Source organism: Beta vulgaris, chromosome 1 (assembly GCF_026745355.1).
Source record: "Beta vulgaris subsp. vulgaris cultivar EL10 chromosome 1, EL10.2, whole genome shotgun sequence".
Lineage (NCBI taxonomy): Eukaryota > Viridiplantae > Streptophyta > Magnoliopsida > Caryophyllales > Amaranthaceae > Beta > Beta vulgaris.
This window is the reverse complement of record NC_079202.1, coordinates 44,581,460-44,653,548: the sequence shown is the minus strand read 5'-3', so window position 1 is coordinate 44,653,548 and position 72,089 is coordinate 44,581,460. Positions and strand designations below refer to the sequence as shown.

Below are 72,089 nucleotides of genomic sequence, written 5' to 3'. Positions count from 1 at the left end.
GGTCTATAATAACTCTAACTCTAACATACCCTAGTACTGTGTATTTGACTTTTTATAGTGGTTGTGTACCCGACTTTGTCATCTTTTCAATTTAAGCTCCTTTCTACAAAAAAGATAAATGATATAAACCAAACATTAAACCGCCGGGTCTGAAACTAGAACGTCCCTAAATGATTTTTCTATTCGAAACTCGTCTCAAATCCTTTGAGATGGAGAGGGTGAAGAATAAATTGCAGTTTGAAGGTCTTATTGTTGTGAGTTGTGAAGGTGAAGGAAGGTGTATGATAGGGGGTGTAGCGTTGTGTGCCGATTCACTCTAAATGTTACAGTGCGTAGCTACTCGCTCAACCATATTGATGAGTTAGTTGGTAACTTCATTCCAAGGCGATGGAGGTTTTCTGGTATTTATGTGCACCCTACAGATGAAAATAAGTACAAAACGGTAGCGTTGCTGGAAAGTTTATGTGATGATTATGACTTCCCTTGGGTGTGTGTGGAGGGGGTTTAGATTTGATGCTGATGTCAAATGAAAAACAAGGAGGAAGAGATTTCAAGATTAATGAGGCTGAAATTTTTCGAGAAGTCGTGAACAACTGCAACTTCATTGATCTAGGATACATAGGGTACGAGTTCACTTGGAATAATAATAGAGGCCGGAGGTGAGGTTAATCTGTAAGAAATTGAAGGTTTGACCGTTTCTTAGCAAATCAGAACTGGAAATATATTTTCCAGTGACCTTTTGTGTCACACCTACCCAAAAGGCGCTTGGATCATCTTCCAATTTTGTTGTGTATGAAGGACAAGGTGACAGAAAGCACAAAGAAGAAGAGAAGAAAGTTGTATCGTTTTGAAGAAATGTGGCTAGGAGATGAATAATGTAAGAGTAATATGGAGAAGCTTATGGGGGAGGAGCAGTCAGATGAAGTTTTAGCCCAGATGAGAGTCATCAATGTAAAATGGATGAGCTAGAGCAACGTGAAGAGCTATACTGGAAGCAAAGAAGCCATTAAGATTGGTTGAATATATAGCGGAGATAAAAATATATCTTTCTTTCACACAAAAGCCAGTCAAAGAAAGAAGAGGGATAATATTATGAGCATTAAAGATGACGTTGGGAATATATATGACAATTGACAATGAAGATTAAATTTCAGAGGTTATTGTCTATTATTTTTGAGAACTTGTCAAAGTTGGGGTTATATTGAGCCAGATTCGGTTCTTGACAAAGTTGAAAAGATGATGTCGGATGATATGGTGAATATGTTAGTAGCACCCTATTGTGGAGAAGAAGTTAAAGAAGCTTTTGCCCAAATGCATCCGACTAAGGCTTCGGAACCTGACGGAATGTATGTCCTTTTCCACCGAAAAATTTGGAGTATGGTGGGAAAGGACGTGATTGATAAAGTGCTCGAGGTTCTCGATAAGGTGGGGAGGTTGATATTTTAATCAGACTCATCTGATGCTCATTTCGAAGAAGAAAAATTGTGAATCTCCGGTGGACTTAGACCTATAAGTTTATTCAATGTTTTGTACAAGCTTATTTCAAAAGTGGTGGCAAATAGACTTAAAAAAGTCCTCCCTGTTATAATACATAAGTCTCATAGCAATTTCGTGTCTGGCAGATTAATAACTGACAACTATCTAGTGGCTTATGAGTGTTTTCATTACCTATTACGAAAAAGAAGAGGGGTAAGCAGGGGTATTTGAGACTCAAGCTAGACATGAGTAATGCCTACGATAGAGTGGAATGGGCTTTCTGTAAGAATAGTGACTTGAATGGTGCCTTGAAGGTGTTTGGTAGAATGCGTGAAGAAGGAATGACATAAGGAACTTTGAATGGACATATCTCTCAATCTATAAATGATTTTGAGGTGATTCAAATTGGAGGTGATAGCTTATTCCGAGAGCTTTCCAATGATAGGTCATATATGCCCAATTCCGCTGAGAAACGAGAAAGTTATGATAGTTTTACGAAGTCGCGCAATGACATTGGGCGAGGTCGCCCGATCGGGTGAAGTACCGAACAACGACTGGGCGAGTCTCGCCCGATCGGGCGCGCAACAAAACTGGGCAAAGGGAAATTATCGCTCGATCGGGCGGATTCGCCTGATCGGGCGGCTGACCGGGTAACGCGGAAACGCGTTTTCTGAATGGGGGTATAAATATGTATTTATATCTTAGGGTTTTAGACTACGAAAATCACTCTATTCTCTCTGTAATCTGGTTTTCCTCATATAATAAAATATTCTCCCTCTATCTGCCGTGGATGTAGCCAAATTGGTGAACCACGTAAATCTGTTGTCTGTTTTTATTGTTTTTGCATTCATAATTTGTTTCTCTCTCACGTCCGTTATAACAAATTGGTATCAAGAGCTTTGGTGATCGATCTGTGTGAGAAAGATGTCTGGGATGAATGTCAAAATTGATAAATTTACTGGGAGGAATTGTAATATCCCAAAATTTTAAACATGTTTAATTAAATAATTAAGAAAGTTAAATCGTTCACTTAATAATTGTTTTAGTTAAGTAAGTCTAAGTAAGAACTATTTTATTTTTGAGCTTTTAAACAAACTAACTAATTCTATAAAATATTGTAATTGAAGAGTAAGATTACTAATAACACCTAAGTTAGTCACTTTTATTACAACAAAGGAAACCAACCAAGTTTAAGCAAATTAATAAATAAAAAAAAAAAAAAAAAAAGAAGAAAAGAAACCCCCCAAACCCACGGTCAACACCCACCTCTTTCCCCCTACACTAATCTCCCTTAATTGAACCACCATTAATCACCTACCATCTCCCCCTATCTCCTACTTGTCCCCTCTCCTAGCTTCCTATCAACAAAACCACCAATCACCATCCTTCCACCTTCAACCTTGGTCTCCAAAAATCTGTCCATAAATACACAGAAGAAATGAGTTTCAATTACAAACTTCAAGCCACAAATAAATCACAAAGAATTTCTTCTCCTCTCCTTCCTCCTCTTCTCACGGCACCACCACACCACCGCCACTGTGCGAACTACCTTCGGCGCACCACCGCCTTCTGACCGGCGAAATCACAACCGTCCCTCACCGGCGACCCACGTCACAACCCGTCGCTGCCTCCTCTCTCTCTCACTCTCGCTCGCACGCTCCTCTGTTTCGCGTGCTGTTGCTGCTGCTGTCGTTCCGCCGCCGCCGGAGCTCCGGAGATCTACGGCCGTCGCTGGTCTGTTCCCACCGCCGGCATCCCGCGCCGTCATCTGCGCCGCTCGCCGGAGTTCGCCCAGCCCGTGTTTTTCGTCCCTGCTCAAGAGAGCAGAGGTATACCACCTCTTTTATTTTCATCTTTCCTCTTAAAACTGATTTTTCAAGTACTTTAATGATAGTTCACTTGTACCCTTTGCTAGTTAGTGTAATTGGGCCTAAAAACTGATTTGCCTTAGTAAACCAACTCAATGCATGTGTTGCATGTTCTTTAGTTGGGCTTAAATCTGACTTTTTATTGTTTTAGCTAAGCTACTTATATTAGATGGGCCAAATGGAGTTAAACTAAAACTGATTTAGTATTTCATTAAGTTATGTTAGTCTAATTAATCAAGTTAAATATAATGTTGGGCTTATAATCTGAATTTACTTAGTTAAATCATTTAAGTTAATCTTGTTGCTTTAATATATTGAGCTTTAGTGGACTGATTTAGTTAGTTTTACTAAACCACCTAACTTATTTACTAAAATCTATTATTGGGTTATAATTTATGATTTCTAAGCTAGTTGAGTTGTTTAAAACTAATTAAAAATAATTCATTAAGCTCATTGTTTATAATGTGAGTTTAAGTAGGAATACTTCAATAATCCTTAAGTTCACTTATAATAATTAGTTACTTGACTTGTTAGTTTTAATTGACTAAATAATATTAAAATAATATTATGGGATCTATTATAACTTTAAACTTAACTAATTATTGGACGACTAATTAATTATTAACTGTGAACTAGAATAATGTTATGTTTTCGAAAGGTTTTATAATATGTAATAGTATAACTTTTAATGTTTCGATAATTTCTAAAAATATAGCTAAATGAGTCATTTCATTAATTAGTTGAAAAGTCGCCTTAATTAAAAAGTTATTAACAATTAAGAAATAATGACCTTTAAGGAGACCCTTACAACGTTATAATAACCGTTATGACCTTAATAAGCGCTAACTAATATTTAGGCTTAAAAGCTAAATAACGAAACGTTCATTAATAAAATTATTCTTGAATAGATTAAGGAAGATAAAGGATATTACAAGCCTCCCCCGGCTAACAAGGTTATTGAGCAGGAATCCAGGTAACGTCTACTACTAACACCCGCATTCCCCTTCAAAGTATGTTTTATGATCATGATTAATATTATGTTTTATATATGGATTGCGGGATTGAAATGAAATGTTTTATGATGGTTATGATGATATGATGCTATGAAATGATGATGATGATGTTATGATGAAATGAATGAACATAATTATTCACGATGATGATGATATGCTTAAAACCAATGAAACATGATAAATTCAATTGAAAGACGGTTCTTGGCAAGTATTCTGTTATCCCGGGTCGTGCACGTACCTTCCGGCCGGTTAACCACCTTCCGTTTAGTGAGGGCTATTGTCCTCGGGTGGCACCGCGCAAATCTGGGCAATTAACGCCACCTTCTGTTTAGTGAGGGCTTTTGTCCTCGGGTGGCTGCCTTCCGTATATGATGTTACTATGTTCTGGGGAGACGTCCCTTCCGTTGTACTAGCCAAGTTACCAAAGTAAAATATATATGATGATGAACATGATAAAGAAGATAATGTAACCTGATATGATATGTTTGTGAAATGTTTTACTTATTCTATTCTCCCTGTTTTTAACTAAAATGATGTGAAATGAATTTACGATGTTAGAGTAGTATGTTACTGAGCCTCGGCTCACGACGTTTTGTTTTATGTTTTAGGTACCGATGGCGATAACGGGATGGCGTAGCAGTGAGGATTTAATTAATATCTAGATTATCTAGACTCTCATGGTTTTAATTTAAGTTTATGTCAAAACTCTGATTAGTAACTAAGATTCTGTTAATCAAGACTAATGTTGGATCTATATTATGCTTCATGTTATAAAATGTTTAAGTTATGATTTTATGTTGCCTTGTATTTTCCTTATGGAAAGTACGGCGGTAACGCGCCGACTATCTAGGTTCCGCTGCTAATAATCGATTAATTAACATAACCACGATGATTAGAGGTCGGGGCGTTACAGGTTGGTATCAGAGCAACGGTTCTCGATGCCTCAAGTAAAATCTTAAAGGTTTTACTTAAATTAGTAAATAAATGGTAAAGTAATCTAGTAAAACGAGAGTCATCACCATAAGTATAGGGTTTATATAATATAATAATATGAAAACTAAATGGTGTAGTTATTAATAAGTGTTTAAAAATGAAAATGAGTGTGAGTGTTAGGATCGGGGAAGGGAATATTTTTATATTATTTTTACGATGATAGTCATGCCTCGCTTAACATGTTATGCACATGGAATATGTGATGTTTTAGAACATGGCAACAAGTGGAAGTGGACCTACTAATAGGAGGAAGTGGAACCCATGGGCCTGAAGTCACACTTGAAGAAATGAGGCAAAGGCTAGATACCTTGCGAAGTGACCCTGTTTTCGAAGAAACGACTGAAAATGCTAACGGAAATCAGGTGGATATAATGAAGCTGATGATGGAATTCTTGCAAGGAAACCGACCAAGGGCCAAGACGGAGCAGGAAGAATGCTCCAATATGTTCAAAAGGTTTTCTGCTCACAAGCCGCCTACTTATGATGGAAAACCTGACCCCACCGAGTTCGAGGAATGGTTGAATGGCATGGAGAAACTCTTTGATGCCACCCAGTGTCCGACAAGTGGAAAGTTAACTTTGCTGTATTCTACTTAAAAGGGCAAGCTGATTGTGGTGGAAGACTGCTAGAGAGATGCAGAATCAACCTGGATTTGGATGGGAAGGTTTAAAGGAGGCTATGAGAAACCAGTTTTACCCTCAGTCTCTGCAACTCCAGATGGAATCTGAGTTTATCCATCTGAGGCAAAGGGGTATGTCAGTTCTGGAATATGCTGTGAAATTCAATGAGTTAGCTCGATTTGCTCCTGATCTGGTGTCTACGGATCGTCAAAGGATGAATCGATTTGAAGGAGGTTTGAATCTGGACTTCAAGAAAGGCTTGCTGCAAACATGAGTAAGTCTATCAAGAGCTATATGACCGAGCTATCAATGTTGAAAGGAAAATGAAGCTGCGAAAGGAAGTGTATGAGGGTGGAAAAAGAAAGGCTAAATCTCATGAAAGCCACTCCAACAACAACTTCAACAAAAAGCCGAACACGGGATATTCGGGAAATGATCAGAAGCAAATTCCTCGATGCAACAAATGCGGAAGACAAGGCCACATGACGAATGAATGTCGTAGGGGAAGTGATCAGTGTTATCGATGTGGTAAACCAGGTCATATGATTAAAAATTGTCCAATTCCAGATTGGCGAAGTGGAAATGTTGTGAATCGTGGTCAAAGAAACGGCCAGATGTCTGGTTATGGTGGAAATGCAGGCAACGCAAATAAGAACCCTCCACGTGGACCCCCGCAGGCTGGAAGAGTCTTTATGATGCAGCGTGATACTGTCATTACTGGTACTTTTCCTGTCAACTCTGTACCTGCTTATGTCCTTTTCGATTCTGGAGCTTCCCATTCGTTTATATCTGTTGCATTTTCTAGAAGCTTGAATGCAAAACCATGCTCTGAATTCTCTGCCATGTCTGTCACCATCCCTAATGGTGAATCCATCTTATGTGATGTCATGTATAGAAATTGTCCTATTCTTATAGGAGGATGTGAATTTCAAGTAGACCTCATTCAATTTGAATTAACCGACTTTGATGTGATATTGGGAATGAATTGGTTTCGAAGTACAAAGCAGACATAAATTGCCTTAACCATGAAATAACCCTTAGGAAGCCAGATGGGTGTAAGGTTTCTTATCGAAGAAGAAAAGTCCAACCAAACCTGAAATCATCTCATCCTTGAAAGCCTTCAAGTTACTTTCAAAGGTCATTATGGATACCTATGTAGTGTGGTAGACCTAACCAAACCGAACCCTCTTATCCGATATTCCATAGTTTGTGAGTACCCTGATGTATTTCCGGAAGAGATACCTGGCATGCCACCAGAAAGAGAAATAGATTTCAGCATTGACCTCGTTCCTGGATCTGCTCCTATCTCCAAGGCACCTTATCGAATGGCACCTGCTGAGTTACAAGAACTGAAAAAGCAACTAGATGAATTACTCGAGAAGGGGTATATTCGACCTAGTGTGTCGCCATGGGGTGCACCAGTTCTATTTGTCAAGAAGAAAGATGGAAGCATGAGGTTATGCATTGATTATCGAGAGTTGAACAAGATCACCATCAAGAATAAATATCCATTGCCCCGTATTGATGATCTTTTGACCAACTTCGAGGTGCAACTATCTTCTCCAAGATTGATTTAAGATCCGGATATCATCAACTCCGCATAAAGCCAGAAGATATTTCAAAAACGCTTTCAGGACCCGATATGGTCATTATGAATTCACAGTAATGCCATTTGGGTTAACCAATGCCCCTGCTGTCTTCATGGATCTGATGAACCGAGTATTTAAATCATACCTCGATAAGTTTGTGGTTGTATTCATCGATGAATCTTGGTGTTTTCAAGAAACGTTTATCGAGCATGAAGAACATTTGAGGAAGGTGTTAGAAGTGTTGAGAGAAAGGAAGTTGTATGCGAAGTTGAAGAAATGTGAGTTTGGTTGAAAGAAGTTGCCTTTCTAGGGCACATCATTTCAGATACTGGAGTCTCGGTTGATCCACAAAAGATAAGAGCTATCATGGAATGGCCTAGACCCACTAATGTTCCTGAAGTTCGGAGTTTTATGGGTTTAGCTGGATATTATAGAAGATTTGTCCAAGATTTCTCCAAGATAGCCATGCCTATAACCCGATTGGTGAAGAAGACGGTTAAGTTTGTATGGAGTGATGAATGTGAAGCGCTTTTCAAGAGTTGAAGAAGCGTCTCACTACTGCTCCTGTTCTTACTCTCCCTTCTGGAACTGATGGATTTGTTGTGTATAGCGATGCCTCTAAGCATGGATTAGGTGTGTGTTGATGCAGAATGATAAAGTTATAGCATATGCTTCCCGTCAACTCAAGCCTCATGAACAAAACTACCCAACTCATGACCTTGAACTAGCCGCAGTTGTGTTTGCTCTCAAAATATGGAGACACTATCTCTATGGTGTTCCGTGTAAGATCTTCACCGACCACAAAAGCCTTAAATACATTTTACCCAAAAGGAATTGAACTTGAGGCAACGTAGATGGCTTGAACTCCTAAAGGATTATGATGTCGAGATCCTATATCACCCAGGCAAAGCTAATGTTGTAGCTGATGCTCTAAGCCGCAAATCCTACCTAAACACAACCTTAACCTTGCCGAAAGAAATCAATGATGATTTGATGAAGATGAAAGTGGAGATCATGCAACCAAAAATAGAAGCACAGTTGTACGCATTGGAGTTGAGGCCGACTTTGTTGGAAGAAATAAAAGAGGCGCAAGATGGAGACTTGGAGTTGCAAAAGATAAAGAGTGATGTGAAGAAAGGAAAATCACCGGGATTTGTGATCCAAGATGATGGCACGTTGAGATTTCAGGGTAGAACATGTGTTCCAGATAAGGAGGCATTGAAAAAGAGAATTCTGGAAGAAGCTCAAACAGTCCTTTTTCTGTTCACCCTGGAGGAAACAAGTTGTACAAGGATTTAAAGCAGACCTTCTGGTGGAGCAATATGAAGCAAGAAGTTGCAGAATTTGTGTCAAGATGTCTGACTTGTCAAAGGATAAAGATCGAACATCAGAGACCTGCAGGATTGTTGCAACCATTAGATGTTCCTGCATGGAAATGGGATTCAATTTCTATGGATTTTATCATGGGGTTGCCACCATCATTTCGAGGAATGAACTCTATATGGGTCATTGTGGATAGACTGACAAAATCCGCACATTTCTTAGCCATTAGAAATAATTGGAGTTTGGATAAGCTAGCTGAGTTATATATGAGCACAATTGTCAGATTGCATGGAGTACCAAGTTCTATTGTGTCAGATCGTGATTCGAGATTCCAAGCAAGTTTTGGAAGGAATTACAAAAGGCACTTGGTACGAGACTGGATTTTAGTACCGCTTTTCATCCAGCAACAGATGGTCAAACAGAAAGGACCATTCAGACTCTTGAAGATATGCTGAGAGCATGTATTCTGGATTTTCAAGGAAGTTGGGAGAAATACTTGCCATTGGTTGAGTTTTCTTACAACAACAGCTATCAAGCTAGCATCCAAATGGCACCATATGAAGCACTGTATGGAAGAAGATGTAGAACACCCCTGTGTTGGAGTGACATCGATGAAACTCGAATGATTGGACCTGACTTGATACAAGAAACAACGGAAAAAGTACGATTAATTCAAGCCAGGATGAAAACTGCACAGAACAGACAAAAGAGTTATGCGGACCGTCGAAGGAGACCATTGGAGTTCGAAGTAGGTGATCATGTCTTCTTGAAAATTTCGCCTACCAAGGGTATTATGAGATTTGGTCAAACTGGTAAGCTAAGTCCGAGGTACATTGGTCCATATGAGATTTTGGATCGAGTCAACGAAGTAGCCTATCGTTTGGCATTGCCGACAGACTTGGATAAAGTTCATAATGTTTTCCACGTGTCGATGTTGCGAAAGTATATACCAGACCCTAGCCATGTGATCAGACACGAGCCTTTGCAGTTAAGGAACGATTTGACTTATGAAGAGAAACCGATTGAAATTCTTGATCGTAGAGAAAAGCGACTTAGAAGCAAAGTAATTCCTATGGTTAAGATTTTATGGGCTAATCACACGTCATCCGAAGCCACTTGGGAAGTAGAGGATCAGATGAGAACAAAATACCCTCACTTGTTTGAATAGATAACTTTGATGTGTTTAATTATGTGCCTCTGAAATCTTATGTATGAATGTTCAAGTTTATGAATGCATGATTTTATCCTTTTGATAATGCTATGTAAGTTTCGAGGACGAAACTTTTTCTAAGGGGGTAAGGATGTAATATCCCAAAATTTTAAACATGTTTAATTAAATAATTAAGAAAGTTAAATCGTTCACTTAATAATTGTTTTAGTTAAGTAAGTCTAAGTAAGAACTATTTTATTTTTGAGCTTTTAAACAAACTAACTAATTCTATAAAATATTGTAATTGAAGAGTAAGATTACTAATAACACCTAAGTTAGTCACTTTTATTACAACAAAGGAAACCAACCAAGTTTAAGCAAATTAATAAAAAAAAAAAAAAAAAAAAGAAGAAGAAAAGAAACCCCCCAAACCCACGGTCAACACCCACCTCTTTCCCCCTACACTAATCTCCCTTAATTGAACCACCATTAATCACCTACCATCTCCCCCTATCTCCTACTTGTCCCCTCTCCTAGCTTCCTATCAACAAAACCACCAATCACCATCCTTCCACCTTCAACCTTGGTCTCCAAAAATCTGTCCATAAATACACAGAAGAAATGAGTTTCAATTACAAACTTCAAGCCAAACAAATAATCACAAAGAATTTCTTCTCCTCTCCTTCCTCCTCTTCTCACGGCACACCACACCACCGCCACTGTGCGAACTACCTTCGGCGCACCACCGCCTTCTGACCGGCGAAATCACAACCGTCCCTCACCGGCGACCCACGTCACAACCCGTCGCTGCCTCCTTCTCTCTCACTCTCGCTCGCACGCTCCTCTGTTTCGCGTGCTGTTGCTGCTGCTGTCGTTCCGCCGCCGCCGGAGCTCCGGAGATCTACGGCCGTCGCTGGTCTGTTCCCACCGCCGGCATCCCGCGCCGTCATCTGCGCCGCTCGCCGGAGTTCGCCCAGCCCGTGTTTTTGTCCCTGCTCAAGAGAGCAGAGGTATACCACCTCTTTTATTTTCATCTTTCCTCTTAAAACTGATTTTTCAAGTACTTTAATGATAGTTCACTTGTACCCTTTGCTAGTTAGTGTAATTGGGCCTAAAAATGATTTGCCTTAGTAAACCAACTCAATGCATGTGTTGCATGTTCTTTAGTTGGGCTTAAATCTGACTTTTTATTGTTTTAGCTAAGCTACTTATATTAGATGGGCCAAATGGAGTTAAACTAAAACTGATTTAGTATTTCATTAAGTTATGTTAGTCTAATTAATCAAGTTAAATATAATGTTGGGCTTATAATCTGAATTTACTTAGTTAAATCATTTAAGTTAATCTTGTTGCTTTAATATATTGAGCTTTAGTGGACTGATTTAGTTAGTTTTACTAAACCACCTAACTTATTTACTAAAATTATTATTGGGTTATAATTTATGATTTCTAAGTAGTTGAGTTGTTTAAAACTAATTAAAAATAATTCATTAAGCTTATTGTTTATAATGTGAGTTTAAGTAGAGTACTTCATAATCCTTAAGTTCACTTATAATAATTAGTTACTTGACTTGTTAGTTTTAATTGACTAAATAATATTAAAATAATATTATGGGATCTATTATAACTTTAAACTTAACTAATTATTGGACGACTAATTAATTATTAACTGTGAACTAGAATAATGTTATGTTTTCGAAAGGTTTTATAATATGTAATAGTATAACTTTAATGTTTCGATAATTCCAAAAATATAGCTAAATGAGTCATTTATTAATTAGTTGAAAAGTCACCTTAATTAAAAAGTTATTAACAATTAAGAAATAATGACCTTTAAGGAGACCTTACGACGTTATAATAACCGTTATGACCTTAATAAGCGCTAACTAATATTTAGGCTTAAAAGCTAAATAACGAAACGTTCATTAATAAAATTATTCTTGAATAGATTAAGGAAGATAAAGGATATTACAAGCCTCCCCCGGCTAACAAGGTTATTAAGTAGGAATCTCAGGTAACGTCTACTGCTAACACCCGCATTCCCCTTCAAAGTATGTTTTTGATCATGATTAATATTATGTTTTATATATGGATTGCGGGATGAAATGAAATGTTTTATGATGGTTATGATGATATGATGCTATGAAATGATGATGATGATGTTATGATGAAATGAATGAAATAATTATTCACGATGATGATGATATGCTTAAAACAATGAAACATGATAAATTCAATGAAAGACGGTTCTTGGCAAGTATTCTGTTATCCCGGGTCGTGCACGTACCTTCCGGCCGGTTAACCACCTTCCGTTTAGTGAGGGCTATTGTCCTCGGGTGGCACCGCGCAAATCTGGGCAATTAACGCCACCTTCTGTTTAGTGAGGGCTTTTGTCCTCGGGTGGCTGCCTTCCGTTATGATGTTACTATGTTTGGGGAGACGTCCCTTCCGTTGTACTAGCCAAGTTACCAAAGTAAAATATATATGATGATGAACATGATAAAGAAGATAATGTAACTGATATGATATGTTTGTGAAATGTTTTACTTATTCTATTCTCCCTGTTTTTAACTAAAATGATGTGAAATGAATTTACGATGTTAGAGTAGTACGTTACTGAGCCTCGGCTCACGACGTTTTGTTTTATGTTTTAGGTACCGATGGCGATAACGGGATGGCGTAGCAGTGAGGATTTAATTAATATCTAGATTATCTAGACTCTCTTGGTTTTAATTTAAGTTTATGTCAAAACTCTGATTAGTAACTAAGATTCTGTTAATCAAGACTAATGTTGGATCTATATTATGCTTCATGTTATAAAATGTTTAAGGTTATGATTTTATGTTGCCTTGTATTTTCCTTATGGAAAGTACGGCGGTAACGCGCCGACTATCTAGGTTCCGCTGCTAATAATCGATTAATTAACATAACCACGATGATTAGAGGTCGGGGCGTTACAGGAATAGTTTTAGTCTGTGGCAAATCAAGATGCGGGCTTTACTGAAGCAACAGGGGTTGTGGGCACCGTTGGCCAAGAAGGCAACGGATTCAGTTACCGCTGAGATGGAAATTCTGGAGGAAAAAGCGCATTCAATAATTATGTTGTGTCTGTCTGACGACATAATTAATGAAGTTGCAGAGGAGGAAACTGCTGCTGGTCTTTGGTTGAAATTAGAGAGTTTGTACATGACAAAATCTCTAACCAACAAGTTGATGATGAAACAACGTCTGTTCATCCTGCGTATGCAGGAAGGTACGTCTCTAAGGGATCATCTAGATAATTCATGAATACTATCTTGCTAGATCTGAGAAATATTGATGTTAAAGTAGATGATGAGGATGCTGTTTAATATTGTTGGTATCTTTGCCTCTATCATATGAGAATTTTGTGGATTCTTTTATTGTTGGGAAAGATAGACTGTCGTTAGAAGAAGTAAGATCTGCTCTTTATACTAGAGAGATTCGTCATAAGGCGTCTGGTACAGGTACAGTCGATCAGGCTGCTGGATTAGTAGTCAGTAGTAATGGACAGGAGAATTTGGGGAAAAGTCCAGGAAATCGTTTTTTAGAGGTCCTAAATCTAGTGATATCTGTAATTACTGTAAGGAAACGGGGCATTGGAAAAGGGAGTGTCCTAAGAAAAAGAAGCAGGAGGACAAGAATGAAGGTTCTGCTGCTCTGGCAGAAACTGGAGGTGATTCTGAGGAAGATTTGGCCCTAGTAGCTAATAGCCAGTCACATTGTAGGGATGTGTGGGTTTTAGATTTTGGAGCGTCTTGTCATATGTGTTCGCGCAGGGAGTGGTTTATGAACTATAAACAGGTTGATGGAAGTGTTACTATGGCCAACAGTGAGGTCTTAAGACAGTTGGTATAGGTCCATCAGAATTAGGACATGTGATGGCAAAGTTTGTACTTTGAATGATGTTAGGCATGTTCCACAGTCACAAAGAATCTGATTTCACTTAGTCTGTTAGACAAGAAAGGGTTCAATTTCAAAGGTGAGGGTGAAGGGTTGTATGTCTACAGGGGTTCGAAGATGATCTTGAAAGGAGTTAAACGGGAGACATTGTATGTGTTGCAAGGGTCTACGTTAGTCTGGGTTGCTACATTGGATGTTTGTGATAGTGTTGAGAAACAGGTGGAGCACAGAGGCACTCTAGGTTGGAGTGGTGGTTCACGTCAGGGGAAATCTGTCAACACTCACAATCTAATCTGAAATTCTGTTCTTCGTCATCAAAGTTGGGTCAGTCAAACTTGGCTCTTGGTCAGTATGAAGTCTTTGGGGACTCTACGCAAAGGAACGGTTGTGAAGATATGGTGGGTTTTGCACTGTATGTCGGAGAGGTGAATATTTTTGGGCTGTCCAAGGAAGGTATTACTTGTGCTAGGAAAGAGTATAAGGAACACATCTGTTCGAATCTGATTCCACAGGGTAAGTTCCAATGTTGTTTGGACTTACAAGCTGTTCGTGATTGTTAGTTGCCTCTTGGGGCAATTCTGGGGTCCTTAGGGACTAATCTGGTCTGGTTGTCTGTTGGGACAAATCTGGTGTAGGGAGATTCTGGCGTTGTGATCAATGCATCTTCTTTCTGGCTTATTGTGAGAGAATTCAAGTCAAGGTGGAGATTTGTAAGAATAGTGGCTTGAATGGTGCCTTGAAGGTGTTTGGTAGAATGCGTGAAGAGGAATGACATAAGGAACTTTGAATGGATATATCTCTCAATCTATAAATGATTTTGAGGTGATTCAAATTGGAGGTGATAGCTTGTTCCGAGAGCTTTCCAACGATAGGTCATATGCCCAATTCTGCTGAGAAACGAGAAAGTTATGACAGTTTTACGAAGTCGCCCAATGGCACTGGGCGAGGTCGCCCGATCGGGCGAAGTACCGAACAACGACCGGGCAAGTCTCGCCCGATCGGGCGCGCAACAAAACTGGGCAAAGGGAAATTACCGCTCGATCGGGCGGATTCACCCGATCGGGCGGCTGACCGGGTAACGCAGAAATGCGTTTTCTGAATGGGGGTATAAATATGTATTTATATCTTAGGGTTTTAGACTACGAAAATCACTCTATTCTCTCTGTAATTTGGTTTTCCTCATATAATAAAATCTCCCTCTCTCTGTCATGGATGTAGCCAAATTGGTGAACCACGTAAATCTGTTGTCTGTTTTTATTATTTTTGCATTTATAATTTGTTTCTCTCTCACGTCCGTTATAACACTTTCCTTGAAAAAATGATGTTGAAACTAGGCTTCTCGGGGGAGTTTGTGAAGATTGTGATGAAATGTGTTAGTTCTGCAACTTTCTCTGTGCTGGTGAATGGGCGACCATCGAGATATTTTTAGCTCGACTCGTGGGCTAATTAGACAGGGAGACCCTCTTTTTCCCTTCTTGTTCATATAATATGTGCTGAAGGCCTCCCGCATTACTGAGAGATGTTGAACAACGGAAGGTTATTCATAGGGTGAAGATTGGAAGATATATTGATCTAGTTAGTCATCTTTTTTTTTTTGCAGATGATAGTTTGTTGTTTGTGAGAGCAAGTGAGTAAGAAGTTGAGCAGGTGTTAGATATTCTTTTAGTTTATGAAGTTATTTCCGGACAAAAATTGAATATGGAGAAATCGGAGGTGTCCTTTAGCCGAAATGTTGAGCTTGCAAAGATAAATTTGCTTCAGATGAAGTTATCGCTTTGGAAGGTCACGAAAAATATTTAGGATTACCTACATACATAGGTAGTTCTAAAAAGAAGATTTTCCAAGTTATTCAAGACCGAGTTTGGAAAAAACTGAAGGGATGATGGAAAGAAAGATATCTCTCACAACCAGGGCGTGAGGTTCTTATTAAAGCCATAGCCCAAACTATTCCTACTTATGTCATGCAATCTTTTGCTATTTCAAAAGGGATACTTGATGAAATAGAAAAACTTTGCCGACAATTTTTTGGGGTCAAAAAGGAGAAGAGAGGAAAGCTCACTTCATTTCAATTTAACTATTTTCCTCTCACATTTCAATTCGATTTAGTTCAATTTATTATATATAGTTCATTTTAGTCCAAAAAAACAACTTTTAAATAGTAAAAAGTGTTAAACTAACCCCTTATCTTTTTGACGACCTCAAATCAAATTGTCTAATCGTGTTATTTATGCCACCTTTAGAGCCTACTCGATTTCCAATATATAATAGGTGTATAACAAATTTATACCTTGTAAATTAACTTTTTTAATCCTCCCTTAAATACTATAAAGACACATCCTCTTCAACTAAAATAGAAAATTTAATTTTCAAATATATAATTTCAAATTTGCTCTAATGATATCAAATAACTCTTGGGGTGTGCTAAATACATCATAAAAAGGGCTAAATACATCACCTAACATTTTATAAAATTTAATCTTGGTTAATATTAGATGCTTTTATAACTTTTTATTTGTGCTACATGATTTCCCTATGAGGAGTTCATTTATCATAGATGACCCCCTACAGGGGATCATTTGTCATAGATGACCCCCCTATTAGGGATCATTAATCATAGATGATCTTTTGCATAATGGTCATTTGTCATGGATGACCCCCTATCATATTTAGTAATCATGACCCTCCCATGATAGGTTAATCTTTTCCTCACTTTTTTTTCTCTATATTTAGTCTTTTTTTGCTCTATATTACACTTATGATTTTTTTTTTACCGAAAAAAAATTCCATATTAATACTATATACTTCATTCTTTCTCTTTTTACTTGTAACACTTTTCTAAAAGGGGATTATTTAATTACTTGTAACTCTTCTTACTTTTTCTTTCTCTCTATATCTCTCCAATTACATGACGCCCTCTTTTTTTCCTCTCTATCTATCTCGTACGGTCGTTTTCAAATTTTACATTGAAATAGATGAAAAAGAAGTGTTGTAGCTAAAAAAAAGAGAGAGAGAGAAAGTAATAAGTTTAAACTATTAGAAAAAAAAACTCACCTCGGCTTAAATCAATTATTAAAGAAAAGGGCCTCGGAAAGCAAACGAAAGAAACGGAGAAGAAACTATTTCAGATTTTCAGCGTCGGTAATTCACACTATACCGCCGCCCCCCTAGATTTTTTCATCGCATTAAAAAATACTCAGTAGTTGTGGTAAAAACTGAGTCAACTTGATAGTTAGAGTTGACTCGGAATAATATGGAGGAAAAAGAAGGAGAATGGCCAGCCATAGGAATCGATCTCGGAACAACATACTCATGTGTTGGTATTTGGCAGAATAATCGTGTTGAAATCATAACTAATGATCAGGGTAACCGGACGACGCCGTCTTGTGTCGCCTTCACCCCAACTGAGCGCCTTATTGGTGAAGCTGCCAAAAATCAGGCCATTTCAAATCCTATTAACACTATTTATGGTTCTCTATCTCTCCTTTTGTTTCTCCTATTATTTTATTGCTGAAATTTTAATCACGAAATAACACCTTTATTTATACTACAAAATTACATTTTTTATACTCTTTGTCATGTTCATCACGTTATCTCGAATTATATGTCATGTTCGTGATGTTAGTACTTAGTAGGACTAGTAAGGTGACAAATTAATCCCGACATACCAAGTAAGTGTTGGCCCAGTGGTGATGGGGACTGGCTTTGGTAGGACGGACTCGTGTTCGAATCCCCACAACACCCTTGGAAGAGGAATGGAACCTAACCACCCCGAACTTGGCCTCGATCCGGATGTAGCCCGAAGGGTGAACGGGTGCAAACACCAAAAAAAAAAAAAAAAAAAAAAAAAAAAAAAAAAAAAATAATCCCGACATGGGTAGTAGTTGCGCTTAATACAATAAAGAGTTCCATAATCAATTAACGATTTTCTTTCTTCTTGTTTGGTTCAAGCGTTCAACTCCTTATCAATCCCTTACCATGACTTGATAGTAATAGATTTCTCCAATTTGTTACCTTCCCCTCCCCTTAAAGTAACAAAATCCATTAACTGAAGGTAATGGTTATCATTTCTTGACTTGAAACAAACACTCAATAAAAGCAACTATTTTTGTTATCATTCCCCTCCTCTATTCGTATCCATTCCCTTTCCATTTCATATGTTGATCTAAACGACCCCTTAGTGTAAAGACTAAAGAGCTACAAAAGTTGAGATAAGACTCACGGAGCGTTTGGTCCAAATAGAGGAATGAAAAGGGAATAGAATCAAGTAGATGGGAGGAATGAAAACAATAATTGTTACTTTTAATAGGTGTTTGGTTCAACGAAGGAAATAAATCACATGTAAGGGAATGGAAAGGATTTTGTTACTTCTCTAATTTGGAGGGTAACATTTGGGGGGTTTGGGTTACCTTCAAGGGCAATGGTTTATCCACTACCCAAACCAAACAAGGAGTAATGGATTTAGATTATTAAATCCGTTTCCAAGACCTAAAAAAGATCAACCAAACAAGGCCTCAATCTTAGGTCACAAAGTTCGGATACTATGTGCATTTATAGGGAGTAATACTTTTTTTTTGAGGGGTATAGGGAGTAATACTTAACTAACTAAACTAGTTGAATTCTATCTGATTGATAGAGGTTATGAGATTAAAAGCCAAATTTAATTATTTGATGTACTACGTTCTAAAATAGGTAGAACTGAGGACAGTTGGAAAATTGACTTGTCAAATACTCTCTCCGTCTTCTTTTGGTGTTCCTATTTGGAATACTTTTGTGAGACAAGAATACAAGATTGATCAAAATAGGAAGAACTTTCGAAAATAGAGAGAGTAACCAATGATGATGCAATTAGAGAAAATATTCATACATCTTTTTCATTTTACTTGTAAGATTATGCCAAGCATTTCAATGGCTCTGAATTGAAACTAGTATGAGCAATCTGACATATCGATGAATGTTCAACATTTATTTCTTAGTTCAAAACTTCAAATGTATGTCCCATAGGTAAGACACTAATTATATTGCTACAATGCTATTAAGTTTTTGTCAATCTGACTGTCTGAGATGACTGAATTTTAAATCTATTCTGATTTATTCTTTTTTAAGTATATTGAAGTTGGAATGGAGCTGAATTATCTTGTCAACTTGAAAGCAAATATCGCATTGTCTGCGATTGCGTTGAGCATTGCTTTCAACACACTTTCTGACTACTACTGTTCAAGTATTTGAAGCAGTAAGTTGGAATCTTTGATATGAAGATAGCAATAGTATAATAGGACTATAGGAGTAGTTTATTTGTAGATTTTCGTTGATTTCTTAACACCTTGCTCAATTACTCTGATTTTTCTTGATATGCTCACTTTCTGAACGTTGTACATTTCCAATATCTTCTTGTACTATATATATTTGATACCTATTGATCGCGATTGGCAGATGTAAAGAGGCTTATTGGTCGGAGATTCTCTGATAAAACCGTACAGAGTGACATTAAACTATGGCCTTTTGAGGTTGATTCCTGTACTTCTGGAAAAGACAGTAAACCTGTTATTGTGGTCACATATAAGGGTAAAAAGAAGCAGTTTACTCCCGAAGAGATATCTTCCATGGTTCTAATGAAGATGAAAGAGACTGCAGAAGCCTACGTTGGTTCAGAAGTGAAGAATGCTGTCATCACCGTTCCTGCCTACTTCAATGACTCCCAACGTCAGGCAACTAAAGATGCTGGAATCATTGCTGGACTTAATGTTATGCGCATAATTAATGAGCCAACAGCTGCAGCCATTGCGTATGGCCTTGAGATGAAGGCTGATCACAGCACTGTGGCTGCAAGAAATGTGCTGGTTTTTGATCTTGGTGGTGGGACTTTTGATGTCTCTTTGGTGAACATGGATAAGGATTTATTTGAAGTTAAGGCTATAAGTGGGAACACTCATCTCGGTGGAGGAGATTTTGACAATAGATTGGTGAACCATTTTGTGGCGGAGTTTAAGAAGAACAATGGTAAGGACATTAGCGGCAATGCTAAAGCTCTTGGTAGGTTAAGAGCTGCCTGTGAGAGGGCAAAGAGGATTCTCTCATCAACCACGGAGACTACCATTGAGATAGATTGCCTTCATGATGGTACTGATTTATTTTCAACCCTCTCTCGTGCCCGATTTGAAAAGTTGAATATGGATCTGTTTAGGGATTGTACAAGACCCATTGAGAAGTGTTTGAAGGATGCCAAGATGGAAAAGAGCGACATTCATGATATTGTTCTTGTAGGAGGGTCGAGTCGGATCCCCAAAATTCAACAGTTGCTACAAGACTTTTTCAATGGAAAGGAGCTATGCAAATGCCTCAATCCAGATGAAGCGGTTGCGTATGGAGCAGCCATTCAAGCTGCTATCTTGAGTGGTGTGCGACAAAATCACCATTTTTTGCTTATAGATGTCACTCCGTTATCACTTGGTATTGAGCTTGCTAGTGGAGATTTCTATGTTGTGATCCCAAGGAACACACCTATTCCAACCAAGATGCAGAGGGATCGTACCACTGATTATGATAACCAAACCAGTATGTTAACTTATGTGTATGAAGGGGAGAGACTTGTGGCCAAGAAAAACAACTATTTAGGCAAATTTGCTCTCTCTGGCATTCCCCCAGCACCAGCAGGTATTGCCTGGATAACTGATTGCTTCAGCATTGACGCCGATGGCATCTTGACTGTGACATCTGAGGATAAAAGCAGTGGTAACAAGAATCAAATTACCATTACCAATCACTGTGGGAGACTATCAAAGGGAGAGATTGATAGGATGGTGAAGGAGGCTAAGAAGTATAGGGCCGAAGATGAGGAGCACACGAAAGCAAAACAAGCTAAGTTTATCTTAGAGAACTATATCAACGACATGTGGGACACTGTGGAATGTCACAGTGGAGGAAAGATTGGAGTGCTAGAAAAGAAGATGGAAGATGCTATTGAGCAGGCAAATCAATGGCTAGATTGGAACAGCCATCTCAATGAGGCCTCTAGATTTGAGCAAAAGTTGAAAGAGCTTGAGAGTATTTGCAACCCTCTCATTGCTGAGATAAACCAGAGGGATGCTGCTTTGACAGACGCCGAGACAATTTGCACATTTATTAATGTGGTAAGCCCCTCTTTGGAAGTTCACCCTTTGGAGTTAATTAAATATTTAATCATGCTTTACTGATTCAATTGAAGTTGCACAAATTGATTTCTGATTCATGATTGTCCTATATGCTGTACTGCTGCAAGATTTATTTAGAAGTTCAAAAGAATTCAGTACAAATAGTTGTTTAGTCAAAATTAGAATTAAGTGTTATGTGCTACTTGGAAATTGACTCGGTTGGTTGTACACATGTATATTATCATTTTTGTTGATTTACTAACAGCCCCTAGAAAATATAATGTCATTTCAATGTGTTCCTTACATTTTTACTATAGTAACTATGTCTCCTGTTTGGTCAGTCAGTGTAATTATGTTGTTTGGTTATTAGATCATATATTGCTTGTAGTCCCCTGTATTCTCTCAATGTCTTTGTCTAGGTCTTGTATATTTATGCTCTCAAAGGAGTTAGGAACGAAATCAGTGTTTTTACCTCCTTAAATTTGTACTTTTGGTTTTGGATGAGTTTAGGTTTGTCCAAAGTCAAGCGTGACCTAGCTTGCCGATGCCATCCCATCACCAGCCAGGGCATCTGTCCCAAAACGATTTGTGCAAAGTCGTTTCCAGATGGAAGAGCTTATTTGAAGAAAAAAAGTACCTGCATGCTATCAAAAACTAGAAATTGTTATTAAACATTTTCTAGATGTGAATTAAATAGAATATCTTGCTAAATTATAATGTGTGCCCTGTATGTTCTTGCGGGTGACTAGTGTATTCGCCTTTCCATCGTTTTTGAGTGTGAAAGAAAAATATCTTTCACTGTAAATTGTTACCATGAGAGATATTGTATCAAAGTTGTGATATGATAGTTCATACTTCCATCATTCTCAGGTTTCCATTCTTTGCAGCAATTGGTGTAGGGCATTCCAGGAAGTATAGCGTAGCTCTGATTTAAATTTTACCTCTTCCATCAAATTTACGCTCTTTACTAACGATTTTGTAATAGACTGAATCACTAATTTGTTATAATGGTCAAGCTCTTCAGAAGCCGAATCTAAGATTTTGATGGCTTCCCTTCTTAGCATAAATTAGGCCTCTTAGCCTATTTTTACAAGACTGATACAGCGATATACACTATATAGTTCTTCATAACAAGAAGCTACTTGGACAGATTAAAAATACTGTATCTCTGGGTTTCTCTGGGATTGTCCGGTATTCAGAGTTTTCCTGAATTTTTCAATCTTATTTGCAATTCTTATTGTCAAAATTCATGTAATCTGCAGTTGTACATAAAAAGGGCGGATGTGATTTGCAATTTCTATATTCTATGTTTCCCCTATTATATTGATTCTCCATATCTCCTAATGTTTTTTGATCATCTTGTTTTGTTTCCTTTCTGCAGCTCGATCTGTAGTAATCAGAAGAGTGATCTTAAGCAGGCCGTTCCTACTAGCTACAGTACCTGTAGTTCGGATGCATGCAATCTTCGCCAAAGATCTACCTGAGAAAGGCGGCACTGGTTTTTAGCTTAAAGTTGGATTCGATTCTTTATATAGATCACTTGAAGCTGGAAAGGAAAGGGATGGCGTTGTTGTCTGGTTTTGGGGATTATATCTGAATGCTTCATGTTTTTGAAAATTTCAGTTTCCCTTTTTGTGTATTCCTGTTTCCTATAACCTCAGAAATATCTGCTGAATTAGAGAGTGCTGGCTGCTAATTAAAGATTTTTGAAGCAGAAATACGAATCAGTTAAACTAGACTTCTCATTTTTCAGGTGAATTGCAACATCTTATATAGACTGTGATTAGGATTTAGGAACTATAAAATTATTACGAGGAATTGTATTTGTATCCAATGACTCTCTGAATGAATAGATGTGTCTCAAGTACAAAATCATTATTTCCGTTTTTTGTTTCAGCGTGAAATAAACTACATTCTGAATGATTTTTGCCAAATTAGTGTCTGTTTTGCGAGAAATCAATAAGTACATTGTCCCAAAGTAATCATAACACTAAAGTTTGTACAAATTTCTAGGAGATGTCGTTTGTGCCATGTGTTTGTAATATATACTTTCCCAATTTCTTTAAGATTGCAAATGGACTTGCAAACTTGATCACTAATCACATATACTTTTTTTGATTGAACCCCTTCCCTCAAAAACCAGCTTGACGCCTCTGAGATCTTGGAGCAACTCCCTGCAAGATGTAATCATTTCCGAGGAGATATCATTTAACACTTTTTCCTGCAAAATGGTTAGTACTGCTCGAAGGCAATCTGAAGATAATATGGTCTCCCTCCAGTTTTTCCTTTTAATTCAATTTAACGCTAGTAGGATGGCATATATTTCAGCTTCCAGGGCATTGTTTGATGAGGTTGACATTATAAAGCCCTCAACCCAATCGGCATTATGGTCACGACAAACTCCGCTTAAGGTGGCTTGTTTGGTATTGGCATAAAACGAGGCATCTGTGTTTATTTTGTGGTGGTTTAGAGGTGGTGGTTTCCATGTGGTGGTTTTGGGAGCTTTTCCCACTTTAGGTTGGTTCTGGGTGAAGAACCATTCAGTGGCGGCCCAAGTTGATTTTTTAATTAGGACATCAGATGTTACGTTTTTTTAGAGAATACCCAAGCATTACGTCTTAGCCAAATATTCCAAGCTGTAAATATAAAGGTTACATTACAGGGGGTGTGAGACTTTGAGGATTGGTCTGATACTTTGTTTTTAAACCAGGCTTTGAATTGGGTAGCAGGTTGGGTGTCCACTTTGGAAAGATTCCACACCTCCCTTGCGCGCGGGCACACTCTAAGTATGTGGTCCATATTTTCTACAACCCCTGGGCAGAAGATACAGTAAGGGCTTATATTTTTTATTCTCCAGTTCAGATTTTCATTTGTTGGCATTCTTCCCCACCAAGTTTGCCAGATGAAGAGTATTTGTTTTGGATGACCCGGAGCCCCCCAAACCCAGTCCCAGCTCACGACATCCGTATTATTAGCGTTTGTTATATGAGAAGTGGCTAGTTTCGAGTTGAATTTATTAACATCCGTCCATAGTGAGTAAGTGCGGTCATTTTGCTCATTAAAATGTATGCCTCGTATTCTTTGTATTATGTGGTCCTCCATTGGAAATGAAATCAATTGTGTGATGTCTTTATTCTTTAGCTCATTAAGTTTAAGTTTTTCTTCATTAAGATTCGGTGGCCCAATAAGTAATTCATTTAAAGATTGACCATTTAACCACAAATCACCCCATAAATTTATGTCATTACCATTACCAACCCTCCACGCAAGGCTTTTACTATACTCGCACCAACCGAAACCCACGTTTCTCCAGATATGTGAGCCTTTATTAAAATTTGTAGGTTGGTTTTTGTTTCTAACGTACTTTTCAAATAGAAAGTTTGTCGCCCACATTGTGTTGTTGTCCAGTTTCCAACACAGGCGAGCAAGGCTTATTTTATTAAGGTTTTGGTTCGAGGTACAGCCAATCCCCCCCTCCGACTTAGGCTTACACAGATTTAGCCATGAAACCCACGTTATTTTGCTAATTTCAGTATTTTCATTCCTGAAGAATCTGCTGCATATTGAGTCCAGTTTGTTAGTGATAGTCTTTGGGAAGTGTAGGAGATGCATGTAGTATCTAGGTATTGCTTGTAAGGTAGAGTTAATAAGAATTATTCTACCAGCTTTTGATAGCACACGGCCCTTCCAAGCCGCTAACTTACTTTCCAGTTTATCAATTATGAAGCTTAGTTTAGCTTTTGAGGGTTTCCTATGGCACAAGGGAAACCCTAGGTAGGTCCCTAGGTCAATGGTACTCATGATATTCAATTCTTGCTCAAAATCATCCTTTATGTCTAAAGGGGTGTTAGGCGAAAAGTAGAGCATGCTTTTACTTTCATTTGCTTTTTGACCCGAGATGTGGTAGAAGTCCTTCAATATGTGGTTCATGGTCTCAAGAGTTTTCTGGTTTGCGGTTCCAAATAGTAATAGGTCGTCTGCGAATAGCAGATGGGAGATCTCAGTTTCACCCCCTCTTACTTTGAAGGGGTTCCAAGCTTTACTAGCGCAAGCTTCATGTATTCTCCTAGATAGGTATTCTAGGCAGATAATGAAGATGTAGGGGGAGAGGGGGTCTCCCTGGCGAATTCCCCTCGAAGGGGAGAAGGTAGGTGTTCTATTTCCATTTATTTGCAGGGAAATGGAGGATGAAGTTATGCAACTCATAATCATTTTTACTGAATTTTCATTAAAGTGAGACATCCTAAGACAGTGTTCTATGAAGGGCCATTCAAGCCTATCATAAGCTTTTTCAAGGTCCAATTTAAGGGCAAATAGTCCCGTTTTTCCTTTTTTCTTTTTCATTGAGTGTAGAATTTTCGTGGCTATTATCACATCTACTTCCGAACCCCGGCCCGGGAGGAAACTGCTTCGATTTGGTGAGATTATATTATGTAAGTGAGGCCTAATTCTTTGGACAAGAGTTTTTGCTATAATTTTGTAGGTTGTATTAACAAGGCTAATGGGTCTGAAGTTTTGGACTCTTAGAGGGTTTTCAATCTTGGGTATGAGTGCAACAAGGGTGGTGTTGAGCGTTCTCAGAACATTGCATTCCTGGAAAATAGACACTAACAAATCATATAGGTCCAGTTTAATATCATCCCAAAATTTTTGGTAAAAAATTGCGTGATAACCATCATCACCCGGAGCTTTATTACTCCCAATAGAGAAAGTTACGTCCATTACTTCCTCCATTGAAGGAATTTTAACGCAATCAATTTTGTTTAGGGACAAGATGTTAGGGCACGTACTCACACTTTCAGAGGTAAATAGGTTTATATAGTAGTCTTGGAACATGTTCTCAATATTTTGTTGGTCTGTTGTGCTATTGCCACTGGAATCTTTTAGCATAGTTATTTTATTTGATCTTCTTCTTAGAACAGTTGATAGGTGGAAAAATCTTGTATTTCGGTCTCCCTGGAGTAGCCAATTTGATCTTGGTCTAGATTGCCAGTAAATTTCTTCTTGGTTTAAAATATGGTTTAAGTCATTATTTAAATTTTCTTCAAGATCAAAGAGAAAGTTATTGGTAGGATCATTTTCAAGCGCCCGTTGGGCTCCATTAAGCCTAGCCATTACTTTTTTCTTTTTTGTAAAGATGTTACAGTGTTCATCAACCCAAGTTTTAATTTCAGATGTGAGGCCCTTCATTTTTTGTGGAAAAACATGGTTACTCTTTTCCCACCTGCTCTGGACCCACGGTACAAAGCCTGGTTCAGCAATCCAAAAAGGCTCAAATTTAAAGTATTTTCTTGTCTGGGCTACATTCGTGGGTTTTAAAGTTAATAGAATTGGGTTATGGTCTGAAGAGAGTCTTGGGAGTTTCAATGTGTTCCTTAGATTTTTACTATAGTAATTATGTCTCCTGCTTGGTCAGTCAGTGTAATTATGTTGTTTGGTTATTAGATCATATATTGCTTGTAGTCCCCTGTATTCTCTCAATGTCTTTGTCTAGGTCTTCTCATGCTCTCAAAGGAGTTAGGAACGAAATCAGTGTTTTTACCTCCCCTGTATTCTCTCAATATAGTTCTTCATAACAAGAAGCTACTTCGACAGATTAAAATTACTCTGTCTAACTCTGTGTTTCTCTTGGATTGTCCGATATTCAGAGTTTTCCTGAATTTTTCAATCTTATTTGCAATTCTCATTGTCAAAATTCATGTAAACTACAGTTGTATATAAAAAGGGCGGATGTGATTTACAATTTCTATATTCTATGTATCCGCTATTATTATATTGATTGGATATCTCCTAATGTTTTTTGATCATCTTGTTTTGTTTCCTTGCTGCAGCTTGATCTGTAGTAATCAGAAGAGTGATCTTAAGCAGGCCGTTCCTACTAGACACAGTACATGTAGTTCGGATGCATGCAATCTCCACCAAAGATCTATATATATGAGAAAGGCGGCAGTGGTTTTTAGCTTAAAGTTGGGTTCGATTCTTTTATATAGATCATCACATGAAGCTGGAAAGGAAAGGGCTGATGTTGTTGTCTGGTTTTGGGGATTTTATCTGAATGCTTCGTGTTTTTGAAAAATTCAGTTTCCCTTTTTGTGTATTCCTGGTTCCTGTAACCTCAGAAATATCTGCTAAATTAGAGAGTGTTGGCTGCTAATTATAGATTAAAGATTTTTGAAGCAGAAATACGAATCAGTTAAACTAGACTTCTCATTGTTTAGGTGAATTGCAACATCTAATATAGACTGTGATTAGGAATTATAACATTACTACGAGGAATTGTATTTGTATCCAATGACTTCTCTGAATGAATAGATGTGTCTCAAGTACAAAATCATTATTTTCGTTTTTTGTTTCAGCGTGAAATAAACTGCATTCTGAATGATTTTTGCCAAATTAGTGTCTATTTCGCTGATGGTATGTTAATGCAAAGCATTGTGGGAAATCAACAAGTACTTTGTTTGTCCCAAAGTAATCATAACACTAGAGTTTGTACAAATTTCTAGGAGATATAGTTTGTGCCATGTGTTTAAAATATATACTTTTTCCAGTTTCTTTAAAATTGCAAATGGACTTGCAAACTTGATCACTAATCACATACTTCTAAAATATTGAGTAGAATTTAAATCACCAACACATTTTGAAGTACGTCACAATGATATCTTAATTTGTATTGGTTATTTGTTATAGATACGAATGCACAATCCTTGCAAGTTTCGGGGATTTGGAGATCTCACTTTACAAGAGACAAGAATCAAACCCCTATAAAAGAGTGGAAGGAGAGCCTCCAACCAACTAGATCAATCTTGATTCTTTTATATTTATGGTATTGTTCGCCCTTGTGAGTCCACACACCATATGTGATGTATTGTGTCTCTTGATTTGAGCTGACTAACTTTTCATGATGTCATAAGTTATAAAACTTCCTTGATGAATTGCAACAGATGCAAAGAGGCTGATAGGTAATATATTCAATGATGAAAATCTAAATAAAGATATGAATCTTTGTCCGTTTAAAGTAGCTGTTGCCTGCTAGTCCTGATGGTAGCAATGGAACGAAGCCGATTATAGTAGTCACCTGCAAGTCATGTGAAGAGAAGCCATTCACTCCTGTAGAGGTATTCTCAATGGTCCTCGTCAAAATGAAAGAGATTGCAGAACCTTATCTCTGACTTAGAGGTGAAAATTTATGTTGTTGTTGTTCCTACCTATTTCTCTGATGCTGAACATCAGGATTCAGGCCACTATGGATGCAGGATTGATTGTTGGACTGAATATCATACGGATCATTAATGAGCCAGCAGCAGCCACAAATTGTTTTGACAAGTTCGCAAGCAGTGAAGTTGCTCAAGGTTTTTGATCTTGGAGGATGAACTTTCGATGTTTCTGTTCTTACTATTCCGAATAATGTCCTTATAGTGAAAGCAGTAGGTGGCACCACCCCCTTGGCGGAGTAGATTTCGACAATAGAATGGTGAGTCACTTTTTAGCAGAGTTTAAGAGGGAATACACTAAAGACATCAGTTGAAATCCTAGGGCTCTTCAGAGGTTGAGAGCTGCTTGTGATAAGGCTAAGATACTCCTTTTATTTGCTACTCAAACTGCTTTCGAGATGGACTGCCTGTTTCAGGCGGTAGATTTATCTTCTACTATTACTCGTGCCCGGTTTGAGAAGATTAATATGGATTTACTCAGAGATTGTATGGACTCAGTTGAGAAGTCCCTAAGGACGGCAAGCTGGAAAAGAGTGAAATTCGTGATGTCCTTGTGCATGGATCAACTAGGATCCCAAGATTCACATGTGATTTAGATATTGCTTTTATCTTTCAACTCAGCGACTGTGTCAAAAGTCAGATTTCAGAAGGTTCAAATGAAGCTGGCGAAAGTACTTAGATCCTTTGCCATTTTTTATGGAAAAGTAGGTCCATCAGCTTCAACCAAAGACAAAGGCAAGTCTGAAATCTTGCGCGATTTAGATATTGCTGAACAACCTCCGTAGCTGCACATATTTATCCTGTAAAGTTTGTGTTATAGGTTCTTCGTGTATAACTGAGAGAGTTATAAGTTAAGGTTTGCATATTCTTGTCAATCCAACAGCTTCATCAAGTTGGACCACCTGTTTTATGTACTTCATCAAATGTCGTGTATCGACCTTTGGAACTACTACTAAGCTTGTTTCTGGCAATCATGCCTCAAGCTGTAGCTAACATATACTCCAGTAAAAGCTTTGAATAAATCAAGTAGCTCTTACAATCTCAAAAGCCATTGTGTTAGTGTTAATGGTAATGGTAACGGTAATGGTTGTGGTATGGATGTCCCATATTGCTGCCGCATGGGACATTCACATTGTAGAGTCTAGAGACATGCTGGTATATCAAAACAAAGAAAATTTTTGCACACCAATACAATTTATGAGAGCCCAATCTGGGAGCATGATATTCAGATGTTATTTCTACAAATCATATATACTGAATTTTCATATCAGAGTATTACAATGTTCCACTTCTGCAAAACTTGCCACAATTATGGACAAAGAAACAGCTCTGAGTTCTTACAAAAAAAAAAAACAGATTCTTGATCATAATCCTCGTAGTCCAACACCCAATATAGACAAATGTAGCACCCAATAATGGGAGCCTTTCTTTAACTATGGGTGTGCTTTAAATTAAGCAAAACAACGATTTATTTGAACCACCAAAAAAAGCAAACAAATACAGGCGTACTGCTGCCAATACTATGATAGAATACTTGAAGAAGTTAAGGAATCATGGAGCTGCGAAGCCCTGATTTTACCTTGGGCAGACTTCCTCTAATGATATTGTCATTAAGCACGTGATAGAACCCCTTTCGAACTGATCAATCAGAAAACCAAAATTAATATATCTATGAGGCAAAGCTCTAGACACAATCAATATCTATAAACTGATTGCCAATGTCCAGATGCAAATTCATGAAGACGGGACTTGAGAGGTAGTCCCTTGTAATATTCTTTTCATTAGCATCTTAAAAAAAAAAAAAAAAAAGGTGCATAATATACTTCCTCTGTCACAAATTAAGTGACACCGCTTTCTTTTTATGGAAATGTCACAATAAGTAATACCAAGCTAAAAATAGTAAAAAAAAATTCATTTTATTACAACTTTGCCATTATACAAATCTAATTAACATCATTAAAAATAATTATCACCTAATCTTTCTCCTCGACCCTCCTTACCAGTCCTCCCCTCACTTTCCTCAACCCTCCCCTCTCTCCTCAACCGTCCCCAAAAAAACCCACAACCAGTGAACCATCACTGTCGCAGTCCTTTTCGGCTCTTGGTCCTTCACCACCACGGCTCGTCGGCTTGTCATCTGAAACTTCTCTATCTCTTCTCTATCTCTTGTGCTTGTTCAGATCTGAAACTTCTCCTCTCTCCTATGACGTCCTTCAACCCGCGCCGGTAAATTTTCCCCCTTCTATTTGATTAGGGTTGTTTGTTAATTGTGAATTGTACATGATAGTGATTTTGGGTTTTAGATGATTTTGATTAGGGTTTTAGATTACTAGATGATTTTGATTTTGGTTTTTTCCACTGAACCCTTGTTATTCCGTTGATTTCCAATCTACTACTCAATGACATGTTGAAATCGAGCAACAAATAGACGAATGGCAGTGGTGGTGGTGGTGGTGGTGGTGGTTGGCATTTGGCGGTTGGTGGTAGTCGGGGTATAAATGAGACCAGACAACTCGCGAGCTACTCAAGCTCGACTCAGTCAAAACTCGGTCAAAGCTCGACTTAGTGAGCTCGAATCGAACTCGAGATGTTGGTGAGCGAAGTTGAGCAACTCGATCCTCGACCCGAAAACTCGTGAGAAACTCGAATACCCAATTATCAATAGTAGAATACCTAGATCCAACATTATTCAACCTTAAGGCTGCTTTTAACATGAGACACTTGCAAGCTACTCGAAATCTACTCGGTCAGAACTCGGGTAAAACTCGACTCGAGTGAGCTCGACTCAAAATGCTAACGAGTCAAGTCGAGCTAGCTCAAACTCGAACTCGACTTGCATCATTTACACCCCGAGATGGTAGGTGGTCATGGTGATGATTTGTGGTGGTCAGTGGCGGTGGGCTGGAGCCTAGCAGTTGGTGATGGTGGACGATTTATGTGTAATTAGTGTTAGAATGTTTTATTTAATTAAGTGGTCCCCAACTATCTCTCTAGCATCCTTGATTTCTGTGCCCTTTCTCTTTGTTCCACCTAATTTGTGAGAGGAAGTTGTAAAGAGCATATTCATAGCCATTCACATTCCCCCTAAATTTCTTTACACTCCTTGCATCCAACTTCTCTTTCTCTAATTACTTAGACGCTCCATCATTACTTTTCTGGCTTCCCCTCATTCCCACTTTCCTCGGATCCAGAAGGGACGACCAATATTTCTGCACTGATTGATACCAGAGACCCAAAACTCATGTAAGGTATGCATGTATGTTGGGGGTGTAATGGTCAGTGTATGAGCATACTTCATGAAACAAACAGAGTGTAATTAAAGTATTATCTGTAGTACCATTAATCTAGGGGGGTTACAAAAGGGAGTTGAACTAAATCATTTATAATTGCCTACTTAAGTGACTATTTTGTGGGCAGAAGACTGATAAAAGCTATGTTATACTTTGTATAAAGATAACAAACCTTGGCACTGTCCCTGCACGACGAGGGTCATACTCTGTAGCCTGCTTGAGAGCCCTGGCAAAAGCCTTAAAAGTTGCCTCAATAATGTGGTGAGAATTTTTCCCAGCAAGCTGTTTTGAGCAAAACAAAAACAAAATAAAAATTAACCCTTTCCATAATAAAAGTGAGATTTCAAAACTAAATTTCTCTGGAGTGAGGACAGGAATAAAATATAGATATGCTGATGTTTAACAAGGAGTGTTCAATGACAAGTTCAATATATTAATGAAAATCACTCAAACAAATAAGAATACTTGGTATGATAGGCAAAAAAGAAGGAATAAGAAAGCTTACATCATTTTGTTGGATGCTTTTAAGAGTATAATTAACATAGTGTGTGTGAGAAAGAGATCAAAAATGCAATAAACTATGTTCTAGAATCTAACAAACTGAAAAGTGGATTTATCTAGCTGCTAGTACAAGCGATTAAGTGAGCAAACCTGACGAATATGAAGCGTCATGCCAGAAGTATTGACCAAAGACTGGAAAAAGTGCTCCACAAGCTAAACATAAAGACCCCATTATAAGGTATAAGTTTCATACTATTTCATAAACGAGAGAAAGCAGAAAAATAATATAGCCATCCACAGATTTTCAAATTATCTATACATATAATAGTGGAAAGCACAACATCATTTGCTTAGGACATTATCTTAATTAGTCAGGAGCCCAGGACAGAAAGCATTTTCTCTATATGTAGCTTGTATATCAAGATCTTCCTCGGCGTAGATTGGTCAAGAATCAAATGTATCAATACAACAATCAGTCAATAACATATGCAAAATATGCAGCATATTTAACTATAAACTCAACAGAGCATTAGAAGCCCAGACATTCAATGTAAATTTATCCCATGAATAAATAAGTCATAGATAGTTAAAAGTAACCTGGGTATCATATGTTCCAACTCTCTCAGTAGGTATTTGTAGATCACAACTCAAATGGGGCCTTCCAGATAAATCCTGGATAAAAAGAATGCGAGTCTCAGAGGCACAAGAAATAATCAAAGCAACCGAGGAGAATCAATTTAAATATACACACAATGAGACATAATTTATCTGTATTATGTTAAGTAATTTTCTGTCAAAGCACAAAGATTCTCCACGAGAATAATCTTTTACATAAATATGACCCGATATGAATATTTAACCACGTAGATAGGTTAAGGGATTTTTAGTATGTGTGTGTATAGGAGGAGGAGGCATTTCCTTTCATTTCCGTGAAAACTGTAGAAAGGAGAGAGAGGTATATGTAATATGGAGGCAAAGCTAACAGCTCAAACAAACAAATTCACCTATCAATAATCACATTCAAACTAGAGCTTCATGGAAGCACTGAACAAGGTTAATCAGTCTGAATCCAATCCGAGTAGGTCTCGATCGCAAGAAATAAAAATCAGATTTAAATCCGAAAAATGAAAATCCGATCCACATCCTATAGGAGATGGAGCTTATGTAAAATCCAAACCAAACCTGATTATTACTTTCATCTCATCAAATGATAAATTATAATTACATTGCAATAGTATATATACAAATTTGTAAATGCAACACACAATGCCATTAGTTAATACTTGGGAAACTGATTATGTATATATGAGGTTACTAACATTTCATTACTGCATGTAACCACATTTCTCCTTTTATGAGCTTCGAGTGTACTTAATTTCCATGTATGTGCCTTTCATTCTGGCCATGAAAGAAAACATCTTATCATTGCAGATAATCCACTTAGGTGCGTTCTCTTCAACTTAAAAAAATTAAGTTTCAGGTCCAATAAGTTCATATGAGTTCAGATAAGTTGCAATCAAGTCAAATCAGGGCAATAAGTTCCAATCAGGTCTAATAAGGTCCAATAAGTTCCAATCAGGTGCAATAAGTTCCAATCAGGTCTAATAAGGTCCAATAAGTTCTAATCAGGTGCAATAAGTTTCAATCAGGCTTAATCAGGTCCAATAAGGTCCAAATAGTCAATGTTCAATAAATATTTGTATTATCGTCCATTATTTTATTATTCATATCACTATTAGCCAGGGAAAAAAAATGCGCTCGCGGTCGCGTTCGCGGGAACGGTCGCGTTGTCACGGGAACGGCTTGTAACGGCGAAATGGAACGTTTCGCGGCCGACGCGGCGTGAATTATTTTTAAAAATTCACATTAATATGTTTTAACCTTATTTGCATTTTTATAGTTTATGAAGCATTATTACAACATAATATAATCAAATCTAATAGAATATCATGTTTCCTTAACTATATAATTAAATCATAAAAAAATTGGCCAATGTTTGAAAAGAACGGATGTAACAGGAATAAAATCGTTCTAACGCGGCGAGTTCGCGTTACGAAACGGACAACGTGGCGAGAAATACGTGAATTTTATTATGGCGTTCCGTAATGGGATTTCGCGAAACGGCAAATCCAAAATCCGTTACAGAACGGCCGTTCTGTAACGGAACGGGAGAGTTTTAATAATAGTGATTATGTTATTATTAGAGTTTTACTTAAAGTACCACAATGATTATATAGTATTATACTTGTATTATTGTCTATTATTTTATTAAATATTTGTATTATTGTCTATTATTTTATTAAATATTTGTATTATTGTCTATTATTTTATTATTCATATTATTATTAGCTGATTATGTTATTATTATAATTTTTTATTAAAATACCACAATGTATAGTATTATACTTGTATTATTGTCTATTATTTGATTATTCATATTATTATTAGCTGATTATATTATCATTAAAAAATATTATAATCATGATCAAATAAGGTCAACAATAATAATCATTATAATTACAATATTTTGCAATTCGTCTTTAAATAACTAGAGATAACATGTTTTTTTAAAATTATTTATCATAAGAGATAATTAATAATAATTATTTTTTTAAAGGACAAATTTCAATAATTATTACTTCATAATAAATTTTGAGGGGTAGTATTTACATTAGGGGTAATATTTATGTTATTACTCGTCAATTTTTTTTGTCTAATAAGGTCCAATAAGTTCCAATCAAGTCTAATAAGTTTCAATCAGGTCCAATAAGGTCTAATAAGTTTCAATCAGGGCCAATAAAGTCTAATAAGTTTCAATCAGGTCCAATAAGGTCTAATAAGTTTCAATCAGGTCCAATAAGGTCTAATAAGTTTCAATTAGGTCAATAAGTTTCAATCAGGTCCAATAAGTTCCAACCAGGTCCAATAAGGTTTAATAAGTTCCAATCAGTTCAGTTTAGGTTCAATAAGTTCAGTTCAGACAAGTTCAGGGCCAATAAGTGGAAGAGAACGTACCCTTAGTCTCCCCACCTAAGGAGTTCATTGAGAACGCACCCTTAATCTAATATCTAACAAACACATATGAAACCTTGACATTCCTCTCAACAGCTTTTGGCTTGCTTGGGTTCATTCAAGGGCTAACCAATCTCAAACCCCTTTCCCCATAATCCCAACACGTCTTGAAAAAAAAAATTACTTCATTAAAATTTCCAACGTATTTGAAAGGTTTTGTTTCTGGATAGGATGGGGAGGGGGAAAACAGTTTCATATAGACCAATTGTGTTATAACTAATAGCCTACAAAGATTCACGAGGTGCTATCTCTCCAGCATTCCATGAAGGCAACATTGGTCAATTATTGGCCACTGTTTAAGCAAGAATGGATGTGGTTAAGCTAAGTCACAAGCTCACCATGTTTCATCTCTTAAAACCCATAGTCAGCTGACCCCTACATGTATTGAAATCCATGAGATGCTACAAACAAAAAAGTTCCAAGGTAATGCTACATACCAGGGCGACGTGAATCAGAGCTTCATCCAGAGGAGCAGAGAAGTCACCAAATCTATTGATTCCTTTTCTGTCACCAAGAGCTTGTAGCAAAGCCTATATCAAGAAAACAAGTCATTGCATTTAAATAAACATTCCAGCAGCCATGTCACCTAAAGTTTTGTTTCGAGCCAGCAACTCGATGAAAACTCCAGTATTTTACAGATCCAAATTACCATCAAGTCATGGTGAAACTAACACAATTGCATCACCAACGATATAAGGTACTCAGCACATAAAACATTTTATTTAGCTATTGTAGATATTGAATACACCACAATAAATAAGAGGCCTGCTTTCTGGGCATACCGTTCCAAGGGCAAGTGCAACATCTTCATTAGTGTGATGATCATCGATATGAATGTCACCAGTAGCTCTCACATGTACATCAAATAGCCCATGAGAAGATAGTTGCTACATACACAAAACCATAGTCAAAAATTTCATGCATCAACCGCCTTCCAAAAACCGACCACAATGACAACGAGCAAATAAAAATTCAAATTACTGACATCCAGCATATGATCCAGAAAAGGGACTGAAGTACTGCTATCAGCTACCCCACTACCATCCAAGTTTATCTTCACATACACATTTGTCTCTTTAGTTACTCTCTTCACCTCCCCAACTCGACCTACAAAAGAAATCCAAAAAGAAAAATCAATAATTCAATTTGAATTCTGCGATTGAAGTACGTCAACTTCAGTTTTCTTTGCTACTGTAACACTATTTTGAGTTCAAATATGAAAAATATTACAGAAAAATCAGTGTACGAACAGTAAGGATGATCACCGGTGCTATGAGAGGCAGAAATAGCAGGAGAGCCGTTGTCGTCAGCCAATGAAGCTTGAGGTGTTGTGGTGATTGAATTCATCAGTTTGAGATTCTTAAAATTTCGCTTGTAGAAGAGAAGGGGTGATTGAGCAGGAAGAGGAATGAAAGTCGTCGAAGAAACCCTGATTTGGGGCTTCAGCTGACAACCACCGGGTAACCAGAGGGCCATGAAAAGACAATGACCACCAGGAACGATGTGAGGAAGGAAGACAAGTAGAGGAGGAGGTGGTAACCTCTAACAATTTGCGCAAATTAGAAGGTGCACATGTACCTATAGCGCAGAGCTTGCACACGGATTAAAATGCAAGAAAAAACTGAAACACACGTGTTAGTAAAGGTAGAAAAAGAACATTATTGAGTTCATTCAACATAACATGGTTATAAATTTTTAACCTCTCAAGGTGGAGGGGGGAGGGAAGAACATGGCTATGAGCCTATGAAGAACATCCTGTTCAATAAAAAAAAAATGAACACATGTGAAGTCTCATGATAGGACTCTACTAACTTATCCAAATCATCTCTCTACCCAAAAGTGTTCTGATTTCGAAAAATTGCTTCACATTCACATTTTGCCACATTTTGAAAGCCTAACCTATTTTCCATGAAAAACAATATTAAATCAAAATAAAATAAAAAAGTTTTTCAAAATGTTGAATTGTTTAAAGATTAATATAACAAGTCCATATATTTGAACGACTAAATTACAAAACAAGAACAACGCAACACTACGATAACCAGAGTAAATGTACATATCATGTTAGTAATTGAATATTGTCCAGTGTTACCTAATTCGCTATCTAATTCGCTTTTTGAATTCGCCAATTCGTCCAAAATGAACCAAAATCGACCATAATTCGCTTTTCACAATTTGCGATTCGTGGGGGAATTAGGGAATTAGGTAACACTGATATTATCTATTATGTAAAAGAACATATATTGTAATGTTGCTCACTATAACTTTATATTGTTTTTGTTGATTTGGTGGAAAATTATAAATGTTCACTTCATGTTAATAATTGAGCATTGTAAGACACAAAAATAATATACTTCCTCTATCCCAATAATCTGAACACTTTTCATTTTTGTTTACGAATTCAAATGGACAATTTCAATAATAACATGTGGTCCTATAGTGTGAGTACTTAACACCCTCCAACTCTAGCTTATCTTTTAGTGACCCAGGGGCGAAGGTCCCTATCAGTGACACCAAGTTAGCAATGGTTTAATATCTTGCCACAAATGGTGATCGATAATCACATCTTGCCACAAAGACCGATAAAAATACTCCCATGATTTTTCACCTTGCTTACAAATATTTTCCAATCATCATAGTATTCAATCATTTTCTATTAATCAATACTCTTAAACCATTCTCAACCAATTCAATCATTTCCAAAATAGTTCTCAAATTATATTCAAATCAATCCGATCTTTTAAATCATCTCAATTCCATTAAAATTGCCAAAATAATGTCTCAGAGCCTTTTTCACACTTCCACTCAGCATTTTCTAATATTAAAACCAAGGCAATAATTTCACTTATTCCATACAAGCTTCAAAGTCATACAGTTACAATAATCAGCTCATTAACATTCCAAAACAGTAAACTCACCTATACAAATGAAGGTTCATTTTCATAAAATAGAAAAATGTTTTAGATTCATAAAAGCTTCTTTCATGTATAACGAGCAAAGAATCATGTATATAGTCCACAAACACTAAATTCAAGAGTTATGGTGAGGGAGATATCCGTGGGATTACCTAGTGAATTGTAGCACAAACCAGAGGTCTCCTACTCTTGTGTTTACTCTGTTTCTCCTAAATTTACCCATCAGTCATGAAAATGAATAGAGAATTAGTTTCCACTCCAGACTTAGGCTAAGTTCAAAAGAAGTAAAAAATATCTACACTTGTTTTTCAAATTCTATTTTCATAACCTCAAAGCGAGTTCCTTTGAATTGAAATCGATATCTTTGAGTTAGTTTCTAATACTTCCTCCATTATATAATACTCGCTACACTTTCCATTATAGGAAGTTTCACATTACTTGCTACACTTCCTTTTTGGGTAATAAACTCTCTCTATCTCTCTCCTCTCACATGCGTCCCTTATCTTTTAAACTCTCTAACTCTCTCTTCTCCAAAAATTGCCTAGAAGTCCATGAATTGAGAAGTGTAGCGAGTAATATGAAACGGAGAAAGTATTTCAAAGTTGTTAAATTACCATGAATGCAATATACTTTAATACTAGTACTCAAAGAACATTTTTACGCCTAAATATTCTAAATTAGTAGATTTATAAATCTGAAAATATACATATACATTGATAGAAATGTGAGTTAAACTTAGAATCACATTCAAAATGTTCATGAGAAAGTTACTAAATTCTGAAATTTCTTTCTATAGTAGTAACTAGTAAAAATTCAATTTGCAATTATAATTTAGATATAAATTTTAACTACCTAACTCATACTAAAGTCCTAAATAAAATGAAATCTGTAAAAATGACTAAGGTAATACAAATATTGAAATATATGCTTGAACATATTGTTAAACAAATTATAAAAAAGGCAGAATTAACAATTATTAATGACAGAAAGAAATTGAACATAAGAAAATGATCAGGCCCGTCCCTGAGCCAGGGCAAGAGGGGCGGCCGCCCTGGGCCCGGGGATGACAGGTCATTCATTACTGATTTCCAGCCACAACACTTGAAAAATTAATCTCATGAAATTAAACAAGAACAAGTGAACACAAATGTGCGCATCTACAAATTGTAACATAAATTTTCTTATCATTTACTTCCATGAAACAAAGATGAGATAAGAAGTTAAACCAGAAGCTCGAGTCATAAGTTTATAACATGTAAATTATCACTAAAAACATGAGATAGCATGTATGAGAAAGAAAAAATAAGTTGAATTCATGAAACAAATAGCATAAAACCAATCGCATGAATAATCACATGAAGTAGATCTCAAAATCGCAATTCCACACCAAAATCCGCAACAAAACAAGTAGATTCATCTAAGGAACAAAACAAGAACCTGGAACGAGCTTCTGCAATTCGAGCTTTGCGTATGACATATGAGAGGTTCCAGATTCCAGAGGTTCTAAAGGAATTCAATTTGCTTATGAGTTGGGCACCGGCACGGTGAGCGTTTTTGGAGTGTTACTCCATACTCGGATATAGGCTATATACCTATGTAGTTTAAGACTATATGCGAGTAAGGAACAGAAAAGGTAAAGTACTAAATACCGTATAAAAATACAATGTATTTAGGGTGTTAGTAAAAAATTTAGGGCGTCAAATAGCAAAACTCATTTTTTTTTTTATGCACAACATCCGAAAATGTAACATAAATTGACGAGTTTATCTCTATTATATAAGCAAAGTGATGAGCTACGGTGTCTTGTAAAATTATTGTTCTACCCTTTACTTATTAAAAAATGCTAACTATAAAATATTCAATTCTTTTTTGATCTATATTTATGTGTAATATAGAAATAAGGAAACTTAAGATTGTTTAATTTATAATAAGATATAATGTACACATAAAATATTTTCCAAATAATATGCTTAAAAAGATATTTTTGATTGAAAATGAAACTAATCTAACTAAAGCAATTTCAAACAATTAAAAAGTAAGAACTTATACATTAACATAAATTTATGCATATGAGACTAGTAATAGCGTATTGTACATCGATGATCTGTTAGAATTCTAAATATTATCATATAAATAGGATTATTATTCCTAGCCTGTTCTCTCCATCTTATTTTCAATTCAGTTACAATCAGTTGGATTCATGCTCCGTTTGGTAGTGTGTAAAATATTTTCCATGAAAATTAGTTTTCCTTTTCCTCTCATTTTCGAGAATATTTATAGTAAACCCGGGTGTACCATGCTCATGGTACACCCAAGGCTATTTTCGCCAAATGAGCAAAATGGGAAATGAGCAAATGAGCAAAATGAGCAAAATGAGCAAATGATCAAATGAGTAAATGAGTAAAATGAGTAGATGAGTAAGTATTTCTACTCATTTAAGAAAATGAGCAAAACTTGAATGAGCACAAATACTCATTTAAGAAAAGGAGCAAACTTGAATGAGCACAAATACTCATTTAAGAAAATGAGCAAACTTGTATGAGCACAAATTATGTAAATGAACACTGTTGGACACCACCACCACCATGAATAAGCTACTTTCTCTCTCCTCAACAACTAGTATTCTAATAACATGCAAATCAAATTATCAATATAGGAAGAAAAGAGAGAAAATTACAATCTCATATTCATCAAATCCTATAACTTGCAACTTGTGAAACAATTTCGAATCATTTGGAAACACCTAAAATTTCATAATACACACAAAACTCCATTATCAATCTCTTGACAAAACAAAGAAAATTACAACAATCAACTTAAAGACAAATTCATTTGAGTTATTTCTGAACTGAAATTGACAGCGAATCAAGCAATTCATTCCCATTTTGTTCAACTCTTTTGCTCTCAAATTTTCTCCATTGCTTGATTGCAAAAGTGCATATCACTGAAACCACAAAATCACATAATCACCATTAAAACACAATTAACTTAACCTAATCTAGAGAGAGAATGACAAAAAAGGATGAATACCTCCGACAGCCATGAAAGACAGATCTGGAAACCTCTCCGGCGAGCGTATCGGCCTTTTTATTGATCTTTCGCGAACTTCAGATCTGGAAATTGAAGTTTTGATTTCGAAATTTCAGATCTGGAAGTTTTGATTTCGTGATTCCGACGAGAAAGAAGAGCGAGAAAGAAACCGCCATCGTTTTCGTCGGAAAAAGACGACTCCTTATCAACGGAAATGAACAGCAACAAAGCTGGAAAAATTGGCAGCGAAGCACGCGGAAGAGGAGGAGGTTGAGGAGAGAGAGTACTTGAAATTACCAGCGTGTCCTTAGAGTTCCAATTAATTACGAAAATATCTGGGTGTACCATGAGCATGGTACACCCGGGTGTACCATGAGCATGGTACACCCGGGTGTACCATGAGTGGACTCCTCATTTTCCGTTGTTTGCTATGCTAAGGGGTGTAATTCCTGTAGGTGGTTATCTAATCCTTGAGGTTTTTTTTGAAGAATTGTGAAGGAAAACCCATTGTGACGGGCTCCATGAGTTGGTTGTTACTGAGTTTGGTGAATCTAATGAGGGTATTATAGAAGGACATCCCAATAATTCTCATTTGCTCCAGGTGAAGGTCAAATGGTTAGAGTAAAAAAGAGAGGCAAAATAAATAAGATTGATGCATAAAAGGATAATTTTGGTTCCAGAAATAGTTTTATGACTTTTATCTTATTTTTTACCTTACTTATCTAATCTTAGGCGGATATATGGAGTTGGTAGATGCAATCCTTAGGTGCGTATGCCTTTTAACATTGATGATAGTTATTAATTTGCAAACTTCTAAATTTTTGTCAATTTATTTTATCTGATTCTATTTTCCTCTACTGTTCTTATTAGTTTTTGTTTAGACTAGTGATAATACCTCCATACTCAAATGTGTTGTTTAAGTCTTTCTTATGTTGCAGATGTTATCAGTTACTAATAAAAAACAATAATATGATGGGTTGGAGATCGTAAAAAGGTGGACTGAACAACGTTTGTATAGTTGCAAGGAGTATCAACTTAAAAAAGATGTACGTAGTACTATAAACTATGCATCATCCTACCCTTTTAAGAGTGGGAAAGGTGGTTTATGAACAATAATTTACATGTGCATTGGGGCGTTGTTGTTGTTGTTAAAAAAAATTATTTCTAACTTGCTTTTGCTATTAATCTTCACCTTTCAGCTACTTCGCTTTTATGCCTATTATGCAACAAATTATCCATGGCAAGAGCTTTGCCAATAAGAGCTTTGGGAGTAGGTTCTTGTTTTCATCATCATAAGTCGTTTTTTCTCATGGTTTGCAATAAAACTAAGGTTTTATAAACAAAATCTCTTTAGTTTAAGAATGAGCTGGCGAAGCACGTTGCTGCTGGTGGGCGTTCAGAGTAGTGTCGTGGAAAGCAGGCAACCCTTTATATCTGAAGAAGGTGAATTTTGGTGGTTCGAAATTGTGAGTGCGGGTTTACCAATTGAATTGTTGGAACGAAATTGTTGTATGTATGCTTGAATTTGTTCGAAAATGAAGTACATTTATTTGCTTGAAATTGTTCGAAAATGTTGTGTATTTGGTTGAAATGGGTCGAAATTGTTGTGAATTTGTGTGAAATTGTTCGAATTTGAAGTACATTAATTAAATTGAAGTACATTAATTTGCTTGAAATTTTTGGTTGAAATTGTTCAAAAATGCACTTTATGATGATTTGATATTGTTGGTAGTAGTTTATTTGGTTGTTATAAACACAAATTCGAAGTAATTTTATTGTAAAATCTGTGGTTTGGTTTATGTTTTTATGTATTGTTTTGTGCATTTAATTTAATAATATAAATAATTCGAAGTAATTCTGGGGTTGTTGTTGATAATTTGAGGGTTTATCTTCAGATTGTGTATTTTATTTAGAGTTTGGTTGGAATCTTATTTATGGAGAAGGTTTCTGTTAGCATATTGATTTGTGAAATTGCAATATCTAGACTATTAGTTTTCCTTAAGCCATTACTTGGTGAGTAGTTCTCATAGAGTTTTAATCTATGGAGGCCAAAACAACCACTAGATTGTGGATTTATTGAGATAGTTAGAGAGTGAGTATGCACTTGTGCTGGACAAGAAATATTCCACGTTGTCCAATCTGATATTCTTCCTCCATTGTCTTTGTTAAGTGATAAAAAAAGCAACTGCAACCTACTTGTCTCACTTATGAGTTGATAAAAAATTTAATCCATCAAGCGGCGTGAATAAGATGTTTATGTAGCAAATATAGTATTGCTAACTGACATGCTAAAGTCATATAACCCAATCAAAAGTAATAAAGTAAATCTTTAATTAAAGTAGATAGGGAAGTAGGGTCGGATCCACAGAGAAACGGGTCTTTTTACTCTAATTAATAAGTGTAATCTAAACTATTAACAAAATGATAAATTTAATTTTATCCCTATTGTTTTTTGTTCTGAATAAGTTTAGAGTAGTTCATAATATTTTATTAAAATAATACAAAGCAAATTAATTAAAAAGAATAGACCTTTAATCCATAATTTTTTTTAATAAAATTTTGATATTATCTAATATAAATTTAAATTATTTTTTATTACTTTATTTCGGTCCAGGTTAAATTTTTCCGCCTTTGGTCTTTCGATGGTTGTAACTTTATTTGAAATTTCTTTATTAATCATTTAATTGTGCATGTACTTACCTCCTTATCTTAACGTCTCTTTCAAAAATTTCGGACCAAAAAATTGTTTATTTTTTGGTCTAGACCGAAAAATAAAACGTTCAAAAAACTTGAACAGGGCCCTAATATGTAGGCTCGCCCTTGGGCCTCCAAAATCTCAGAAACGGGGCTGAAAATGATTTGAAGAAGGAGAATTTCATACCCAAAACCTTAAATTTTAACTAGGTTATACAATGAGAAATTAAACCAACCAGCAATTAGGTTAATGTTTAGGATTAATCAAGCTCAACAACATTAAAAATAGCTATAAATTAAAAGAAAAATGCGATGGAAAAAATGTGAAATTTGAAGAGGAGAGAGAAAGATTACCGAAAGTAAACTGTAACTCGATCGCTGATTTTGCGAAGAGATAAGGGAGAGCAGCAGGAAGAGCGAGAGAAGGTCGTCGGCGTGCTGCGTGCTGGGGAGGAAGAGAGAGGAAACCGGCGAGAGTAAGTCCGCAGGACGGGAAATGAAAAAGAACAGAGAGAGGAAAGAATATGAGGGTGAGTTTGAGTGTAAGCTAACTTAAGTCCGAACTAAACCAAGTATAAAAATAAAGAAAAATTGATTCTATAATCCAATATTTGGATAGTTGGACTGTTCGCTCAAATTAATCCGACTTCTTAATTATTTTTTAATAATTACACTTTTTAGTGTCATCTGCTTATTTTGAACCGGACTTGTTGAAACAAGTTGTTAAATAGTAGAATGGGTTAATTGGAGTTTGGACACGTGTTTTTTTTAATTCGTTCTAATTTAATTAATCAATTTTAATTTTAATTGACTTAACTAAAACAGCTCACTATCAAAACGACCACCAAGACACCACTGCGAACACCACCCATCCACTACTTCCCACACCACCACCACCACCAAGGACTCACTCTCGCCGGCCTCCCTCTCTCTTTTCCTCCCCTACACGCCGACCACCTTCTCTCGCTCTTCCTGCTGCTCTCCCTCCTCTCTTCACAAAATCAACGATCGAGTTGCAGTTTACTTTCGATAATCTTTCTCTCTCCTCTTCAAATTTCACATTTTTTCCATCGCATTTTTCTTTTAATTTATAGCTATTATTCAATGTTGTTGTTGAACTTGATTAATCCTAAACATTAACCTAATTGTTGGTTGGTTTAATTTCTCATTGTATAACCTAATTAAAATTTAAGGTTTTGGATATGAAATTCTCCTTCTTCAAACCATTTTCTTATGTTCAATATCTTTCTGTCATTAATAATTGTTAATTCTGCCTTTTTTATAATTTTTTTAACAATATATTCAAGCATATATTTCAATATTTGTATTTCAACCATCCCATTTCGCCCCACACCACCGCCATACAAGATCACGACACCACTCCCTACAACCACCCGCACCCCCTTCTTGCTAACACCACCACTCCCGAAGAAAGAAGAGTAGAGTGACATTAACCAATATAACATCAACAATCACGTTTTCATGGATAAATTCAACCTCCCTCACTAAACCACTCCGCTGCATCGTCAAGCTCCGTCTTTATTTCCTTTCTTTTTCCTACTTAAACAATTATTACTTTGCATACTTGTTTGTTAAATGTTCATCACTTTCTTTAATTTTTTTCATCCATTAATTTTTTTTCTTTGAGAATAATTAGCTTTACAGATGTTATGTCTTGACATGAGTTTGAGTAAATCAAAAAAAAAAACGTGAAGGGGTTGGGAAATTTTCGGTCTTTTCAAAATTTATTTGTGTTAAGATTAGTTTGAAACCAAGAATTTGATATGGGTTTAAAGTTGTCTTGTTTGATCAGTTCAAATGCAGAAATTGAGATGTGCATGTGTCTAGATCTGGTTATTGGAAAGGGTAGCCCAAGGGCTAAAGAGTTAGGGTCAAATTTACAGGACTCTTATTGGATAATGAGGCTTTATTGAATATGGTCATAATTGAACAGGGTCATTATAGGGCTAATAAAAAACCCAATAATTTTGCAAAATAAAATAGGTTTTGTAAAAACAACTACATATTCGGATTCACATTCATTTAAACTCACTTTTGGCTCTCTCTGTTCCTTGTTTGTCGGTACGTCCATTATCGACTCGCTATCAGCCCACTACCCATTTGGTCCGACCCACTACCGACCCTTTATGAGGCGACCCTCTTATGACCCGACCCGCCCCCAACCTGCACTGACCCTAACCCAACTCGTGCAATAACCAGGTCTACATGTAAGGGAGGGGGTGTTTGCAAGAGGGTGGGGTGGGTGTAGTCGCAAGGGGTGGGGGTTGTTTGCTGCCATCGACAGCCTTGTTGCAACAGTTTTTGGTGAGGAAGGGGAGGAAGAGAGAAAGGGAGGTAAGAGAGAGAAACAAAGGGAGAGATTAGAGAAGAAAATAGATAAATTGAAAAAAAAATATTTAATTTTACAAGTTTATCAGGTTACCGGTACGGTTCAATATAAGCACGTCATATTATTAGGTTGGATTATTAAAAAATAAACAAAAGGTGGGATTAATTTGAGTGAAGGACCCAAAGATTGGATTATTAGAATTATTTTTTGCTAAAAATATTAATGTTTAATTTATTTCAAGGTGAAAGAAACAACTAAATTGATACAAAAAATAGGGTCATGTCCCCTCCCCCACATAATCAAATGAGATATACTAAACAAATTAATATGTATGTATGTATTAAAACTCGAACTAATGACCTCTCATTTGAGATACAAATGCATAACAAGGTAGACAACTACTCTATAATCCCATGTTACTCTTTATGGAAAAACAAATTGTGTGCGTGCGTGCGTGCGTGCGTGCGTGCGTGCGTGCGTGCGTGCGTGCGTTGTGCGTGCGTGTGTGTGTGTGTGTGAGAGAGAGAGAATAAACTTTCATTTTTATCTTAGAATTAGATAAGTGATCAAACGACTTAACAATCCAAGGTTAATTCCAACTTTAATCAAATCTTCCTTATTTGTTAAACCTAGCCAACAACCATCCAACTTTTCAAAGGTATAAAATATCAACTTACCAAATAGGTCCTCGGTCTTTATAAAGTAGTGAAATAATAAAAAAAAGAACATGATTCAATCCTGATCCAACCAATAAATATATATTAATCCCTCATATGAATTAATACAATGAAGTTCCCAAATCCTATATGCGTGCATCAATCTTCCATACAAACATAATATAAATCTCATAATCAACATGTTCCACACAACGGCATAAAACATGCAAATTCAACTTAATAGTAATCGCATATAAACTTAAAAATAGTTCCCTATACAAGATACTCCCTCAGTTTCCTAAAGATCTTCCCTCTTTTCGTTTAAGTGTATTTCCAAAAGATCTTCCCTCTTTTACTTTATTCCTTATTTGGAATTTTTTCTCCTTTTTACCCTTTCATGTCCCTATCATATGGTCCACCATTACATTATTAATTCAATTTTACTCCATTTTTCTCTCCTACTTTAACTCTTTTTTATTTGTTTATTTATCTTAACCCCTTTCTCTCTCGTACTTTACCCACCCCATACCCCACACAAATGGATCCTCCTTGGTATTTGTAGGAACAGTAGCAAGGAAGATCTTTAGGAAACGGAGGGAGTACTACATAATTCTCATCCTTAGAATCATAATACTAATCCAATAAACACATGTAGGTATGTACGTACCTTGTGTAGACAAATCAACTGGCCTTTTTTACAACTTTAAAATTCGCCTAAAGAGAATTTTTCGCCTAAAACAACCAATATAAATTCACAATCAATCCTTTATGAATTTACATCAATAATAAAATTAATACTTTAGACCCTTTCTAAAAGTGTTTAAAAACCTTTTTCATCATTAAAACTTAAGTATTAAAGCCTCCTAGTATAATACTACTAGAAAACTCTCAAAACTCATGTTCAAAATCATAAATCTCCATCAACGATACTCTTTTCAAATTTCCAGCAACATATAATATATTAAAACTCTTTTCAAAATGCTTAAACATATTTAAAATTATAAGAATAATCAATTTCATAAACTATAATTTGCTACTATGATTTTCTAATCTTCAAAACCATAAAAATCCATGCTTTGATAATTAAAAATCCAATTCAAACCTAATATGCAAATTTGAATTTTTATTTCTTCAATACATAAATTATGTAAACATAGATTCATAAATAAAAAATCAAACTAAAGCTTTTAAACATAATCATACTAGAAACAAATCTTAAAAACATAAACTTTGAATAAAATTTGAGGAGGAAGAAAAGTAATCAAATCAAAGCAAAGGAAAAAGGAATACCGACGGGAATCAGCGACGGCTGGCAACGACTGCTTCAGGCGGTCAATTATGGTCCAAGGGGCGGCAGACCGGCGAAGCAAAGAAGTGAAGGCCGAAAGAGAGCTAGGACGAAAATCGAAATTGTGGGAGGAAGGAGGAGAGAGAAAATATTTGTGTGGGGGAATTTTAGGGTTTTAGGGGTTTATATAGGTTTCCCTTGTGGGCTTAGAAAAAGATGATTGGGCTCAAATTGAGTTTAGTGATTAATGGAATTAGTGTTTGGGTTCCTCATACTCAATTAGGAGTCCTTTTCCTAATCCAAATAGCATTTGGGTTCCTTATACCCACTTAGAAATCCTTTTCCAAATCCAAAAAGTGTTTTAACTTTTAAACTTTTCAAATATTTTTCAAAACATGCCTAAACAAAAATATTTGAACTTATTTAAATCATTAAAATAATTCCTTTCAATTTCAAATAGTCAACCTTTGAAGAAAATGAATCATTTAAATACTAAAATATATTTAAATATAAATAACTATGCATTAAAATATATTTAGTAAATTCACATATTTACGGGGGATTACAACCAACCGACAGCAGCCGCCGCCGTCCTTCCCTCTTGTGCCACTTTGTGTCTCCGTCCTCTTCTTCTTTGGTTATTTTCTTCCTCCTCAAGTTATATTTAATGCAAAAGTTTATATTAGTAAGAATTGTTTTAATATGTTTATGAGTAAAGTTATAGTTTTATGATTTAAATAGAAATCTAAGATTATGTAATTCATATATTAGAATAATTAAATTTCATATTTGTGGATTATGTTTGAATTAAGATTTTAAGTATCAAAACATGGATTTTTAGGATTTTATAAGTTGGAAAATCATAGTAATATATTATAGTGTATGAAATTGAGTATTCTTATGATTTTAATTATGTCTAAGTATGTTTAAAAAGGGTTTTATTATATTATAAGTTGCTGGAAATTTTATAAGGATGCTTATAATGGAGTTTTTATGATCAAAGTATGAGTTTTTAAGAGTTTTTAACAACTAGTATAGTGGTACTATACTAGAAGGCTTTAATAATTAAGTTTTAATGATGGAAAAAGTTTTTAAATACTCTTAAAGAGAATTTAAAGTATTTTAATAATGCTTGAAATTTATAGAGTATTGATTATGTTAGTTATTTTTAGGCGCAAAATTCTCTTTGGGGGACTTTTAAGCTTGTGAAAGTAGCCTCTCGTTTTATCTACACAAGGTACGTACGTACCTATATATGTGTTGGTGGAATTACTATGATATCCTAAGGATGAGATTTTATGTAGTATCATGTATATTAGTTTATATGTGATTTATATTCAATTGGATTTGCATGTTTTATGTCGTTCTAAGAATAATATTGTTTATGATGATTATATTATGTTTGTAGGGGATATTGATGCAAGCATATGGATATGGGATCTTTACGTAATTAATTTACGTGAGGATTATTATTATTTATGTTGGTATTGGATCATGATTGAATCATGTTGTCCTCTTTGGATTATTTAATTACTTTATGAGGACCGAGTGCCTTATTTGGTAAGTTGATTATTACACCTATGAAAGGTTAGTTGGTTGTTGACTTGGTTCAATAAATAAATGAAGGTTAGGGATTTAGTGTTGGAATTAATCTAGTGTTGTTTAGTTGATGATCACCTTATCTAATCCTAAGATAATAATGGAAGTTTGTGATTATATTCTTTGATGATTATATTATTTGTCCTACTTGCGAGTCATAACAAGTGAACAAATTATTAACCATGTAAAGTGAAATGTAAATAGCAATAGCTTTAGACTTGCGTACGTCTGAAGTGTTGGACAAGTTTGAGTTGGAGTACATGGTAGTAGTCCATGACTTTTCTTGGGACCAGATAAATCACCGTGTCCTATTTTTATTTTAAAAGGTTAAGGGATCGGAGTACGGAGTCGCGCCCGTACTTCGTCTTCTAAATTGAAAACTAATTTTGATTCAGACAACTCGTTCCATTGACTATTCCATCTAAATTTAATTAAATTGTTAGTTGTGGAGTTTAGTTCATTAAAAGCAGTTTGCGATGTTATTATTTCTCCCTGCTTAATATTTATTAGTATCATGTTAGGTTTTATTTATTTATTTACTATGTAGTACTCAGCTTTGTTGATTACGTGCTTTGTGTGTGTATGTTGATCATGGTTATGCCTCATTGAAGATGTGATGACCCAATTGGTGAGCAGTCTCTCGGGATCAATTTAGAGCATCGTCGTTTACAAGTTTGAAGATGATGCATCATGATTCGGGAATTTGGAGAGCTTGTGTTTACTTTACATTTTACAGCTGACTTTATAATTTTCATATTTGACTTTGACTTTTCTAGTTAACTTTTACTTTTGAGGCTGACTTTTGATTTTATGTTGGTTTGACTTTTGGTTGACGAAGTTTTATTTTTAAAGTTATTATTATTTCGCTGCAAAATTCTAAATAAGTCAATATGTTATCACACAGGCGATAATACTTTCATAATTCTCTAAGTTTTATATTTAAAAGGTAATTTCGAAAATAGAGAGTTGTCGGAGTATTACAAATTGATATCAGAGCTTTAGGTTTTTATTGGCCTTTCGTGACAACTTTAAATTTTGAGGCACCCAACTATCTAGTTACTTAAAATGAATTTCTTGGAAATTGAGGTCATACTTATTCGTTTTGTTCAAATTACTTTTTGAAACATTTTTGTACAAGATTTTAAATATTTACTTTTTGATTTTTTTTTTTTAGAATCTGGATTTTTTTATTGGTTCGAAGATTTTGAACTTCTTTTATTTTTTATCATCTTTACACTAAGTGCATTGCACTGGCCTCTATTCATACAAAACCTTTTGTTGTACTACATATGTAACACTCCGACCCATACGGAGTCGAGTATATTGTCACCAATGCGCATCCAGGGCCAACACAATTGTCCTCAATAACCAACACAAGTTCTTCCGGCGTATTTTGTCCTCAATCATGCGCACCCTGATAAACTTCCCAGGAGGTCACCCATCCCTAGACTACTCCCAGCCAATGTTATCAGGATCGAGATCCTACTTTGGATCGTAGGGGTTGGTAGAATCGAATCGGTGGTATCGGATCGTAGGATCGTAAGATCCTACGATTCGGTGAAATAAATATAATTATACTAAAATATGGTGAGAACCTCATGTTAAAAATTTACACATATTAATAATAAATTTTTTAATTAGCAAATGATGATAGTTTTTCAATACTATAAGATTGAAGTAACATGCGACCAAAATCTAATAGGAGAAATATAATATGTGAAATTACTTTATGATTTTTATACGGTAGGATCGAATTGTAGAGTCGTGGGATCGTAGAATCGTGTTAAGATCCTACCATGTGATTTTTTGTGGTTGGGCAGGATCGAAAGATCCTACAAAATTAAGATCCTACGTAGGATCGGGATCGGTGAGGTCCTCTAGGATCGTAATATCGTAGAATCGTAAGATTCGAATCGGGATTTTAACAACAATGCTCCCAGCCAAGCACGCTTAACTGTTGAGTAACTAAGGAAATAAGCTCCCTAAAAGAAAGATGCATCTTGTTGGAATGAATAGCCTACGAAATCCCTTTAAAGCAATCATGAGGGATATTACATACACCCCCACTTGAGAACAGAAACACCCTTGTTGCGCCTGAGGACTCCACATATTCAGCCACAACGACCTGTGGGTCGCCCCAGCCTAGAAACTGATAGCCGGAAACTCCAGATATTTGGTCTGACGACCTCTGGGTCGCTCCTTATGACAATGCAACCCCAGAATCCTCCCCCACTAGGCGCCTGAAGACTCCTAATATTCGGCCCGCAGAGTTGCTCCGATACCATTTGTAACACTCCGACCCATACGAAATCGAGTATATTGTCACCAATGCGCATCCAGGGCCAACAACTGTCCTCAATAACCAACACAAGTTCTTCCGGCGTATTTTGTCCTCACTCATGCGCACCCTGAGAAACTTCCCAGGAGGTCACCCATCCCTAGACTACTCCCAGCCAAGCACGCTTAACTGTGGAGTAACTAAGGAAATAAGCTCCCTAAAAGAAAGATGCATCTTGTTGGAATGAGTAACCTGCTAAATCCCTTCAAAGCAATCATGAGGGGTATTACAACATAGCCTTTTCATTCTCAAACTCAATGAAATTGGGCAAATATTGGTTCAGCCTAGCCTCAACTAGGATTCTAGCATACAATAAACTCAATGATACTATCTTGAACAAATAACACCCCCCAATACTTTAATCTAAAAGCAGGTTGTTGTACCCATATAGGCATGATTTTAAGATCTTCTTTCTTGAAATCCATGTCTGGGTTCCATTTTTTTAACAATTAAAGGTCTCTTGTCAAAAAATTGGAAACCATCAGCCAACACATTCTCACATTGATCAAGATTATTATGAAATCTTACAAGAAATACACCTTTGCTAACAACTACAATCTTATCAACTCCTTTATCAACCCAAATTCTACGAAGAAATCCATTTATTATTGGAAAGAGAGGATTTGCACCCACCACATAGCATATAATAGATGATTCCAGTAATTAATTTCATCTTGCACATCTTCAATATCAATTTTAATTGTGTTCTTCATAGGTATTGCTTCCTCATTCTGAACTTTTTCAAATTTAGGCAATAGTTGACGAGATTGAGGATTACTTGTATCAATTGCTTCCAAATCGTATCTGATTCTTCTTCATTATTTTAACCACTCTGATAATTGAGCCTTATCCTTCTGTTGATTATGCAAATCTTCCAACGAACCTCGCGGTGATAATGGTGGAATCATTTTGGGGGTTCGAATCATCAATGCTTCAATTCCATGAAGTTCAGCTACTACTTTGAATTTCTGACCCTCAATTGGACTTGTAGGGCCATCATTCTTGCCTTTTTTTATTATTCTTACTCGGCGACTTCTTCACCTTAGCTTTTGATCGTCCAACCATGGCGTCAGCGCAGGATAAGAAGAGGGTCTCTTATCGTGCACCGGAAGAGAAAAAAGGCGCTATTGCACATTTGAAATCATATAAATGAGCAAAGTGTACTAAAGGAGAGTTAATTGAAACAAATATTAGTCTTGGTTGCACCATGCACATGATACACCCGTGTGTATGATGAATGAACTCATCATTGAACATATAGGTTATAAGTCAGTTTTAAAATATTGTTAATACGCAATATGATTATGGAAACTTGAAATCACGAGCTGATATTCATATCATGATTTTATGAGAAACTAGTTATTAGGCCCGGGCTATGCTCCGGGTAAGAAAAAATTTCATTTATTAATATAATACTTTATGATAATAACATTAAATACAACTTAGCCTAGTGGTTATAACTTTAGTATATGTACTTGAGGTATCGGGATCAAACCCTATACTATGCAATTTCTTAATTTTTTTATTGTACATGAATTACATCAACTAAAACTCTCTAGGGAGAGCGCCACGTGGCACAGTTTATTGTTTTCGCACGCCTTTTAATATATTTGTATAGATATCCTAAAGTCTTAAATTTATAAAACAAAAAAATTCGTATATTTTACATCGATTAAAAAACTAGTGTTTTTATAAAGTAATTTCACGCAAATTTTCTTACTCTTATATTAACTCAGAAAATACTTCCTCCGTTGTTTTTCTACTGCAACAATAGAGTTTTCATGCTTGTCAATGTACAACTTTCACCATTAATATTTTTAATTGCTTTTTACTAAAAATTATAAAAATTTGATATTTTTGAAAGTATACATCGAGATGAATCTAATAAGATCCCATATGATTATGTTTTTCTTTATGTAAAAATCAAAATAAATAGTTAAAAAATGATGAGTGAATAGTGTAAAAAATCTCATTATTAGAGCACTCCCAATGGTGATCAAACCCATCACCAAAATCAGAAATTTTGGGTTGAACAAAAAAAACATGCATCTCATTGGTGATATAAAACCCATTACCAAATGACAAAACATGTCATTGTTCACCATGTGAAAAAACTCATCACCATGTGAACCGTGTAAATTGAAGACAAAAGGAGCATTGTCACACACAGCCAGCCAGTGGCAAGGTGCCACGTGGCTGCTGTTGTGTTTTTTTAGGAAATTTCCACGAAATTTCCCAAAAAATTCCTATTTCAAAAAAAAAAAAAACCAAAATTCATATTTTTTTCCCTCTATAAAATGATATCCATGTTGATATATTTCAGAACAAAAAAAACACTTCTCCTCACCTTTCTCTCTCTAAAAATATTTATACATCATTTTGTAATTAATTATTATTTTTCTAATAACCCAATAATGATAATTAATTTTTGGTAATTAATTATTATAATTTTAAGTAATCATAAGATGATTCATTTTTATTTTTAATATGTAAATTATATTATTAATTGAAGTAGGAAAGAGAAATAGGAGAGAGAAAGTTGAGATGGGGTAGTAAAAAGTAGGAGAGATAAAGTGGAGTTTGATGGTTTTTTTGTTCATGAGTGAAGTGGAGGTGATATATTTGATCATGAAATGATCAAAACATGAGTAAGTAGGAAAATTGGGTAATCAAACCCATCACCATTATATTGCTCTTACAATATAAAAACAACAGACGAAGTATTTAGACAAAGCTGAATTCACATACGGGGATTGAGAAGAGTGAACAAGACGTTTCACGTACTACAGCACTCCACTGTCTACACTGCAGTCTACCCTACGACTAGACAGTAGACACTAGTTATGGTCTACTTTGTGGGGTGTGGCCTAGGAGACGTAAACAAGCGTACTAAAGAAGTCATTTCACAATTTACATTTCGCACAGTTTTATATTCAGATTATTTTCCTAATTGGTTTGACTTTGGTTAAAGAAAGTAGTAGAAAGTGATGAGTGGAAAAGAAGAAAAATGGCCGGCGATTGGAATCGATCTTGGAACCACCTATACATGTGTCGGAGTATGGCAACCGCTGCAAGAGCGTGTTGAGATTATCGCGAATGACTTAGGCAACCGTACGACGCCGTCTTGGGTGGCCTTCACCGAAACGCAGCGTCTCATTGGCGAGGCTGCTAAAAACCAGGCCGGAGTTAATCCTACCAATACTATCTTTGGTTTGTCTCTTCTGACTTTTTAAAGTTTACAGCTTTATGGTTTCTCCGTTGAAATGAAACTATGAAAATATATTGCCAAAAATACTAATGTTACAAGCAATATGCCACTTTCTAAAATGGAGAACATTTTAAGTAAAAAACGAAAGAAATATTATATAATGGTTGATATTAGCATACATTTGCATCTAACTTGCATGTATGGATAGTAAAAAAAATATACTCATACTGATCAATTGATTATCTTTGCATGTGAAACGCCATTGCCTTGGGCAGTGGGAACTACATTGAAGGTTTCATGTCTAAATATACAGTAATTACATAACATTATCAAAATGTTTAGCTATATCAAAAACGCAATAAGTTGGTGGTGTGAAATTATTATATGAAACCAAGAAATCTAGACAAGTTTATATTTCCATTTATGAGTATTATCATGTATTTTGGAGTTCTATCATAAGCAAGACCATGCTAGCAACCGTGGTGATAACACTTGCGATGGAGCTCATTCTTCTACCTGGTAGTGACTCTAGCAATATTTCCATGATAGCAGGATTGGCTATTTGGCTATATACTCTATTCTAGTAAAGTTGTTAGGTTGAGCTGTATAATCCTCAGTTGTTTAAGGTTTCTTGAACTCAATGTCCTACAGTGGAATGTTTCAGTGAGTTTTTCCCTTAATTGCTTTTTAACTAATTGCATTACCGTTGTCTTGTTGGTTTCTTCAAGCTTTCGCGTACTTGCATACTTAGCCTTTAGGCCTCAAAAATCAATTTTTTTTCAATCATTGAAAGGTTTATTCAGTCCTCATATTCATTATATTACTCTTGGATAATACCATATAGTTCAATTTCTTTCTACTTGCTCTCATTGTGCAATGATTATAGTTTTTATGCTCGTATTGGTTGGTTCATCCGTGCTTAACATAGTTCTCATTCCGTTCTGAAACCCTAATAAGTTCTGTAATAAAAATCATAAAGAAGTCATTGTTTTAAAGGGGAAAATGGTACTTCTTGGCTTAAGATCTCTTTCGATTTGATGAATTGTCTTCTTGGCTTAAGATCTCTTTTGATTTGATGAATAGATTTACAATCAATACAATTTCGTCATTTTCCACATGTATGGGAAAATGTCTCAAAATCAAGTTGGGTTATTCTTTCAAAGTTAGCCGCCACAATCCACATAGCTGTAATCTCTCATCTGTAACTCTCCCGCTCATCCTTTGACTTTGCGAATAACTACGACCCCTTTTTGACATGTTACTGCCTTCATCTCTTTATCTGTATCCTAGTTGACTGAAGATGCAAAGAGTTCTATTGGAGTATCCACATGATTGAAATGGAGTTTTGCTGTTAAACTCTCAATTTTCTCTAGTGGGGTTAGAATCTCAAATAGTAAAACATAGTATTCAAGCTTAAACGTCAGATTTGCAGCACCTTTGACGATCAAATTGATTATAGACTACTTTTAAGTTATGGTTCTTTTACAGGGAAAATGTTTTTATTTGTATTGATATGATTGTTGCATATGTAGTATTATAATAGATTAGTCCATCTGTACAATTCATCTTTTGGTTAGTTACTTCATGAATGTGAAAATGTGATTGGTTTGAAGATGATTTTGGTATGTTTTTTCTTAAAGATGCTAAGAGACTTATTGGGAAGAGATTTAACGATGTGGTGATACAAAAAGACATGAAGCTCTGGCCATTCAAAGTAATTGCTACAGCTGATGCAGAGGACCGTAAGAAGCTTATGATAGTGGTCAACTACAAGGGTGAAGAGAAGCGATTTGCTCCGGAGGAGATATCCTCAATGGTCCTCGCAAGGATGAAAGAGATAACTGAGGCCTATCTTGGTCTAGAAGTCAAGAATGCTCTTGTTACTGTTCCTGCTTACTTCAATGATGCCCAACGACAAGCTACTAGAGATGCGGGTTTCATTGCAGGCCTAAATGTTATGCGGTTAATGAACGAGCCAACAGCCGCCGCTATTGCCTATGGTCTTGAAAATAAAATTACTGGCAGTGATACCACAAAGAATGTTATGGTTTTTGACCTTGGTGGTGGGACTTTTGATGTTTCTATAGTCACAATCAAGAAGGGCTTGTTTGAAGTTAAAGCAGTAAGTGGGAATTCCCACCTTGGTGGAAGAGATTTTGATAATAGAATGTTGAGCCATTTTGTAGCCGAGTTTGAGAGGAAACACAAAAAAGACATCAGTGACAATTCCAGGGCTCTTGGGAGACTCAGAGCTGCTTGTGAGAAGGCTAAGAGACTCATTTCTTCAAACGTTGAGACTACCATTGAGATTGATTGCCTTCACGAGGGGATAGATTTTTCTTCTAGCATTACTCGTGCCCGATTCGAAAAGCTAAATATGGATTTGTTTCAGGAATGTATGGACCCTGTTGAAAAGTGTTTGAGAGATGCCAAAATGGAGAAGAGTGGAATTCACGATGTTGTTCTTGTGGGTGGTTCAACTCGAATCCCTAAGATTCAGCAGTTGTTGCAAGATTTTTTCAACGGAAAAGAGCTTTGCAAAAGTATTAACCCGGATGAGGCTGTTGCCTGTGGAGCTGCTTTCCACGCTGCCATCTTGGCTGGTGTAGGTAGTAATAAGAATGATGTGCTTATGGATGTTGCTCCTCTGTCACTTGGTATTGAGCTTTATTATATGGTGATATGAAAGTTGTAATACCTCGGAACACAACCATCCCAACAAAGATGGTTGTGAGAAACACTACTGCGTTTGACAATCAGGTTTGGGTATCATTTCCAGTGTATGAGGGTGAGAGACCCATTGCTAAAGACAACAACTACTTGGGCAAATTTTGTCTGTATGACATCCCTCCAGCCCCACGATGCGTCCCTACGTTTGATGTCTGTTTCAGCATTGATGTTGACGGAATCCTAACTGTGTCTGCAGAGCTTGTAGGCACGCACAATAAGAAGCAAATCACAATTGCCAATCATAGTGGGAGGTTATCAAAGGAAAAGATCGACCAAATGGTGGAGACAGCCAAAAAGTACAAGGCCGAGGATGAGGAGCGGAAGAAAGCGGCCAAAGCAAAGAATACGCTGGAGACTTACGTGTACGAGATGAAGGGCACCTTGAGAGGCATTGTAAAGAGGGTCAATATGAAAGACAAGAGGAAGGTGAACGACGTGATTGAGCACATAACCCAGTGGCTGGAATGGAACAACCTGCTTGCTGAATCTTGCAAGTTTGAGGAGAAAATGAAAGAGCTCGAAAGCATATGCGAGCCTATCATTGCAAACATGAAAAAACAGGAGAAGACTTATGTCGAGGAGATTGAGATTGTGGAGCTTGATTGAAGTTGGTTTGAGTAGCGAATCTGATCGTTAGTTTTTGTTGATAGTCTTTTGGTCCTCGTTATGCCATTGGTATGATAACTTTTAGGCTTCTATTTCTCTGTGGAGAAGCATTTATGACAATTGGAAGCCTAAGTTTTGTAAAGCTTTTTGGATCCTGTTTCCACCTTAATCTCCTGGCTTTCGTGTAGGCATAATATGTACGGAACTATGAAACTATTGGAACCCTGTTTGAAGTAAGCTTTTCTTTTCTTTAAAAATTATTATTATTTTCTATTTTAGTAGTTTATTACTAATTCCTTCTACTTCCTTTTGTGTGTATGTGTGTGTGCACTCAAACTTGTCATATTTAAGCAAGCGAGATTATACCAAACTTTATTGAGGATATCACAATATATAGAGAAGAGAGTTAAGAGTATAATAAGGACCTAAACTTTGTTAAAAGTTAGGATTAAGGACCTCAAGTTTTAAAGTTTTAAAAGGTAGGGTTAAGGACCTAAAAAAGTAACTTATGTAATTTTTGACTAACTTCGGTTAACTTGGGGTTGAATGTAATATTAAAAAAATTTCAAAAGAAAATAAAAAAGCATACTTTTTTTCCACATCTCACTTATCTACTGTAGACCGTAGTTTCCTTTTGAAATTTAGGTGTTAAATTCAATTATAAAAGGAAAATTTAAATAAAACCAATCTTTCTCTTTCCTTCTACAACAATGGTGATTAACGAATTAGTTGAGTTTTAATTTGGCCAGTTTTATATACTAATATATTGCTAAAATTCTAAATACTTTTGCACGTTCCCCTGATAATTACATGTTGAATGCAATTCAAGGTTTTTGTAGTTTACTGTCTTTCTACATACATACATGATCGTATAATAAATTCTTCGACTTTTTCCCTCAATAATGGCAGGTTGGGGGTGATGGAAATATGAAAAATTGACAATTTACGAAGTATTGTGTATGTCTAACTGATCTAGGCATCTAGCAATATAAGCTGCCTTTACGCGCCATTTAACGCTATAAAAAAATATGTCGTAAAGTTCAACTAAAATTTAGTTGGAATAGTTGCAGGAGGTAGGGTTCCTTCATGGTTTCATGTACTTCCTTTTTTTTTTTTATTTGCAACACTTTTTTTTTTTTTATCAACTTCAATGCAAAATTTGGATAGGAGAGAGGTAGAGAGGAAAAAAGGAGAGGGCCCCATGTGATTCGAGAGAGATAGAGAAAAAGGAAAAGCAAAAGTAGAACAATCCGTCTTGTGTGGACCAGGCCTAGACACGTGCCCCAATACAAACTAGTTACTTCCACTTTTCAAAATCCGCGCGATTTTATATCTCTTCAATAAGATTCTCTCGCGCTAAAATTTTAACAAAAACAGTTGTTCAGAACAAACATACACTATATCATTTTAAAATGCACTATATCACGTCAAAATATACTATCATGTCAAACATTATAACGATCGATTATGATAATTTTGTATAATATACAAATAAACTACACTATAACATTTTAAAATACACTATATTATGTCAAAACACACTATATCATGCAACACTATCATGTCAAAAACACAGCAAAACACTATCATGTCAAAATACACTATATCATTTCAAAATACACTATATCATGTCAATATACACTATAACATGCAACACTATAATGCCAAAAAACTCAGCAAAACACAATGATTTTAAAATACACTATAACATGCAACACTGAACGCGGCAAAAACGGAAAGTTGTAATCATTAAACTCACGTGAGATGGATAAGGTGTATACTAAGTTAGTGTGCAACTGGGTTTATATTAGTGTTTTTAAAAGTAGGAAGTGTTCCAAGTAAATAATTATTTCCTTCTTAAGAAAGTGTTGCAAGTAAAAAAAACGAAGGAAGTATTAGAATTACAAACAACATTGTTGTAGTAGCAGAATGTCTGCTTCCTGTAATCATGTGAAATCGACAAGAACAGATTGGATAGCAAGCGAAACACAACGCATCTACAAGCGGAGATTACATCAATGAAGATGAAGACGATGCTCTTCAGACCTGTTAAAACTTTATGTGGATTCTCAGTGGTGTCAACTTAATGTAAATTCAAAGAAAAAATTTTAAGCGCTTTCATGGAAATTCATAAGAGAATTTGAAGTTCCAGTAGAAAATTTTGTTAATTTTCTGGTTCTTGAAAGTATGGTGGAGGAAGATGCTTCTTTGTTGTTAAAGGAGAGAGAAACAATGGAGACAAATTACAATAAGCAAAATTAGTTGAAAGAGACCATATATATATCGAATTTTGCGAGAAACAACCTTTTCAAAATTTTCTAGCAACTTAAGACCTTAAATATAATTTTCATTTTAAGAGAAACAACCTTGGTATATTTTCCGACATTGACCAACCGGATTTCGACGTTGATTCACTTAATTGAAACACTTGACTTGCATATGACTGTCTTTTGTTTAATTAAACCCATTTCCCCTTCTCCCCCACCCCTACCCACTTGAACCACCATAGCCCCACCCACCTGAACCACCCCACACAATTTCTTTCTTTCTTCACCGAACCCCAAACCCACCAACGTCAATTACATAACCACCACTAACATCGAAACCCACCAACCACTATCTATCTTCAACAAACCCCAAACCAATGACCTGCAACCATAGCACCACCATCAAAATCCACAACAAGAATCCGCCTTTTTACCGTCTGAATTTACCGTCCGCCTATATTTGCAGACGGTAAAATTAAAATTACCGTCCGATTTGTATCATACGCTATTTACCATCCGTTATCCCAAATTTACCGTCCGATTTATATCAAACGCTATTTACCGTCTGATTTTAGAGGGTTCACCGTCTGATTAGCGGACGCAAACGACGTTTTCTTAAAAAAAACAAAAAAGAAAAAAAAAACAAAGTTACTGTCTGAGGGTTCACTTTAGAGGGTTCACTAGGTGCTTGTTGGTTTAGATATCTAGTCAACCCTTGCTCTTATCCTTTCCTTATTCTCACTTAACCTCTCCTTCTTCTCTCCCCTCCTCTCAATAATTAGATCATACACCAAGGTGTAGGATGAGCATCCTACACCTTGTTCAAAACTACGTCGTTTTGATGGTTTTAGGGGAGCCAAAATTTGGCAGGCTTTTGGCAGTATTTATGACAGTGGGCCAGCTCTTTCTCTCTCATCACTCACTCATCCCCTCCTTTTCTCTCTCATTTATTTTTCAAGAACCAATTTAATTCTCTCTCTCATTTAATTTGTTTTTCATTTATTTCTCCCTTATTTTTATTCATTTCTATTATAAATTTCCAAATGAATTGTTTTTGTTTTATGTTTTGCATTTTTAAAACTTTTTTTAATGTACAAATGCATATGGTTTGATGTACAATAAGATACGAGTGTACATTTGGGGATTTTCAGTGATCAAAGTAATGACCATCAATGTATATTGTGATTTATCCTTATTTACGTTGGTTGCGGTACCTTTTTTTATTATTATTAGCTCCACCTACAGTTGCATGTACATGCACATACTTAGCATGTACACTTTGTTGACATCCATGTACATAACTGAGTTACAATCATGTTGTTATGTGTTGACCTTTTGTTTTAGTACCCATATTGAGTTTTTTTTTTTTATTTTGTTTGTGTCTATTGAATATGTTATGCATGCATGTTAGTGAAGCTAATGTATATTTAGTCATACACAGTGAACATTAACGCAACTTTAATGTACACAGAACAAAGTCGGCTCTATAAGATAACTTGAACATCCAGTCAGAACAACATTTTATATTTAGGCTTGGTAATTGAACAATCCTGCTAGAAAATTTGTACATTGAGTCATATCCAGTGAACATTTAATCAAACAATAATGTATCATTATTTTCAGTGATCAAAGTAATGACCATCAGTGTACATTGTGATTTATCCTTATTTACGTTGGTTGCGGTACCTTTTTTTTATTATTAGCTCCACATACAGTTGCATGTACATGCACGTACCTTGCATGTACACTTTGTTGACATTCATGTACATTAACTGGGTTACAATCATGTTGTTATGTGTTGACCTTTTGTTTTAATACCCATATTGAGTTTTTTTTGTGGCACCTGGAGCACTATGAGGTATAAGACTGTAATTGTACATATTGAATTTCATTAGTGAACAAACATCAAAACACCAGTGTACAAAGTTTGCAAATTACTCACTTGACATCAGCTTTAGGAATTGGGTTGCTTTTATTCTATTATGTTTCTTTGTACATTCTTGGCTTCGTGGTTGTTCATTAACAAAATCAAAATGTACAATGACAGCCCCCCATAAAATCGTCAATAACACACAATGAACAATAATAGACATCCAAAGTACAATCCTTGTGATATAGTGAACAATGTGATAACACACAATGAACAATAACAGACATTCAAAGTAGAGGTTCAGATATTTCTTCATATTTTTTCCCTTTGTTCTCAAAAGGGTGGCCAATGGTATTTCTTCACTTTGTGTTCTTGCAACCTCAAAGAAATTTAGTAACTAGAGGATGAAATTTAAAAAACGAAATCATTAAACATGGAAGGAGGTTAAGTGTGGAAAAGAGAGAAGTGGTGAACAGTATATGTGGGGAAATGATGGCAGTTGACATCAAATCAGTTATTAAATGGTGAACAGTAACTGTCAAATCATTTACTTTTTGAATTTTCGACATGTACATTGGATGTAAGGGGAATGTACATTGGTTGTCAAATCAATTACTTTTTGCATGTTGAATGGTGCGTTTTATTTTTCTTGCCTTGCATTTTGGATCTGGTGTAGGATGCTCATCCTACACCTCTGTCCACCATCTACTTATTGCTCAATTTCTTTCATCTCTCCTCCTTTTTTCATTCTTCTGGATCTAGAAGCACCGCCGCCGCCGCATCGTCCCCACACACCACCATCTTCGTTTTTAAGGTTAGTTTTTTTGGTTATGTGGCTTTTCGATTTCGTGGGTTTTTCTTTTTTTATTTTGTTTTATTCGGGATTTTGGTTTTTGATTTTTTTCGTTTTTTGATTTGTTCTTTTTTTTATTTTGATTTTTTATTTTGGTTTTTATTACAGTTTTCATTTTTCACTTTTTCAAATTTTTGATTTTTGATTTATTGTTTTTATTTTTTCGGTTTTAAAATTTTTGGATTTTTCGTTTTCGGTATTTCTTCTCTTTTTTACTGATTTCGTTTTTCTTCTTCTATTTGTTCTTCATTCTTCTTCTTTTTTTTGTTTTCTTCTTTTTCGTTTTTCTGGTTTAAATTTTCTATTGTTTGTCTTCTTTTTGTTGTTTTTCGATTTTTGTAGATCTGGGGTTTTCAAGATCTGATTTTTGTTTTTTCTTTGGGACTATAAATCCGTTTTTTGCCTTTTTGTTTTAGGGTTTTCGTTTTTTTTGTTGGCCATTTTTCTTTTTGGTTTTGGCTTTTTGGTTTTGTGGTTTTTGGTTTTGATTGTTTTTCATTCGATTTATATAATTTTTTTCGATTTTAATTCTGATCTTTTTGAGATCTAGGTTTTTCTGGATTTGGGTGGGGAAAAATGGTTTTTTTTTTCGACATTAATTCTAATTTTTTTTGGGTTTTCGATTTTAATTTTGTTGGTTTTTGGTGTTTTTTTTTTGGGAAATTTTGATTTATTTCTTTCTATTTCTTGTTATTCAATTTTTTTTTTTCTATTCAAAATTTTCAGATCTGGGTTTCTTTTTATGTTTTATATGAAAATTGATTTGATTTTATGTCGTTGAATTTGTTAGGAGCGGCAATTTGGAGTTTATAGTGAAAAGAGTTACTATGTCTAATGACAATATATAGCTCCAAAAGTTTGGACGAAAAAAGCGTTCCCTTTTTGAAGAACTACAATAATCATTCAGATAACGGTGTTGTTCAACCAGCAAAACAATTAATACTAAAACATACAACTCCTAATTATGTAGATGATAATTTGGTTGAAAATGGCACTCTTGTAAGAAGAAGTTGGGTTGAATCCAAGAAGTTATGACAATTGAGAGAAACTAGAGATAATACCCAATTTCAAACTCTTAAACCAAGTCTGAGCTATCCCGGTCAGAGTTGATGGATGGAAACACCTTACACCAGATGATGTCCACCTGAGTGTATAAGAACATGTGACCTTCGTATGCCGCAACATGATCATCAGGGTCAGAAAAAATGCCATTGTACTTGCAGGACGACATCTTGATCTGTGGCATAGGATGATTTAAGATTTTTGGAACAAAGGGAGAGAACGTTGGTTTGATCAGTAGGTGTCCAGCAACTGAATAGTTAATAGCACCGGTGGTGTTGTACTCACGGTTGGAGTGACCCTGATTTTCCTCGTCCTCAGAATTATAAAGTTCTTAAGCGTCTAGCAATGGCTCCTCATACCCGGATTGGTTGAGTTGCTTCTCAAGCTGGCGTCCCTCTTTAGTGAAGGTACATACACATCTTAACGGAGTTCCGAGGAAAATTGACTCAACTGAGCGAGATTAAATGGTATGTTACTAGGATTCATCCAAACGTTGTTGTTGTCTGGAATTTGCTTGACATTGCTCTCGGGCATCTTGAAATGGAACTCTGGTGCCCCCATGGGTCCGGTAACAAGAGGTTGGGAATACCCTTGACCGACTTCAATTTCTTGGAGGATCGCGACTTGTGGGGTCTGTTTTTTCCATGACTGTTTCCAAATATGGGAGGCCCCCTCCTTTTAACGCCAAGTTATTTCAGTGGTGAAATAGTGGCAGACCTCTGAAATGTCCGTCAATGATTGTGGGTGCCCGAGACTGGAAAATAACAAACGTGAACTACCCTCGGGGGGATACGAGGAATATGTTCGTGAAGAATTTAAAGAGAGAAAAGTTATTTTCGATGTGTGAGAATGTACATGCAGAAAAGTACCTTTTGGCTATTTATAGGAGTACTGTTCATCTGACAGGATGTGTAATCCTTTGACATTTGTACGACTGAGATGAGTCTCACTTGAGGGAAGATTCCCTTATTTTTTTTTCCTTTTCGGTGACCGCAAGTGCCATCTCGAACCATTACCGAGAGTGGTTTTGTTCACCATAATGAGATCGCTTCCTAAGAGGTTCATGTCGAACACATAGCAGACTTGGGGTGCTACCCATACAGTTATCACAAAACACATTAGTAGGTTATCAAAAGAGAAATGATCGAATGGCGGATGAGGCTAAGAAGTACAAGACACAAGATGACGAGCACAAAAAGTTGAATCGAAGATTCAATTCCAGACCTACACTAGTAGTACATGGGACATATTGAGAAAGGTCCAGAAAAAAAGCTGCTGAGAATGCTGCGGAGTTGACGGTGGAGGAAGCGATCGACCAAACAATGCAATGGCTTGATTGGAATTTCGATGTCAGTGATGCATACAAATTTGAGGGTAAGTTGGAGAAACTCCAGATGATTTACGATCCAGTAATTGCTGAGATGACCGAAACAAGCTGACTGGTGACACTACTTGTGCACTTTTGTTGTGGTCGATGATGGGAATCTCTTAATATTTCTCCACTTGTATCTGATTGCTGTGTTTTTTCTCTTTTTCAGTTCATTCTTTTAATAAAAACTAAACAATGTATTCTACATATGCAGACTTCACTTAAAGCTTGTAAATATGTCACCATGTCATCAGTTGTAATTTGCAATAATTTTATGCGTTTCTCCTTCACCATCCCTCAATCATTTTCAGCATGAAGCAAGATACCCTAGTGGCTTGACATGGTTATGGGATGGGTTAGGGGCGCGTTAATAGAAGGTCGGGTTAATAGGGAGTCACGTTATTGATAGGGGAACAATTTAGAGATGGTATTGTGTCAGACTCGTCTAACACAAAACCACCTCGTCGGACAAAGCACCAACACGCACACAAATGCGCATCCTAACTTAAATATTTTCAGTTAGTGTTCACATTGCTTAAATTAGTTTCTCTACAATTTTCATTTGGTATTTATATTACTTCAGTTACTGTATAAAATTTTCATTTACACAAATGTATTCCAACCAAACTTATTATTTTCAGTTAACTCTACAAATTATTCAGCTGGTATTTATATTGTTTCAGTTACTGTTTAAATATTTTCATTTTTAGAATTGTATTCCAATAACACATTATTTTCAGTTAGAGTTTTACAGTTTTCAATTGGTCTTTATATTATTTCAGTTACCTCTTTAACTTTTTCATTTAAACAAATGTATTCCAATCAAACTTATTCTTTTCAGTTAGTGTTTTTCACGAGAAGATGCGTCGGTCTTCACCTTCTTCGACTTCGAACTGCATTACAGTTACATCATCAACAGCAACATCAGAAAAACACAACAATACACTAAAAATTTGAAAAAAAAATCAGCGAAAAATCCAACCAAATTATACCTAGAAACTTCAGCTCTGATCCTCTTAACCATATTTGTGATGTAGTATGTTAAATCAATTTCCGACAGTAATCAAATATAGAATTTCGAACAAAAATGGAGTAAATTGGAAGAGAAGAATAGCAAAAAATCGAGAGCAAAAGTAGAAATAAGAAGAAATTTTGAAAGAAGGAAAAAGATTGAAATAAGAACAATGAAGAACGAAATAAGTTTAAAAATCGTATAAAAACCTAACTGCACCGTTAAAAAAAAACAAAGAAAAAAAACCAAAAAAACCTGCGCGCGTTATAAGTGAAACTTTTGGGCTCAGCCCGTCCGACCAAACACATTGGGTCAGACGGTCTGACCCAATAGTTTCACAACAATTAATTATCATAATAGAAGCCTCTCTGTCTAAAGCTAAGTAAAAAAGCACAATAGAAATAATATGTAAGAAACTAAACTTATCTACAAAGATCATGACCTGAACTTACGATTAGACAACATGAGTTGGACTAATATAAAAAAGAAAGGCCACATAAATACATGAGCTTCTTAAAATCTTTTAAGGAAAATAATATTTCATTGTGTGTTGAGGTATAATTAGTTCACAACTAGTGGATTGCAACGAATCCATGGTTCCTTATGGTATTAGTTAGGAACTCCTCCCTTTAGTTAGCATGGTCATACCTCAGTGTAATACTACTTACTAGCTCCCAAATGACAACTAAAGAAGCATAGGTAAAAGAACTCTAAACTAAAGCTGGCATATCCATCTCCCTTGAGACTCCTCGGTCCTCCCTTATGAATTATGACAACTTAAACCTCATAAATAGTATTGAAAAATCATAAATAGCCATTTAAGGTCTTGTTTGCCATATAAGTTAGAGATAAAATTGGACATAAGAGGAAGATGGAGAATGCAATAATTGAGTATACAATGCAATGGCTCCATTGGAATTCTCTTCTTACAGAACTCTTTAGGTTCGAGGAGAGGTTGGAAGAGCTTGAGAGCATTTGTGACTTGCAAGCAAATAATCAAGAAGGTGCACAAGGTGTTGAGGTAAGCACTAATATGATGGAAGGAAGTCATTGACATTGATTAAGCTTAAGTTTAATGGTGTAAAAAATGAATTTGTAAGGCTAGAAGTAGAAGTTTACGTCAGAGACGTTTTATCTAGTATACCAATCCAAGCTAGCAAACAGGATATACGTAAAGACATTGAATGCAAGAATCATTGTTCTGTCTTTTTCTTTGGCTGTTACTCTCTGGAAGTCTGGAACGATATTCATCGACCAAAAGAATCAGTAAGTTAGGGACCCTGCTTTAATGTGCTTGCTAGTTTCTACCCAATAATGAAAGTTTTCTTTCACTCTTCTGTTTTTAGTCTACTACTCTACTTATAAGGCAGCCGACACATCTCGCGAGATCCATTTCTTACATTCCCCAATTAAGTAAAATACATAATAATGAATAGAAAAATAAAACAAAAAGACTCCATGTAAAAAGAATATGAACTTAGTTGGAATTACTAAAAAACCGAACCATCAGATTTTAAGATGTCTGAATAGCAAGCTCCACATAACAGGAAAATCAAAAGGTGGCAACACAAAATTAAAACAAAAGGGTGTCGCGGACTTGCTGGAGTACAAGCTATAAGTCTCTACTCTCTAGATAATCCATCAGTAAAGCATTAGCATAACTTATAAAAAGAGTTCTTCATTACCTTGCTAAATTCCATCATCAATCTTAGGAGAGGTGTGACTACTGACTAGACCTTAAAGACGCATTGTCGCCAAGATAGACTCACAGATCCTCTCAAGCTCAATCTTTTTCTCCTCAAACCTAATGGCCTTTGGGAGCATGTAATTCCAGTTTAGCCATTCAGTTGTCTTCTCAATTGCATCACCCAAAATCTCCTTGTTCTTTGTCCCAGTCTTATTTCCGCAGCCTCTCAAAGTGTCTGCCATTTTGTTGACATAAATTTCCAAGTCGTTCTTAGCTATGGCAGCCTTCTTACGCTCCTCATCCTTAGCTTTGAATTTACTGGCGTCTTCTAGCATCCTATCAACCTCCTCCTTTGGCAACCTCATACTGTGATTGGTAATGGTTAATTGATTCTTGTTACCAGTGCTTTTATCCTCTGCTATCACAGTCAGGATGCCATTCTCATCAATCATCAAGCTTTCAATTATTTTTGGAACACCTGCGGGTGCTGGAAGAATGGCGTCGAGAACAAATTTACCCAAGAAGTTGTTATCCTTGGCCATCCGTCTCTCACCCTCGTACACACATATGGCAACATTGAGTTGATTGTCATCTCTTGTGGTAAATATCTTCTCCATCTTCACAGGGATCGGTGTATTTCGAGGAATCACAACTTTCACCTCACCACCACTAATCTTAACACCAAGGGATAAGGGAGTAACATCCACGAGCACTGCATTCTTACTGCAACCATCTACACCAGCCAAGACAGAAGCATAAAAAGCAGCACCATAGGCAACAGCCTCATCTGGATGAATGCCTTTGCACAGCTCCTTACCATGGAAAAATTCTTGCAACAAACTCTGGACCTTAGGGATCCGAGTTGACCCACCAACTAGGACAACATCATGAACATCACTCCTCTCCAAATTTGCATCCTTCAAGCACTTCTCAACAGGGTCCAAACAAGCCATGAACAAGTCCATATTTAGTTTATCAAACCTTGCACGATTAAGGGTTGAATAGAAATCAATGCCTTCAAAGAGAATCAATCTCAATAGTAGTCTCAGTAGTAGAGGAAAGATTTCTCTTAGCCCTCTCACAAGCAGCTCTCAATCTCTCAAGAGCCCTAGGATTGCCACTTATGTCCTTATTATGTTTCTTTTTAAATTCAGTTACAAAGTGATTCACAACCCTATTGTTAAAATCTCCTCCGCCAAGGTGGGTGTCCCCGTTTACTGCTTTAACTTCAAAAACATTATTCTTCATAACAACTATAGAAACATCGAATGTCCCACCACCGAGATCAAAAACCAATATGGTCTTGTCTCCAACACAATTACTCCTATTAATCTTCTTATCTACACCATAGGCAATGGCTGCAGCTGTTGGCTCGTTAAGAATTCGCATGACATTGAGCCCAGCAACAATGCCAGCATCTTTAGTTGCCTGGCGCTGGGCATCGTTAAAGTAGGCGGGAACAGTGACCACAGCATTCTTCACCTCTGTGCCAAGATAGGCCTCTGCAGTGTCTTTCATCTTCATCAAGACCATCGAAGATATCTCCTCAGCAGCAAATTGCTTTTCTTCACCCTCGAATGTGACCATAATCATAGGTTTCTTGAAATCCCCAGTATCAGAACCAGCAACAACTTTAAATGGCCAAAGCTTCATATCTTTCTGTACCACTTCATCACTAAATCTCCGACCAATTAGCCTCTTTGCATCTGTCATTAATATGAATTTACAAGAACAATAGCTTAATAAACAGTCCATAAGCCAAGAGCAATACCAGCAATAACATAATTGAATACTATCTGTTCGAATTTTGATTAATTTCACCCATTTCTACTTTGCACAAAATTAGCCAAATTGTTTAAGAAATGCGTGACACGAAAACTTTGTGAGTTGACAACTTACATTTTCCAAAATCTAGTCATTAGATGATCGTAGAGAAGGACGATGTTTGTAGACCAGTAAAGCCAAAAGTATGATAGAAAACTAGACATATTTCCACCACATAGGGACTAAAGAAAATCACAAGCAAGAAAAATCTATATATATGCATTTCTAATTGTTTCCTATCCTATTTGAATATTTAAAATCCTATCTTATCTCCTTTCGAAAAAAAAAAACCCTATCTTATCAAAAACCTCTTCACTTTACCCTGCTGAAATAGTTGTATTTTTATATTTACAACAGTAAAACATAAACAATTGTATTAACCATCACAAATGAATAACTGTTGCAAAAAAATTGCTTCTCCAATTACAGATGATTCATTTTCTTAACTATCTAAGTATCTAACCATATTTTTTTCCATAATAAACCTTCATTAGTGGACGGATTACGAATGAAGATGTAAAATCATGGCATACATGTGTTTTATGCATTAAATAAAAAACTTAGAAAAAGAAGACATAAAAGAATAGAAAAAATGTTAAGAATCAAACTTTAATATTTAAAACATAAGAAGAGAAAGAAACGAACCAAAGATGGTATTCTTAGGGTTCATTGCTGCCTGATTTTTGGCACCCTCGCCAATAAGACGCTGGTCTTTGGTAAATGCCACCCAAGACGGCGTCGTACGGTTGCCTAAGTCATTGTGTATGATTTCAACTCGGTCATTCTGCGGCTGCCATACTCCTACACATGAATATGTTGTCCCAAGATCGATTCCTATGGCCGGCCATAGTCCTTTTTCACTCATCTTTCTTTTTTTCTGGTTCCGTTGGAATTACTGGAATTTGGGGGCTCTTTTACAGTTAATGTTAAGCAGGAAGGAAGTGAAAAGTTTTTTAAATGGTAGTATAAATCTATAATGGGTGACTTTATGGCTTTGCGGGAATTCCAAAATTATGAATTCTTCAATGTGTTTAAGAGGTGATTGGTTTGTGGAGAGAAAAGGGAAACTGGGAAAGGTATGAGTAGTGATGGCAACTAGTGCAGGTTGGGTGGGTCGGGTCGTGGGTCGTAGTGGGCTGGGTTAAGATTTCACGACCCAGGACCGGACTGTGAAATTCATGGGTTGGGCGGGCTGAAAAATCTTGGCCCACACCGGTCTATTACCGGTTTTCACGGTTCGGGAAGCGGTTCGTGGGTCTAGTAGGCTAGACCGGGCAAGCGGGCCGGCATTACAATTTTTTCCAAAATTATTTAATCATTGAAAATATTCATTATTGTTACGTAAAATCTTTAAAATGAATTAAAATATATACAATTATTAATATTAATGAATAATTTCATTATTTTTAAATTTGATTGAATTATAATATATGCAATTTGATTAAAAATATACACAATTTGGTTCAATATTTACTTAGACTGGGCTGGTTCATGGGCCGAGGTGGACCAGTTTCGTGGCCCTGGCTGGGCAGTTTTAGTAGCATGATGTAGTGGGCTGGCTTCAAGAAATTTGGCCC

At 36.1% G+C, this 72,089-nt stretch overlaps 2 protein-coding genes and 3 pseudogenes across 13 annotated transcripts; 3 read left to right on the top strand and 2 right to left on the bottom strand.

Moving 5' to 3' along the window:
- Positions 1-17,027: 17,027 nt before the first annotated feature.
- On the top strand, positions 17,028-22,909 carry LOC104893031 (heat shock 70 kDa protein 18). Its single transcript, XM_010679072.4, has 3 exons — positions 17,028-17,420; positions 19,384-21,080; positions 22,462-22,909. The coding sequence occupies exons 1-3, from the start codon at positions 17,204-17,206 to the stop codon at positions 22,471-22,473; spliced, it is 1,926 nt and encodes a 641-aa protein (XP_010677374.1). The 5' UTR covers positions 17,028-17,203; the 3' UTR covers positions 22,474-22,909.
- A 483-nt stretch (positions 22,910-23,392) lies between these two features.
- On the top strand, positions 23,393-28,970 carry LOC125492423 (heat shock cognate 70 kDa protein-like; annotated as a pseudogene).
- A 557-nt stretch (positions 28,971-29,527) lies between these two features.
- LOC104893041 (imidazoleglycerol-phosphate dehydratase, chloroplastic) lies at positions 29,528-39,664 on the bottom strand. 12 transcript variants are annotated; one of them, XM_010679093.4, is made up of 11 exons: positions 39,507-39,662; positions 38,222-38,278; positions 36,855-36,909; positions 36,405-36,775; positions 36,140-36,261; positions 35,937-36,041; positions 35,592-35,684; positions 32,680-32,754; positions 32,233-32,295; positions 31,754-31,863; positions 29,528-29,929 (listed from the first exon to the last, which is right to left on the bottom strand). In XM_010679093.4, exons 4-11 carry the CDS (start codon positions 36,628-36,630, stop codon positions 29,902-29,904), a joined length of 822 nt encoding a protein of 273 aa, XP_010677395.1. In that variant the 5' UTR covers positions 36,631-36,775; positions 36,855-36,909; positions 38,222-38,278; positions 39,507-39,662; the 3' UTR covers positions 29,528-29,901. The 12 variants fall into 12 exon arrangements, with proteins under 12 accessions (XP_010677395.1, XP_010677453.1, XP_010677386.1 ...); XM_010679151.4 differs by lacking the exon at positions 36,855-36,909 and having other exon boundaries at positions 36,405-36,600; positions 36,733-36,775; XM_010679084.4 differs by lacking the exon at positions 36,855-36,909.
- A 17,213-nt stretch (positions 39,665-56,877) lies between these two features.
- On the top strand, positions 56,878-58,769 carry LOC104894231 (heat shock cognate 70 kDa protein-like; annotated as a pseudogene).
- A 9,965-nt stretch (positions 58,770-68,734) lies between these two features.
- On the bottom strand, positions 68,735-71,377 carry LOC104894242 (heat shock cognate 70 kDa protein-like; annotated as a pseudogene).
- Between the last annotated feature and the right edge of the window lie 712 nt (positions 71,378-72,089).

Excerpts from the sequence above, each read along its gene's own strand:
- LOC104893041 (XM_010679118.4), bottom strand. The coding sequence starts at position 36,630 with ATGGCCCTCTGGTTACCCGGTGGTTGTCAGCTGAAGCCCCAAATCAGG. Across the intron at positions 32,296-32,679 it reads TTGGAACATATGATACCCAG|CTTGTGGAGCACTTTTTCCA; the intron begins GTTACTTTTAAC and ends CTTTATGTTTAG. Across the intron at positions 29,930-31,753 it reads CGTGCAGGGACAGTGCCAAG|TTCGAAAGGGGTTCTATCAC; the intron begins GTTTGTTATCTT and ends CTGATTGATCAG.
- LOC104893031 (XM_010679072.4), top strand. The coding sequence starts at position 17,204 with ATGGAGGAAAAAGAAGGAGAATGGCCAGCCATAGGAATCGATCTCGGA. Across the intron at positions 17,421-19,383 it reads TCCTATTAACACTATTTATG|ATGTAAAGAGGCTTATTGGT; the intron begins GTTCTCTATCTC and ends CGCGATTGGCAG.